At 36.6% G+C, this 72,089-nt stretch overlaps 2 protein-coding genes, 1 long non-coding RNA gene and 4 pseudogenes across 3 annotated transcripts; 6 read left to right on the plus strand and 1 right to left on the minus strand.

Moving 5' to 3' along the window:
- Window positions 1-3,743: 3,743 nt before the first annotated feature.
- LOC121986941 lies at window positions 3,744-9,708 on the plus strand (annotated as a pseudogene).
- A 78-nt stretch (window positions 9,709-9,786) lies between these two features.
- On the plus strand, window positions 9,787-19,060 carry LOC121986943 (annotated as a pseudogene).
- A 20,333-nt stretch (window positions 19,061-39,393) lies between these two features.
- On the minus strand, window positions 39,394-41,713 carry LOC121985441 (annotated as a pseudogene).
- Window positions 41,714-44,738: 3,025 nt separating this feature from the next.
- LOC121986944 (GDSL esterase/lipase At3g26430-like) lies at window positions 44,739-46,342 on the plus strand. Its single transcript, XM_042540866.1, has 5 exons — window positions 44,739-44,973; window positions 45,060-45,269; window positions 45,472-45,638; window positions 45,743-46,013; window positions 46,080-46,342. The coding sequence occupies exons 1-5, from the start codon at window positions 44,739-44,741 to the stop codon at window positions 46,340-46,342; spliced, it is 1,146 nt and encodes a 381-aa protein (XP_042396800.1).
- Window positions 46,343-47,454: 1,112 nt separating this feature from the next.
- LOC121987752 lies at window positions 47,455-49,672 on the plus strand. Its single transcript, XR_006113716.1, has 3 exons — window positions 47,455-47,817; window positions 48,433-48,537; window positions 48,646-49,672. It is a non-coding gene; the product is annotated as an uncharacterized LOC121987752 (long non-coding RNA).
- A 4,422-nt stretch (window positions 49,673-54,094) lies between these two features.
- LOC121986945 (GDSL esterase/lipase ACHE-like) lies at window positions 54,095-55,590 on the plus strand. The gene is made up of 4 exons (XM_042540867.1): window positions 54,095-54,515; window positions 54,720-54,886; window positions 54,993-55,015; window positions 55,359-55,590. The coding sequence occupies exons 1-4, from the start codon at window positions 54,095-54,097 to the stop codon at window positions 55,588-55,590; spliced, it is 843 nt and encodes a 280-aa protein (XP_042396801.1).
- Window positions 55,591-58,489: 2,899 nt separating this feature from the next.
- On the plus strand, window positions 58,490-60,068 carry LOC121986946 (annotated as a pseudogene).
- The last annotated feature ends 12,021 nt before the right edge of the window (window positions 60,069-72,089 follow it).

Raw genomic sequence — 72,089 nt, forward strand, 5'->3', positions numbered from 1 at the left:
ATAGGTTTCATCTTTAGTTTTTAGGAATTTTACCCATGAAAATCTAGAGTAGTCATCAATTATTACTAAGCAATACTGGTTCTTGCTTAGTGACTTAGCTCCATGTGAATCAAATAAGTCAAGGTGAAGGAGCTCAAGCAAGGAGCTGGTTCTTTCAAGATTTGTTGATTTGTGTGTTGACTTAGTTTGTTTTCCCTGTTGACAAGCATTACAGATAGAATTTTCAATGAATTTTAGGTTTGGTAAACCTTTAACTAGACCATTATGACTCATTTTTGAAATGAGTCTAATGTGAGTGTGACACAATCTTCTGTGCCACAAAGCAGTTTCCTCTTCTTGTGTTAGAAAACACTTTGTTGAGGATGTAGGTAGATTAATTGAATACATATTATTTATCCTAAGTCCCTTAAGTAAGATTTCAGGATTTTCAATGTTTTTAACTAAACATCTGGTTTTGTCAAAAGTTACTAAGTATCTGCTATCACACAATTGACTTATACTTAGTAAATTAAACTTGAAATTTTCAACTAAAAGGACTTTTCGAATAATAAAATCAGAGTTGAGTTCGATATTACCTCTTCCGATTACCTTAAGTTGACCTTCGTTACCGAATGCAACTGATCCTAAGTTCTTGTACGTGAGTTTAGTAAACTTCAATTTATCTCCAGTCATGTGTCTGGAGCAGCCACTATCCAACATCCATTGATCCAATTCCTACATAGGAAGTGGTTGAATTGTTTTAATGGATTTCACGATAGTTAAATTGAAGTAAACTTGTTAGAGATAAATTTTGAAAGAGTTTTGAAATTGAGTTTTAACATAATTTTGAAATTGAGTTTTAAAATAATTTTGAAATTGAGTTTTTTAAAATAATTTTGAAATTGAGTTTTTTTAAAAATAATTTTGAAATTGAGTTTTAAAAATAATTTTGAAATTGAGTTTTAAAGATAATTTTGAAATTGAGTTTTTAAAATAATTTTGAAATTGAGTTTTTAAAGATAATTTTGAAATTGAGTTTTAAAGATAATTTTGAAATTGAGTTTTAAAAATAATTTTGAAATTGAGTTTTAAAGATAATTTTGAAATTGAGTTTTAAAGATAATTTTGAAATTGAGTTTTAAAAATAATTTTGAAATTGAGTTTTTAAAATAATTGAGTTTTTAAAATAATTTTGAAATTGAGTTTTTAAAATAATTTTGAAATTGAGTTTTAAAAATAATTTTGAAATTGAGTTTTAAAGATAATTTTGAAATTGAGTTTTTTTTTTTAAATAATTTTGAAATTGAGTTTTTAAAATAATTTTGAAATTGAGTTTTAAAAATAATTTTGAAATTGAGTTTTAAAGATAATTTTGAAATTGAGTTTTAAAGATAATTTTGAAATTGAGTTTTAAAAATAATTTTGAAATTAAGTTTTAAAGATAATTTTGAAATTGAGTTTTATTACTTAGTCATCTCACCCGATCTAACTTTTCAATCAGGGAATCCTATGATTGATGTGAGATGATTTATTGTTGAATTCAGGAGTTTTGGTTTAACTTTGTGTTAGATTCAGATTTGGCTTTGGGTTCAACAAGTAAGCATTCTTTGGATAAACTTCTGGGCTATGGTGAGTCACAAGGAGCTCATTAAAGTAATCATGCCTTTGAGGTTTTCCAAATAGTCCTACCCATTGAACTTAATACCAATCCTTGGTCTAACTAGTCAGGATCCATTTAAGGGTAGCTTCGGTCAGTTCCACTTGGCCAAATGCACCAGGTCGAAGCCATATCTTCCTAGACATGCGATGCCCAAGCTTCCCTAACGTACTATCATCCAAAAACTTCACCAGTACTGTGGTTCAAGTTAACCTTAGTCCGTTTTAATTTAACCTTAATTACCCTGCCGGGTAATCTACTCTTGTTTTACCCATTTCGGGTAGATTAGGTTCAGTTACCCTACCGGGTAGTTTAGTTGGGGGTGCCAGCGAGTCTGGATCCTCCATCTTTATTTTGAGTTTTTAATTTCAATTTCGAATTTTGAATTTTATTTTTAATTTTTAATTTCAATTTCGAATTTTGAATTTTATTTTTAATTTTTAATTTCAATTTCGAAGTTTGAATTTTATTTTAATTTTAATTTCGAATTTTGAATTTTCAATTTTTAGGATTGTTTTTCTTTTTGCTCCCCCTGGATCATGGCCTCGATATGGTCTATCGAGGTAGTATATTTGATCCTTCGGAACCCAGTATTGGCCAAGTCCAACTTGATTGACCAAGTTAGACTTGGAGACCCATGCTTGGACTGATTTAATACTTTGTTTGTTTATTAGTGATAAATAAGATCTATATTTACTTTTGTATCCCAACCTAGTTCTGTTGTAGACGGCTCTTTGTGTTCCAAGAATCAAGTCCAAATTCTTGGAGCCCAAAGTAAACCGTTCTAAGGTATTTTCTAAATCCTTAACCTTATTTGTTAAACTTGAATTTTCTTCCTCAAGTTTTTGAACTTGAGTTGGAAATTCAGTCTGACTCTGGTCAGGTAAGGGTTTGGTGTTAGCCACTTCTTTAAGGACACTTACTTCCTTTAGAAGTGACTTAACTTTCAGGTTTGACTTAGCTAATTTGCGCAATAAATAGCTAACTAAAATGTTCAACCAGGAGATACTTATAGCGGGGTCTGGTCCTTCGGAAACGGATACGGATCCGTGGCTTTGCTCGGACTCTGCCTCAGACTCGCTCTCGCATCCGTATTCGACGACTTGGTCCCGGGCCATTAATGCGAGTAGACTCGTTTGTTCGAGCTCGTCGTCGTCGTCCTCCGATGAAGATTCGTCCCATGTTGCCTTAAGGACCTTTTTCCTTCTTTGCTTTTTGACCTCCTTCAGGTTAGGGCAGTTGGATTTGATGTGCCCTCTTTGGTTACACCCGTAGCATGTAACTTCAAACTTCATCTTTGTATTTTGTGGGCCTTCCTTTGATTTTACTGCCTTCTTTAGATCCCTTTTGTCGAATCCTTTCGTCTTGTAGAGCTTCTTCACGAGGTTTACCAGCTCGGTTGTAATGTCACCTTCTTCATCGTCAGAGTCTGGTTCAGCTTCCGATGCTGGTTCGGTTCTCCGTCGTGGTCTCGGTTCCCGGGTTCGGCTTGTACCTGCAACCAACGCAATACCTTTCTCGGTTGGCTGTGCATTAGTCTGCTCATGAAGTTCAAATTCACTAAAAAGTTCATCTAGTTTTAAAGAAGATAAATCCTTGGAAACTTTGTAGGCATCTACCATTGATGCCCACAATGTATTCCTTGGAAACGAGTTTAGCGCATATCTTATTACGTCTCGATTTTCTATCTTCTGGCCAATTCCGTGAAGAGAGTTAAGGATGTCTTGTATTCTCGCGTGAAGAGAACTCGCCGTTTCGCCATCCTGCATTTTTAGATTATATAATTTATTAAGTAAAAGATCTCTTTTACTTACCTTGGTGTCGTTAGTGCCTTCGTGGAGTTCGATTAGCTTTTCCCATAGCTCCTTTGCAGAGGAGAACGGGCCAACTCTGTTGAGTTCTTCCTTGGTAAGACCACACTGGAGGGTGCAGGTAGCTTTGGCGTCGGCTTCCACCTTTTTTATTAGAGAGGCGTCCCACTTCTCGCAGGGTGTAGTTTTGCTGTCGTCATCGACTGGCAGTTTCAGTCCCGTCTTTATGATCATCCACGTTTCGAATTGTATCTTTAGATACGTTTCCATTCTTCCCTTCCAGTAGCCAAAATCCTCTCCGGAGAATAGCGGGGGGCGTACAGTGCTGAAACCCTCTTGTTGGGCCATTTATAATATGTAACAAAAGAAAACAACAGAATATGTTCCAAGACTAAGTCTTGGATTAGTAGTGCTGGAATAAAGTATAATGAAAACGAGCTCGAGTGGTGTTGCACCTACTTCGAGCAAAAGTCGATTCGAGGGAAACAAAAATTAGAATATAGCTATAAGGCTAAATTCTAATTCGACTCCGAAAACGAAAAAAAAAACTGCGAAAAATTTATTTTGAAAGGTGGTTGCACCAATTCAAAACGACCCCGCTCTGATACCAATTGTTGGATCGAGACGCGCTAGAGGGGGGGTGAATAGCGCTCGCGGCTATTTGTTCGATTATCGGAATCGTAAAATGTTCGTAGAGTAATTAACGCAGCGGAAAGAAACAAACACACAGAAAGACAAGGGAATTTACTTCGTTCGGAGCCTGTGACGACTCCTACTCGAAGGCCCGCGATCCTTGATCGCTTTCCGTGGGCAACAACTATAAGCTCGACAAGAGTACAAGTATTACAGTTAAGTATAATGAAAAAGTACAGTTATACCGACGACAATATCGTAATCTGAAGATTTCGGAGCTCCGGGTCGTCGGTGTCTCGTAGCAGCACTTCGGGATCGTCTCGTGAGCAGCTTGTAGCAGAAAGATCGTTTGGAAGTTGTGTTTTGAAGCTGCTGGTCGAGACCCCTTATAAAGGGAGTTCAAGGCGCCTTATACTATTCACCAAGGCGCCTTGAACGAGCCGAGTCACCCGCGTGGATCAGCACGGACCTGGTCGAACTCTATCTGGTTCAAGGCGCCTTCAGCCTATCCAAGGCGCCTTCAACCGTCAAGGCGCCTTGAACTCCATTCAAGCGCCTCCATTCTTCGTTGGCCTTTGCACTCGAGGCGCCTCAAGCTCCATGGGGCGCCTCGGACATTCATCCGAGTTGTAACTTGCTCCTTTGTTCTCGCAAATGTGTTAGTCCCAAACACATACCTGCAAAACAAAGTTAGCACGGAAACATAGTGAATGATAATAATAAAAGTTTTGACAAGTCATGGTCTGACTTCGGGTTTCCAACCGGAAACCCTAGGTCGACCCAACGCCTACTGTTCCTTCTACGGGGAACGCGTCCTCACCTACTCCACTCAGGAGATTTACCTGTTGCCAGTACGATCCTCCAGATCGACTGGACTTTTGCTCAGCACTCGATGCTTCCGGACTTTCTGCTGAACATCCGCTTCACCGGCCAGTTCAGACTTTCACCTGGTTCGCGACACCAGGACTTTCCACCTAGGGTTACCACCCCCTAGGACTTTTGCCTGAAGCCATCGACCTGCCAAGACTTTCCGCATAGGGTTACCACCCCCTATGACCTAGGGTTACCACCCCCTAGGGTTTTACCTTGCCTAACCGCAGTTAGGACTTTCCTGAAACACTCAGCAAAAGTTGTCAGATAACAAAGCACCTTAACTTTGAATCCTTTGTCATTATCAAAACTTAGGTTCGATCGTCGGATGCTTCCCGCACCAACAATTCTTACGTGCAATTTGATCTTGTAATATTCTTTATTCTAATGAATTTTAACCAAGGTATTCCATATATTAATTAGCTTCTAATCAGGTCCTCTATCTATCATATTTAATGTGTGGTTCCCTTCCTAAATCTTCTTGTGCAAATGATAATGCTACTTTCTTAGGCAAATGAATGGATGTCCTATATCTCTCATTTGAATTTTCATTCCATATCTTTTTTATTTCTCTGTCTATAAAATTATCCTGATTATATCTCAACTACATCAAATCCAATAAGTAATCAATGGTTATACATAATATCACATGTTAATAAATAATCAATGGTTGCTCTAACAGTCTAGATATAGAATGCGATAAGAAGCAATACTGGTATATGATGCATGACATTTATTTTTTATTTCTGTAGTATGAAGCTCAGTAAATGGAGATGAACAAGTTAAATAGAAGACATTATAGTAATAAAACTAGCTTAGCACGCTTTGAAGCGTGCCTTTTATTGACTGTTGGCTGAAGAATATGAAGCATATGTTATCATAACCACATAACTATTGAGGAGCAAAATGGTAATCAAGTATCTCCCATGAGCAGCGCTTTCCCATCTCCACTGAAACTTTAAACTGTCAGCAATAGCTAGCAGTCCCAGATTGTTTATAATTAATTTTCAATAATTAATTAAGTATCAAACTCATCTCTGTGGGAGTTGATAGAGCACATGATAGAGACGAGATCAGTGTTTGTGGTGAAATGTTTCAATCCCAGCATCCCTTTGAGTTGTTGCATGATGAAGATGACCGCGGTGCCTCCCATGAAACCAGTGATCATCGAATGTGAGTGAGAAGAACTCCACCAGTCAGCCTACATATGCACGTATTCATCCATATATATATATATATATATATATATATATATATATATATATATATATATATATATATATAATTAATTAATTAGTGAAAACATTATCTACTTTTTTTTGTAGCTTACGTACACTAGAAATTAGCGCACTTTAATTCTCATCAAGCGATGAAAAACTATTAATAAATAGCAACTCTGCGTGGTCAATTATAATTTATTACCTGAAGATGCCGAGCGTCTCTTGAAAGAGTCCAGTGAAGAAGGCGGCGGTGAAGAGCAAATGCGTGTACAACTCCGATGGCCGAAGCAAGAAAAAGCCAGACGGCGGCGGTGTCCCCCACAGCCATGTTTGTGGAGCTACCACATATCGCATAGATTAACGGTGGGATGAAGCTCGAATCTAAAATAGGGACAAATAGTGATTAATTACTTAATTAATTAATCACGCATGTAATTGATTTTGAATTAATTAAGCAGATCATAGTACAGAGGCCGATGACGGGGTGAAGGTAGGTGTAGCTGATGCCTTGTGGGACAACGAGGATGGTGACGGTGAAGCCGACGAGGAGATCGCACTGGAACTTAGAGAGGTTATATTTTGGCCCCCATTCCAGAATGGTTACCAAGTACGTGAGCATCAGCGTAGATCTCGAGGACGAGTGACACTCTTCCACAGCCGAACGCTACCGAAATGGATCCTCTCAAAGATGTGAAGGACCCTTTCCTTCTTAGGTTCACCTCCATGCTATCAAGCACATATCTACCTACAACTAACGTCAGCATTGAAATAGATCGCGTTCGGTGGATCGTGGAAAGAACGCCGAAGAAGAAGATCGCATTCGCCTTAAGCAGGAGCCTTGCGAACCTTGGAGTCGTGCGTGATTTAGGACCGGGGAAGAAGATCATGTGCGCCTTAAGTTGGAGTCGCGCCTTGTTAGGATATATACTAAAAGCCTAGTTTTTTTGTATAAATATTTATTTAGAAATAAGAATCACATTGGTCAAATGTCTACATTTATGCTAAGTGTAGTTGTCCATTTAATTTATATTATAGATAACATGGTGTGAGGTGACACACAGAAGATCATGTTATTAGTTCTTTATAAATTATAAATAGTAGCTCACAAACCATTGGAGTGGTTGTAGTGTAATTTGGTATTAGTTTATCTTGACTATAAAATTACACTAGTACCTATGAGTGTATTGAGCAGAACCATATGAAGTAGTTTCTTCTTATACTGACATAAAAGAACAAAACCTCTGTTATTATGGAAATACGTACTCTTAATCATGATATAATAACAAGCACGTATACTTAATATTTATTTCTTTAACTTATCAAAGGGTGTGATTTAGTTCGTTAAATCAATATGCCCGATCAGTTGGGAAATGCTATTATTTATATGGTGTGTTGTTGATTATAGAATGAAACTGTATCCTAGTAATCTAGGTTGATGATGTCCCCTTGAGGAGCTCATAAGGATTGTCATGTAAACCCTACAGGTGGACTTAATCCGACATGACAATAAGGTTGAGTGGTACTACTCTTGGAGCTAGATATTAATTAAGTGAGTTGTCAGTAACTCATTTAATTAATGGGCATTCGATATCTTAAACACAGGGAGACTGACACACTCATGATAAGAAGGAGCTCATATTGTAATATGGGATTGGTGCGGTAGTGCAATAATAACTCTTTAGTGGTATGAGTTATTATTGATGAACTTGAGTTGGGTGTTCGGGGCGAACACGGGAAGCTCAAGCTCATCGGGAGACCAAAACCAATTCCTCCTCTCGGTCCCTGTTGTAGCCTCTTATTTATAAAGCCTTATATCCACTTAAAGCCAAGCTTCTTACCCATCTTGTTGTGGCCGGCCAAGCCAAGCTTGGAGCCCAAGCTAGGGTCGGCCAAGCCCTTCATGGAGCCCAAGTAGGGGCCGGCCAAGCCATGCTTGGTGAGCAAGCATGGGGTCGGCCAAAGTAAAATAAAAGGAAGTTTTGTAAACAAAATTTTGTTAAATCTTTCCTTATTTATAGTAATCTACAATGGTTAAAAGAGAGATTTTATTTTGTTAAAATCTTTCCTATTTTGTAGTTATCTACAATGGTTAAAAGAAAGATTTTAATTTTGTTAAAAACTTTCCTTTTATGGCCATCCTCATGGTTTTAAAAAAAGAGTTTTAAAATTTTAAAATCTTTCCTTTTATAGCTATCTACAAAGATTAAAGAGTGATTTTAATTTTGTTAAAATCTTTCCTTATTTGTAGTTATCTATAATATTTAAAAGAGATATTTTAATTTTTGATAAAACTTTTCTTTTTATAACCATGTTTTAAAAGGAGAAGTTTTAATTAATCTTTCCTTTTTGTAGTTGTCACTACAAGAAAAACCTCATTCAACAACACTCAAACGACAACAGTTTTATACCAAATCGTTGTCTTTTTGCCTTTTAACAACGGTTTTAACAAAAACCGTTGTCTTTTAGCAATTTTTTTGGCATATGACTACGGTTTTTAAAAACCGTTGTCTATTTATGTTTTTTTGGGGATACGACAACGGTTTTTAAAGGCTACGACAATAGTTTTTTAAAACTGTTGTCTATGTGCGCTTTTTTTGGGATTACGACAATGGTTTTTAAAAACTGTTGTCTATTAAGTATTTTTGAATGCCGTTGTTTTTTTCTTTTGCCGCTTTTTCCCCTTCGCCATTTTTTGCCGCAGCGTTTTTTCTTTCCCTCTCCTAGAAATTTTTTGCCATCGTATTCCATCCCTTTACCTTCTCGATCCAACCTACGATCTCTTCACACCGGCGAACCACCAAAAATAGGTCGCTTGACCTCCCTTCAGCTAACCCATAGACCGTAGCAGCAAGCCCACCCGCCACCCCTTCTCCTTTCCTCTCCAAGCCCTAAACTTGTCACCCCTTTTTTGCCCCGCCTCCTCCCTTCTGTCGTCCGCTTCCACCGCTCCGTTTCCACTACCACTCTACACCTCTGACTACACACTCGTAGGTCCTCCCTCTTCCCCCGCCTCTTTCGCCTCCGCCTCCGCCTCCGCCCCTGCCGTCACAACCACCATCTCCATCGGAGACAATCTTCCTGACGCCAACCTCTCCTACTTCGGCTCCGATGGGGATCTCCAGGCCGTCACCATCTCTGATCTCACCAAGAGCAAGAAAGCCATCTTCTTTACCGTCCCGGAGCCTTTACGCTGATGTGCTCGCAGAAGCACCTCCCTGGATTTGTGGAAAAGAATGGGGAGATGCATGCCAAAGGCGTGGACACCATTTCCTGCATCTCGGTCAACGATGCTTTCGTGATGCATGCCTGGAAGAAGGATCTCAACATTAGGGACGAGGTTTTGCTACTCTCCGACGGAAACAGGGAGTTCACCTTGGCACTCGGGGTGGAGTTGGATCTGTCAGACAAGCCCATAGGCCTAGGCGTCCGATCCCAGTGCTATGAGTTGCTGGCAGAAGATGGGGTTGCCAAAGTGCTCAACTTGGACACCATTGCCCTGCTGGCGCCTCTGATGTGGGACTCAAGTTCCATGTGCTAAACCTCTTTATACTAGTGCTCGTACTCGTGATTCACTTTCTTCCTGATATATCTCAACATTGTATCTTTCTAGTATAGCATGGCAGTAAGGAAGTATTTATATTGCATTTTGGTTTTTTTGGTTGGTTAAATGATGTAGTCCAGTTTTTCTTTCTAGGTCTAAGATTTTGTTTCTATTTCTTTTGTTTCTGAAAAGTCTTGGACCAATTGCCTTCTGCATTATATAGAGCCTAGTGGACCTGCAACAAATCAATCAAGCAAAGAAGAGGCTGATTCCCGCTCGATATTTGTTGGCAATGTGAGTTTTTCAGCTGTATTTGTTATATGATTGTGTTTGTGCTTTTAGTTCTCTGTTGTCTAATTGTTGCTACTGGTTTACTGTGGGCATCACATGATATTTGCATATAATTTGATATTGTTGTCGTCTATATCTTGGATTGTTTCTTAGTGGACCCTTGAGCCTTATTTATCCATAATTCTATGGACTAATCAAATTAGTTAAATTCACAATGTTTATTTTTCAGGTTACTGAATATTTTTCCTATATCTACAAATGTTGTCTTAGGGACCTCTATTTAGATACACTACTTCAAACTGTAATGATGTTGCTGTGGATGTTAGATTCTGGTATTATTTGGCATATTAATGCTTTGATTTACCTTCCCTCTTTTTCTTTTTTGGTGCCGTATTACTTAAATGTGGTACATGCAAAGAGTGACTACTATAATGTTCAAGTTCTCAAAACTGTGTTTGTGCTCATTAGAAGTTTGATAATTTGTAGTAACATTCACTACAACAAAATTGTTAAAAGACAACACCATAAAGACAACGGTTTTAGAAGAAACTGTTGTTAATTTGATAAAAGACAACGGTTTTTAGCAAAACCGTTGTCTTTGAGCGCCTGAAAAAAATAAAAGACAACAGTTTTATAAAAACCGTTGTTGTTGAGCGACTTTTTGTAAAATCAACAACACCTTTTACAACAGTTTTCTAAAATTGTTGTCTTTAAACATTTTTTTAGGGGTCAAAGACAACAGTTTTAATAAACCGTTGTCTTTGACTTTATTCTTTCGCCGTTTTCCCCCTTCGTCGTTTTTGTTGTAGCAGTGGTCGAAAAATTTTTGGCGCACTATTTTCCCCCCTTAGCCTACCTGAACCCTAAACCTCTCTCCTCGTATGATCTTTCTCTCATATGGCTCTAGGCATTGCCTCTGCCTCGGCCGCGTCCCGACCCTTGTCGTCTCCTCCCCCAATGCTGCCCGGGATGTCCTCCGCACCCACGATCACATCTGTGCCAGCCGCTCCTCCACCACCGTCACCTGCATCCTCCTCGATGGTTGCAGCGACATGGCCTTCGCCCCCTACGGTGATGAGTGGAGGCAACGCCGATAGATATGCACCCTCCACCTACTGAGCCCCAAGATGGTACAGTCCTACGCTCTGGTTCGCGAGCAGGAGGTGGCCACCATGGTTGCCGCCATCTGCTCCCGTGGATCGGCAGCGGAGATCGACATGTCCCCCGTCCGACATGTCCCCCGTCCTGTTTGCCTTCTCCAACGACATCCTGTGTCGGATAGTCACGGGGAAGAAGTTCGAAGGGAAGAAAGGGTTGCTCTCGAAGCTCATCTCAGAGAACTCGGTGCTGCTGGCCAAGATTTATCTCGGGGATTACCTCCCGTGGCTCGGTTGGGTGGATTGGTTGCTCGGCAAGGTGGCGCGAGTGAAGAAGAACCATAAGAGGTGGGACGATCTGCTGGATCAGGTTATCAAGGAACATGAAGAGCGAGTGTCATCGCATGATGAGAAAGATTTCGTAGATGTTTTGATCTCCCTTCAGAAGGATCCCGTGTTGGAATCCATCCTCACTCCGGAAGTCATCAAGGCGCTTCTTCAGGTAGATTAATTCTTCCTCTGCTCAACTTCCACAGCAAATAGGTCGAATAGCTGAACCGTATGAGGACATTCCCTAATACATTTTTAGGGAATTTCTTCTTGTGAGACAATTATTTTTTCAAAACAATCTTAAAAACTTTATTGACTTGGACTAGTGGTTTTAATGTTCAGAGGTTATATATGGAAAATTGTTCAATAAAGTATAGAAACGCAGTGGTGTTATTTTGGTCTGTGGTAGATCAGCATCGACACTACATCTCCATATATAAATGTATTGTCTAAGTTCCAATATGAATGGTTATATCACACTTTATACGGTGCAAAAGTAATTTAGATTTACTCTTTATTTGTATTACATTTGCTGATTTCTTAAATTTACATCACCAAAAGATTAGAGCTTGGAATTCCAGAATTCACAAGTGCAAGGACGGAAGTTGTTTATATATGGTTATCCTTTTAGAGTATCTAGTAAGTCATTTCCTTATCTGATCTCCGAGCAACCATTGAGAAGAGTACAATACTGTGGAACGCTTTAATCTTCTATGAGATGTTGTACTTGATTTGTACTAACCACTCAAATTCATTGAACCTAACTCTTTGAAGCAAAAAACACTACAACTATGTAGGATTCTTAGCATATATGATCCTTGTGAGATAAATGAATTATCTTTCATACAGTTAATTATCATATATGTATGCTAGTTAACCACAATTTGGCTTGGAATACAGGTGGAAATTCCAGCCTCTGCATATTTCTTTTGTATTTCTTCTGTTGCAGCAACAGTCTTCTTTTGTATCGTGTATTCTAGTATATTTTCGGTCCTAAATTTTGCCCAGTAATTCCTGCCTCTGCGTTTCTATACTTTATTGAACAATTCCCATTCCAATAAGGAATTAACTAAAAGAACAATCCATTCCATTCAATTCCAAGTTCATCCCCCATTGGAATCTTTCACCATCCTTGGGATCGCAAAACCCCACATCCATGCCTTGCTAGTTTCCTCCCGTCTGAACTCCCTGCCTTTGACACCTTCCTTACACACATTGCTTCTCTAGTCGATAACAACAAAAGGAAATTGGAGCTACAGGAAGGCAACAAGTTTTGTTTTAATTTTTTTTATTTCTATTATTGTTTTTGTTTATGGTGGTGCACCTATCACAGGGAGTGGCTAATGTGTTGAAGTTGCTTCCTTTTCTGTATTTTTTTTGTTTTTCTTCTCCTCATGTGCCTTTCTTATTGAAGGTGTACCTGCCCGTTTTCTTCGGTGTGGTTGGTAGTCCAGCCAGGAAGGGAAGTTTTGGAGAGAAGCTGAGTTCGGTTGGGGACTGGAAATTGGAAAAGGGATTTCTTTTAGCTAGGTGCATAATACCATTCTAATGCAGTGGGACTGCTTTGGTAGAAGTAGCATCAGGGGCACTAATGGTGAAGGGTGAATGCTGGCGTGTTTGCCAGGAAATATTGTAGAACAAATTAAAGGAGGTAAGTATTTTGCTAAACCCTAATCTAATTTCTGGCCCGAGTGTTCTGGTTCTATTTCGGATTTTGTAGTTGCAGGAAGAGAAATATGTCAGCAAAGTTTCTATAAGCATTTGCTGCTGATCATGACAATCCAGAGTTGCAGAGGCAAATAGGGTGCATGACTGGAATCTTCCAAATGTTCGACCGACAACAAATTCTCACTGGAAGGCGTTTGAATGTTAGTAGTGGCCACAACCACAAAACTCTCCCTTCCGGTAACATTTTTTCCCTTCCCTTCCATTGTTTGATACAGTTTGTTTCAAAAACTGAGACTACTGTTACTTAGAATTCATAAGTCTTCCCATAAAGAAGACATTATAGATGTCTTCTTGTTTATACTACTGTTACTTAGTATTCATAAGTCTTCCTAAAAACTTTATTGTTTTAAAAATATTATTATCTTTCTTATTTATTGAATATAGATGTCTCTACTATTATGACTGTGTGTCCTGGACTAGTGGTTGGCTTTCTACTTGCAAATCAAAATGTCAAGGATGCATACCAACTGGACTGGAACAAGGTGATTAAGAATTTGTTCTTTATTTTTATTTTTTAGGTTATTGAATGCCTATATATAATATACCTATTGAGGCAACTTGTTTTAGCTTGCTTGTTTCATTCTTCATATTATGTCTACTAAGATTATTTTTTCACTGTTTGTTGTTGCTAGGCTAGAAGAGCTTTGAAAATTCGAGAGTGAAGACAACTCATACAAATCAAGAATTTAAAATCATTGGGATAAGTGGCAAGCCTTGCAAAGATGAAATGTGAGTTTTTCCCAATTGTGTTATTTCATTATTTGTCAGCATTTTGCAATCAATTGGCTTATAAGAATTTTTGAACCATATGCAATGAAGCATTATTTTAAAAACTAGGAGAAGCTGCTTTTATATACCAAATCGCTGTAATGAAGAATTTTTGAACCATATGTAATGAAGCATTTCACTACAAAGATATACCAAATCACTATCAACATTTCAATGAGCTTCCTTGGTGGAAAAGTCAAGGTTGAAGCCTCAACAACGAATGAGTGTCCTCAGTGAGGTATGTGCCGATCTTTAAGATTGGTTTTGTTGGTATGACCTGTATGCTATTTTTTTCATGCTTATCCTTGGATGATAGGCTTTGAGGTTCAATAATTATGATCCTGACCCACTCCTACATGCATGTGGCGTTAGCATTGTCACTGCTTTTACTCAAATAGGAGGCATAGTATTACATCCTCCCCGGGTATGGTTTTATGTTTTGTATTTATACTTTTACGTATTATTTGAGGTTATTTATGACAACTAAAACAAATGTTGCAGCTCAGAGTTGGCAATGGAGAGGACTTTATTCCATCAAGGGAGAGATGGAATTTTAACCAAAAGGTGTGTTTTTTTTCTTTCAATGAGTTTATTCTTTAAATTGTTAGGACCCTTGTATTGAAAAATCTGGACTGTGATTTCACTTGGAGGTCTGACTATTCTTTTCAAGTTAAACTTTTGAAAATTCTCCCTTTTGGCTATATGAACCGGGATCATATAATATAAGTCTCCCTTTTGTCTTGTCTTTTGCTTTTAAGAAAACAAATGATTCATCCAAGGGACCTATCTTAAATGCTTTTGAGATATACAAGTATATGGAGATAAATTATGGATCCCTAGACGGTAAGTAAATAAATATCTTGTTAATTTGGTAATCTAGAGCAACACTGTTTTCTTTTAGAGTGTATCCTTTATACCTCTTTTCTCTTCAGCACTGACCATGGAAAGCTTTGTATCACATTACCCAAAAGAAGTTTGGGCACAAGAAGGTGGAGATCCATGCTTACCAGCTCCATGGTCATGGGTTCAATGTAATTCAGATCCGCAACCACAAATTGTTTCAATGTACTGAATGCTTCTCTAACTCTCATTGGTCTTTGTCATGTTTGCTTTGCTTTCCCATGCATGATTTCCAGTTTCTCTAGCTGACCTATGAATTGTTGCTAATGTACAAATTTTAGCTATCTTCTCGCCGCGTGAACTAATGAATAGATTCGTATAATGAACAGTAGACTATCAGGGAGAAATTTGACGGGGAATATACCTGCAGAGCTTGCTAGTTTAACTGGCCTAGTCGAATTGTAAGTTAGAATCTACTTCTGTTCCAAGTCAATTTATTTCATTCGGCACAACTATTGATGGATTTAATGATTCCTTGTCACTGTGTCAAATTCAAATATTTCAGATGGCTTGATGGAAACGTGCTTTGTGGCCATATACCTGCTCTCGGTGCATGCTTAAGTCTTAGAAACATGTAATATATAAATATTGCTGGTTTATATATCAAACACTTAATCATTCGCTAGACTTTTTGAATTGTTTTTTTGCAGTCACCTTGAGAACAATAAGTTAACTGGTGATCTATCATTTTTGGATGGCCTATCAAATTTACAAGAACTGTATGTCCTTTCTTGCCATTATATTGTCATTTAACGAACATCAATGTTTGCCCAAATTTGTTCTCTTTTAACGTTTGGCTTTGTCTAGCACCAACTCCAACATGAAGTAACTATTGAGCTTGCAGGTACGTGCAGAACAATATGCTGTCCGGAACAGTACCTGGTCATCTTCTTGGCAAAAATATAGTTTTCACGTGGGTATTTCTTATTAGATTGTGTTGAATATCTCTTTAAGTCCTACTTTCCAATGAAATTACAATTATCAAACTTGGGTATGCTATTTTGAGGCGTATCCCCAAGAAACTTAGACTATTTTCAAGAGAAGGTAGGTACGACTCAATACAACTGACTAACTTTTGTCTGAAACATGTATATGAATTAAAGATATTGTTTTTTCATTTGCAGATGATCTTCCACCTCCCCAACCATTCCAAGAGTTAAGTGCTTCTTTCGGAGGATTTGGCATTGAAACAGCACATAGATATTGGTTATCTGAAATCAACAATGCCACAGAAAACTTTGCTAAAAAAGTTGGTTCTGGGAGCTATGGGACAGTGTATTATGGAAAGTTGAAAAACGGAAAAGAAATTGCCGTCAAAGTTCAAACCAATGATTCTTGTCAGGGAAACAGACAGTTCTCAAGTGAGGTAGCCGTTTACATAGCTTTGGGTAAAAGGGTTACTCTTAATTGCTTAGATGATTGCTTAGCCAAACCAAAAAGATATGCTTAAGGTTCTTCATAAAGTGTGTTTATGGTAGCTTGCTGAAGGATTGCACTAAGTTATTATTGCACCAGTTTGACCAATAAAATTTGTTCCAGGTTTCTCTACTTTCAAGAATACATCACAGAAATCTGGTTGAATTTCTCGGTTACTGCCAGCAAGAAGGCAAAAGCATTCTTGTATATGAGTTTATGCATAATGGAGCACTGAAAGAGCATCTTCATGGTAAGCATCATTCTGTTATGTTTCATATTTATCTAAGTTAAGAGTAATTAGTTGGTTCTGGGTATTCGCAGGCTCCTTGTCTCAGGAATGTCCCATCAGTTGGATAAACAAACTTAACTCTTTGTATAAATCCTTTCACACTTGATACGCATATTGGTGTAATAAGCAAACTTAACTCTTTGTATAAACATGTCAAAGGTCCAGTAGCTCTTGACATATTACAACCTCTAATGTTGGTGATAAAAATATATACTGGAGACTAGCTAGACTTGTTGTTGAATTGGATTAAAATCATGTGATTTTTATTTTCACAGGAAGTAAAAGGGTGTTATATACTTAGCCAGTTTTGGTACTTTAATCACAGGAATTACACAAGTAGAGAAGATTTGATCCAACAAAACAATATACTTTGGCATATATATGTGTGATATATTGTTATGGGTACTATTTAGTTTTGTAAAGTTTGGTGATGTTTGGATGTTGATGTTTGGTACTTTAATGATGTTTGGATTGTAGGTTCTTGATCAATGATATTTTGTAGATAACTTGAACTGAAAGTGAGTTATGCAGTAATTTTAATTTGTGCCTAGAAAGAAGTATTGTTATCATATTCAGTTGTGTACAGCGTCTTTGTCATTATCATCTTTATGCCATTTACTCCTGGGAAATGACTTAACTTGCAATCATATGCTATTTACCTCAGGGAAAAGATAATGATCCCGTACCCAGAAAGGAGAAGAAAAGAGAAGCTAGGAGGGAGGAGAAACCAGAAAAGGCTGCAGTTATTGATATGGTGTTTAGAAGATGCACAGGCTGTTTAGAAGATGCACAGGTACAGAAGACTTGATCCAACAAAATAAGATATTTTGGATTTTATATATATGTGTGATATATTGTTATGGGTACTATTTTGTTTTGTAAACTTTTGTGATGTTTAAATGTTGATGTTTTGTACTTTAATGATGTTTGGATGATGATGTTTGGTACTTTAATGAAATTTGCATTGTAAATATTGATTATGTTTGGATTGTAGGTTTTTTATCAATGAAATTTGCACTAGATGATTTGCACTGGATGAAATTTGCACTGGATGATGATGTTTTTTATAAACTGTTGAGTAGGAAAAGATTAATAAATTTTTTATTTATTGTCAACATGTTGTATATTGTACCCAAAGACATCAGTTTAAATATGTCAAACTGTTGTCAATGGCGTTAAAAGACAACAGTGAAAAATCATTGTCAAACTGATGTTAATTAACATTGTTCGCTAAAAAGACAACGATTTTTAACCGTTGTCAAACCGATGTCATTGGCAAAAAAGACAACGGTTTTTAGCCGTTGTTGTAGACAGTTCAAAACTATTGTTGAAGAGCCTAGGCATACGCTCAAAGACAACGGTGAAAAACTGTTGTCTTTGAAGGAAAAGACAACAGTTTTTCACCGTTGTAAAAAATGTTGTCTTTGCCTTCAAAGACAACGGTTAAAAACTGTTGTCTTTTGCCACCCCTTTTAACAACACGGCCTTTAACAACAGTTCAAAATGGCCTACGACAATGGTGAAAAACCGTTGTTGTTTGACTTTTTTCTTGTAGTGATTGTTATGGTTTGGCTGAATTTAAGTGGTTCAAAGATTAAAATTTGGTACTATTGTCCTTGTACCAGACATCTTCAATTCGTCTTTATAGTAGATCCATACAAAAGTTATGTCCTATAAGATTGTACATAGTAACATTGAACTCCAGTTACCGTTAGCTTGTACTTGAAAAAATTACCAAAGAAAAAAAGGGAAAAAGATTATTTAAAACAAAGAATTATTTGAAATATATATATATATATATATATATATATATATAGATGGCCAAGTTACTGAGGATTCTTGACTTGCACCTTATTAGAATTTTGTAATATATAGTCTATGCTAAGGCTATCTTTTTTGTTTGATACTTGTTCCAAATTGGATAGGGTTGTTGTCTTCTATTAGAGAATTTTGGTTTCTTATTCTTAGCATCAACAGTCACACTGTAACTATTTGTCAATGATTGTTATGTTTTATACATATAGAATTCTTCTGAAACCTCTAACAGCAAGTGATTTAGTAGCAACATCTTGAGTTGGGAAAGCCACTGCTAGATTGATACTCATGTTGATATTTCTATTGAACTGAAGGTTGATTATCCTTGCACTCCTGAAGAGGTTCAACAACATTTTCAGTCGTGTGGTACTGTTCATAGAGTCACCATTCTCAATGACAGAAACGGTCAGCCAAAGGGTTTTGCTTATGTCGAATTCTTGGAAGTTGAGGCAGTCCAAGAAGCCTTTCGGTTGCATGAATCTGAGCTTCATGGTCGTCCAATCAAGGTTTGTCTGTTTAATCTCAAGTATTTTTCTTACTAGCACACTTTTAAATTCTTATTAACAGCAACGTTGGTTTTTCTAACAACAAGATGAATGCTTTGTTTCAGGTTGCCGCCAAACGAACCAACGTTCCAAGGCTGAAGTAGTTCCGTCCTCCACGACATAATCCCTACCCGATGTATCCATATAGTAGGCCTCACATGCCATCCTGATGTCGGGGTTTGTGGACAAAGAAGCAGTCGCAGTTACCCGTGTGTCTTGGAAGGCAACTTTCTATAATGGACCAAGCTCTACGGACTTCATAAATGTCCATGACATTTTTCTTGAATGTGATCATGATTCAGTAAGCTTCCAGAAGATAATATAGTGTTGTTTGATCAAAGATTTTGATGCATTACTTTTACTGCCTTTGTTTAGATCATATACCTTGGGAAGTCTGTTGAACCAACAATATATGATCTTTTGGGTGATCAAGAGGTTTGTAATCTGGAATTTTCTGAAAACTTTTTAATATCTTCTTTTTGCTATGCTTCTTGGTTATTTTGGAATCTTTCTGCCACAATTTTGCAATGCAAGGTTGAAATCTTCTTGTTGAAAAATGGAAAACCATCATGGACGAAGAAGAAGTTTCTTTGCTCCAAAGTCAGGTCTGTCTTCATTGCTATCGCATACAACTCATGCAGAAGTGTGAATTAATTTTTTGTGTATTGTGGTTGATATAATTTTCCTGTTCATGTTGGGTTAGGTTATATTTTTCTTTGCCAACCATTTTTTGGACCTCAGAGATATATTGTATATTTTCTATGACAATCTTGCCAAAAGATAAGGGTCCTGGTATAATGAAGCTTGATGTCAATTGGTATTTAGCCAATAAATTAAAAATGCCATTAGATTCAATTCACTCTAAATTTATGCTTGTGTATGGTTGACTCTGATGAGATTTAGCAAATTGATGACTTTTTAAATATCTTTGATGTCCATATGACAGCAGTTTAACAATTATACTGCTTGTTTTGGGTGGTACAACAACTTATCTCGGTATTTGTGTCTTTAATCTGTATGTGCAGTTTTCAGATATTAGAAATTTTGGTTCAGATTATAGCATCTCGACATGTGAAGGATGACAAAAAAGCCATCGTTTTTGTAGATTGCTGCCCTGATTGTAAGACCGTTGATGTTTCTGCTGAAATTTCTTGGAATGATTACTTGTAGTCTATAGCTAGTTGATGATCTTTCAACTTTACAGATAGAGGCTCCTTTCGAGCGAATGGAAAATGCTGCTAGAACAGTCCGCTGGGTTGAACTACCTAAGATATCAAATGCATTTCAGAATGCACACAATAAGCTTTCGTCTGGTTCGGTGCTCTTTGATCATGACTCCTTGCTCTCTTTTGACTAGGCCTTTCCTTGCTTCTAAGTTTCGCGAGCAACAATCGTCAACACATTGCATCTGCTTATTTTTTTATTTGTATTGGGATAAATTTTATTTGAATATGAGACATGTTTTTTATTTTGTGATTGTAATTCTTGTATAAGCAACATTTTGAATGATATTAATGTGGGGAATATTCTTTCTTGATTATGATTCTTTATTATACATTTAAATTGAAATCTGATATATTGGTATTAAAAGATAATAATTTAAAAGACAACAGTTTAAAATTGTTATTGTTGTCTATCACACTCAAAGACAACGGTTAAAAACTGTTGTCGTAGCCCCAAAACTGATTGTAACTGGCAGTAAAAATGCTCTAAATAACAACGATTTTAAACCGTTGTCTTTTCATTCAAAGACAACGGTTTAAAACTGTTGCAAAACTGTTGTCTTTTCATTCAAAGACAACGGTTTAAAACCGTTGTCGTAGAACCCCCACTTTTAACAACACTGCCAATTACAACGATTTTAAAGGGCCCACGACAACGGTTTTTAACCGTTGTCTTTTAATATTTTTGTTGTAGTGTCTACATGTTTTAAAAGAAAGAGATTAATTTTAAAACTTTCCCTTATTGCCATGTACAATAGGAAATTTAGAAAAGAGAGATTTTAATTGTTGTTAAAATTTCCTTTTTTAAAGGGAGGCTACAAATAAGGAAGTTTTAATTATGTTTAAAACTTTCCTTCTTTGCCATGACCAAGGATTATAAAAGAGAATGAGAGGTTGCTTCATGAGATAACACAACCTATTCTCTCCTCTCTTTTCCTTGGTGTGGTCGGCCCCTTCCTCCCTCTCTCTTCCTTAGGCCGACGGCACACCTTCCTTCTTCTTTTCTTTTCTTCTTTCTAAGGTCGGCATCCATATTCCTTGGTGGCCGAAACTTGAAGGAAAAAGGAGAAGACTCTACATAGGTGGCCGGTTACTAGAAGGAGAAGAAAGGAAGAAAGTTTCCTATTTTGACGTCCTTTGGTGGCTCAAGAGTCTTGGAGGAAAAGAAGGAGCTTGGGTGGATTTCATCTTAGTAGATCGTCGCTCACACAATGTCCAAGAGAATGAAAGGAATACAACAGAAGATCAAGAGGTCTATAAGCTACAAGGAAAGGTATAACTAGTTATTTGTTTCCGCATTATAACTAGTTCATGTTCTTTGTATAGATCTTGAAAAACCAAACACAAGAGGCTATTGATTTTATGTTGTCATTTTTGTTATCGATTTTGTGTTTCGATTTTATGTTTCGATATTGTGCTTCTATTGAGGTCTCTGTAGTTAAACCTAATTTACTGTAAGAAGTTAAATATCCGATTTCTTTAAAAGGCTTTGTCTAGGAAGTGGTGGATGATCCTATATCCAAGAAGGCATAGTGTCTCGCTATGTTTAACCTGGAAGCTAATCTTTGAAATAGATATTTGATTAACTTCTGTAATATAGTTTAACTTAGGAAGATCACATCGGTTAAACTTGGAGTAAAAATGTTAAGTATCGTTTCCAATCCAAGTTTAACTTCTGAAGGACAATTTGGATTAATAATGTTAAGCATCATTTGCAATCTAAATTGAACTTCAGTAGAGCACATGGGTAGCTAGGAAAAGTTCAATTCTTGTACAAAATTTTTGTACAGGGGAACTAGAGTGGTATTTCGAATAGCAACCAACACGCCTACCTTCGAGTCGTGCGCGATTTGGGACAGGAGAAGAAGATCGCGTGCGCCTTAACTTGGAGTCGTGCCTACCTTGGAGTCCTGCGCGATTTGGGTTTGGAGAAGAAGATCTCATGCGCGATTTGGGACTGGAGAAGAAGATCGCATCGCGTGCGTGATTTGGGAACAGAGACGCGTCGGGTGGAATTTGGGAGAAATCGTAAAGGGTTAGGGTTTTTAATGAATTAAAATAAAGTATTTTTCTAATTACTTAATATATTTTTTTCAAATTATAGAATTTATAAATGGATTTTTTTCTATTTAAAATATTTTTAAATAGATTTATAAACAAATAAAATTTTGTATCAAATTTCGTTGTTATACCGTATTTATTTTTATTTATAAAAAATTATTTATAAATTTTGTTACTAATTTATTTTAAATTTTGTTTTAAATTTTTTTTCTATATTATTTTTATTAAAAAATGAAACAGATTAATAATTCCATAGCAAATCCATTAATAATTTACTAAAATTTAAAACGGATCTTATTTCCGTTTTAAAAATCTGTTTCTAAAACCTGTTTTCTTGTAGTGTGATCTGCAAACAAACTCATCCGATGTGGAAGAAGGAACTTAAAGCCAACGCGCAAGTTTGAATGCATCACTTACAAATCAGTAATGGAGGCGGTGGAATTTAAACAAATAATTCCTCTCCCACTTAGTTATTTAAAATCGAGAAATTTTAACATGCACACACATCACAACACACATCACAGCACATAAACACAGCATATAAAAGCAATAAATATGAAAATTAAAATGTTCAACTATTATGGCCTCATCCAACGCTGTCCTCCAATATACCACCAATGGATCAAGTCGTTGCGTATGCCACTAATGGGTCATGTCGTCACGTCTATCTTACTTCCTTTTCCACTATGCCTCTGGTCCTCAAATAGCACCATGCCTTGCAAGGATACGATCCGCGACAAAAATAAAATTTTACATTTATCGATCCTATATTCCATAAGGGAATGTACATGTAATCTAGATCGAATAGAATGTAAAACAACAATAATAATAATACGGCAACCGACCATATTTAATTATTACAATCATGCACACACAACAACCTCGACATACCCAAGGGTTCCAATCACACACAAGCATACAAAAGCCATAATAGTTGGATCTAGGATGCCTGCAACCACAGAGTTAATCTCTCTAACACATCCTACTATTATCCGGCCTAAACTTATGTATGAGCAGTGCATAATTTAACCGAAAACCAAACATACAGAGGTAGAAAACTAGCTCTGATACTAATTGTTGGGTGCTACTTGAAATACCGTTCCGTTTCCCCTGTAAAAAAAATTTATACAAACACAGAACTTTTCCTAGCAACCCATGTGCTCTTCAGAAGTTAAACTTGGATTGGAAATGAAACTAAACATTTTTATTCCAAGTTCGTTCTTCAAAGTTAAACTTGGATTGGAAATTAAACTTAACATTTTTACTCCAAGTTCAACCCTTGTGTTCTTCAGAAGTTAAACCATATTACAGAAGTTGATTAAATATCTATTTCAAGGATTGGCTTCCAGGTCGTTGGCGAGGCACTAGGCCTTCTTTGTTATGGTATCATCCACCACTTCCTAGACAAAGTCTCTCAAAGAAATTGAATATTTAAACTTCTCACAAAAATCTTAGGTTTAACTACAGAGACCTCAATTAAAGCACAAGATCGAAAGACAGAATCAGAACACAAAATTAAAAATACAAAATCGCTAGCCTCTTGTGTTGGTATTTCAGGATCCATACAAAGAAAACAAAACTAGTTGTGCTGCGGAATAAATAACTAGTTGTACCTTTTTTCGTAGACAAAGACCTCTTGATCTTCTGTCATATTACTCTTCTTTTCTTGGGCGTCGTGTGAGCGACGATCTACCAAGACAAAAACACCCGAACCCTTTTTGTTTCCAAGCCGCCTACCACAAAAAGATACAAAGAAAGGAACACCTCCTTCTTCTTCTCCTCCAAACCGCCGACCACCAAGGTGCTTTGTCTTTTCATTTTCTTTTCCTCCAAGCTCCGGCCACCAAGAGGAGATGGGGCTCCGGCCCTAGAGGGAAGAAAAGGTAAGAAGAAAAGAAGTGGGGCGCCGACCCTAGAGGAAAGAAAAGAAAGAATGGGGCATCGGCCTTAAGAGAAAGGAGAGGGTTTTTGGTTATGGAGAAAAATTAATCAATTAAGTTTATCAATTCTTAATTGATTAATTTTTTGACACAACTCTTCTCCTTTTATAACCCTTTGCCCCAGATAAAAAAGGAGAAAAAGTAATAGATTTTTATTTAGAAAAAATCTCTAGAAAAGAATTAACATAATTATTTTTAGAAAAATTTCTTAAGAAAGAATTAGTATAATTCCTTTTAGTAAATTTCTAAGAAAGAATCAACATAATTCTTTTTAGAAAAATCTCTAGGAAAGAATTAACATAATTCTTTTTAGAAAAATTTCTCAGGAAAGAATTAATGTAATTCTTTTAGAAAATTTCTAAGAAAAAATCAACGTAATTCTTTTTAGAAAAATCTCTAATTCTGTTGAGAAAAAAATCTCCCCCTTTTTTTTCTTTTCTTTTTATTTTCTTTTTCTTTTGGTTTGGTCGGCCCCTTGCTTGGGCACCAAGCAAGGCTTGGACGTCCCCTTTCTTGGGTAGGTTGTAAGGCTTGGCCAGTCCCTTGCTTGGGCACCAAGCAAGGATGTAGCCAGCCCCTATCTTGGATAGGAAGCAAAACCAAAACGGGTGAATGCGAGACTTTATAAAAGCTACAACAGGGACCGAGAGGAGGAATTGGTTTTGACCTCTTGACAGACTTGAGTTTCCTGTGTTCGACCCGAACACCCAATTCAAGTTCATCAATAATAACTCATACCACTAAAGAGTTATTATTGAACTTTCGCACCAATCCCATATTATATTATGAGTTGCTTCTTATCATGAGTGTGTTAGTCTCCCTGTGTTTAAGATATCGTATGCCCGTTAATTAAATGAGTTACTGATAACTCACTTAATTAATATCTAGCTCCAAGAATGGTACCACTCAACGTTATTATCATATTGGACTAAGTCCACCTGCAAGGTTTACATGATAATCCTTATGAGCTCCTCAAGGGGACATCATCAACCTAGATTACTAGGACACAGTTTCCTTTTATAATCAACAATACACTATATAAATAATATTATTTCTCAACTTATCGGGCCTATTGATTTAACTGAATGAATCTCACCCTTTGATAAATTAAAAAAATAAATACTAAGTATATGTGTTTGTTATTATATCAGGATTAAGAGTACGCACATCCATAATAACAGAGGTTTTATTCTTTTATGCAGTCAGTATAAAAAGAAACAACCTCAAATGACCCTACTCAATACACGCATAGTGTACTAGTGTAATTTTATAGTCAAGATAAACTAATACCAAATTACACTACAACCATTCCAATGGTTTGTCCCAATCCATCTTGGTTGTGAGCTACTATTTATAATTTATAAGGAACTAGTAACATTGTTTTCTGTGTGACACCACACACCATGTTATCTACAATATAAATTAAATGGACAACTGCATTTAACTAAATGTAGACATTTGACCAATGTGATTCTCATTTCAAAATAAATGTTCATACAAAAAGTTAGGCTTTTAGTATACATCCTAATAATCTCCCACTTATACTAAAAGACTATGCTGCCATATATGTTGTCATACATTTGATTCTCATCCCCTCAACATGGCCATCAAAAGCTCTCGCCGGAAAGGTCTTAGTGAAAGGATCTGCCAGGTTATTTGTTGATGCGATCTTGGCGACAACAACTTCTCCTCACTTTACGATATCTCGTATCAGGTGGTACTTGCGCTCAATGTGTTTACTTGCCTTATGGACTCGTGGTTCCTTTGAGTTTGCTACTGCACCACTATTATTACAATAAATTGTGATAATTTTGGGCAAACCAGGAATCACATCTAAGTCCATCAAGAAGTTTCTGAGCCATACTGCTTCTTTGGCTACCTCAGAGGTTGCCACATACTCACCTTCCATGGTGGAGTCTGAAACGCATTTCTTCTTAACACTCCTCCATGTTATGGTTCCACTTCCCAAAGTAAACACATACCCTGAGGTTGACTTACTACTGCCCCTATCTGATTGGAAATCTAAATCCGTGTAACCTACAGGGAGCAAATCATCTGCCTGGTAAACCAGCATATAATCTCTAGTCCTTCTCAAGTACTTTAATATATGTTTTACGGCAGTCCAATGTCTCTGTCCTGGATTACTTTGATATCTGCTAACCATGCTCATGGCAAAACAGATATCCGGTCTCGTACATAGCATCGCATACATTAGGCTTCCTACAGCCGAAGCATAAGGAACTGCCTTCATGTCCTCTATCTCCTTTGATGTCTTAAGGCACATCTCTTTAGATAAAGGTACTCCATGTCGAAAAGGTAGAAAACCTTTCTTGGAGTTTTGCATGCTAAAACGAGGTAGGATAGTATCGATGTATGAAGCTTGGGATAAGCACAACATTCTTTTCTTGCGATCCCTTATTACTTTGATCCTAAGAATATGTCCACATTCTCCCAAGTCCTTCATATCAAACTTCTTGGACAACCATACCCTTACGTCTGACAACACTTTGACATTGTTGCCACTGAGTAAAATGTCATCTACATATAGTAAAAGAAATACCACCACATTTTCGTCACTTTTCTTGTATACACAAGACTCATTCAGACACTAAATGAATCCAGAAGACTGGATCACTTCATCAAACCTGATGTTCCAAGATCTCGAAGCTTGCTTCAATCCATAAATGGACCGATTGAGCTTGCATACAAGATGATCTTTGCCCTTTGCAATGAATCCCTCTGGTTAATTCATATAGATGTTTTCTTCAAGACTTCCGTTAAAGAAATATGTCTTGACATCCATTTGCCAAACATCATAATCCATATGAGCAGCAATAGATAAAAGAATCCGGATAGACTTGAGCATGGCTACCGGCGAAAAGGTTTCCTCATAATCGATTCCCTCTTTCTGAGTATACCCTTTTGTAACAAGCTTTGCTTTGAAGGTTTCCACCTTCCCATCTATCCCTCTTTTTCTTTTGTAGACTCATTTATATCCAATGGCTTTTACACCATTTGGTGGTTTTACAAGCTCCTAGACCTAATTAGAGTACATAGATTCTATTTCAGAGTTCATTGCATTTTGCCAAGATGCTGCATCTTTATCTTAGAGTGCTTCATCATATGTCCAGGGATCAGGTTCATGATCACCAGGGATCAAGTCCGAAGATTCTCCCAAAAACATGAATCTATCAGGTTGCCTAACTACCCTCCCACTACGACAAGGCACTACTTGTAATTGTGCATCATTTGTGACACGTGTTGCAGTTTTTTGTGGTATCTCATCTTGTACCGTTGGTACTAAAGTAGACGTGTCTTCTCTTATTTCCTCAAGAATAATTTTACTCATGGGCTTGTGTTTCATTACATAGTCCTCTTCTAAAAATCGTGCTGGTTAGTCCTAGGAAGATCGTACTGGTTCCACTGTATAAAAATTTTGTACAAGTGTCGAACCTTTTCCTAATAACATATTGTGTTCTTTAGAAGTTAAATTAGGAATCGCAAACGAAACTTAACATTATTGATTCCAATTTTAACTTATCTGTTTTTAATGGTTTAGACTTGGATAGCAAGCGGAACTTAACACTATTGATTCAAATCCACCTATGTTATAAATTCAATTAAATATTAATTTCCAAAATTAGCTTCCAGGTTAAACATGGCGAGACACTAGGCCTTCTTGGATATGGGAGCAACCACCACTTCCTAGACAAACTCTTTTAAGGAAAGATAATATTTAATTTACTTATATAACTCTAGGTTTAACCAACAAGAATAATCGAATCACAAATTCAAAAAACAAAAAAAACACAACTTTGAAACAAATCCGAAAAACTAGAATCTAATGCCTCTTGTGTTTGGAATTCTTACAAAGAAAAATAACTAACATGATGCGGAAGAAAATTACTAGTTATACCTTTTCTTTGTATGCTAATAACCTCGAGATCTTCTGCCGTATTCCTCGCCTCCTCTTGAACGTCGTGTGGGCGATGATCCTCCAAGATGAACACCACCCAAAGAGCTTTTCCTACTTCTCTAGATTTCGGCCACCGCCACCACAAAGGAACCAAAGAGAGCAAGGGGAAAAGGAATAGGGAGAGGGTCAGCCACTATGGAGATCACCAACAAGAGAATAAGAATTGATAATAATTGAGGGCTCCTCTTCCCTTCTTTTATATTACTTGCCCAAGGCAAATAAGGAAAGACTTTTTACAAAAATTAAAATCTTCCTCTTGTTTTTCCTTTTCCCCTTTTATTTTTCCTTTTCTTTCCTCTTGATTGAATCAATCATCAATCATGGATTGGATGATGATTTAATTTGGCCGCCCCCTTGCTTGGGCACCAAGCAAGGTGGCCGGCCCCTTAAAAAGGAAGGAAATCATTTTTATAAAATTTTATAAGAGAAGAAATTCTCTTATAAAATTTTACAAGCTCTCTTACCTATTGTGGATGTTAAAAAAGGAAAGTTTTAAAAAATTAAAACAAAGTTTTAAAATTTAAAACTTCTCTTCTAAAATTTCCTTTTTTAACATGGTTAGAAAATTTTAATTTTAAAACTTCTCTTCCTTTTTCCTAAAAACCATGAGGATGGTTAAAAAAGGAAAGTTTTAAAACTTTTAAATTTTCTTTTAAACCATGTGGCCTAATTCAAATAAGGAAAGTTTTATATTTTAAAAACTCTCTTTTAAAACTTGTAGTTTTCTACAAAGAGAAGATTTTATAAATTCAAAACACCTCTCCTAATTTGACATATCATGGCCAGCCCCTCTTTGCTTGGACACCAAGCAAAGGGCGAGCCACTTTGTGAAGGAGATTGGCCGGCCCCTTTGGCTTGGTCACCAAGCCATGGGTCGACCCCCTCTTGGACATCGAGAAGGGCTTTTATTTGGATGGGCTTGAGGCTTTAATGAGGCTACGACAGGGACCTAGAGGAAAAATTAATTTTGGCCTTCCGATGAGCTTGAGTATCCCGTGTTCGCCCTGAACACATAACTCAAGTTCATCAATAATAACTCATTCCGCTAGAGAATTATTATTGCACTACCGCACCAATCCCAAATTACATTATAGGCTCCTTCTTATTATGAGTGTGTTAGTCTCCCTGTGTTTAAAATAACAAATGTCCACTAATTAAGTAAGTTACTGACAACTCACTTAATTAATATCTACCTCCAAGAATAGTACCACTCAACCTCATTGTCATGTCGGACTAAATCCACCTGCAGGGTTTAACATGACAATCCTTATGAGCTCCTCTTGGGGACATTCTCAACCTAGATAACTAGGACACAGTTTCCTTCTATAATCAACAACACACACTATAAGTAATATCATTTCCCAACTTATCGGGACTATTGATTTATCGAGCTAAATCTCACCCTTTGATAAGTTAAAGAAATAAATAATAAATATATGTGCTTGTTATTATATTAGGATTAAGAGCACACACTTCCATAATAACTAAGGTCTAGTTCTTTTATTAAGTCAGTATAAAAAGAACTTACCTAAAATGGTCCTACTCAATACACTTAGAGTGTACTAGTGTAATTTATTAGTCAAGATAAACTAATACCTAATTACACTACGACTATTCCAATGGTTTGTTCCTTTCCATCTTAGTCATGAGCAACTGTTTATAATTTATAAAGAACTGATAACATGATCTTCTGTGTGTGACACCACACACCATGTTATCTACAATATAAATTAATTGAACAACTGCACTTAACAAATAAAATGTAGACATTTGACCAATGTGATTCTTTTATTTCAAAAATAAATGTTTACAAAAGTTAGGCTTTTAGTATACACTCAAACAAATCGGGCATTGGTGCTAACAATGACCTTCTGATCTTTGAGACTATAAAATAAACCACCTTTCATTCCTTTAGGATAACCCACAAACAAGTGAACTTCTGTACGTGATTCCAACTTATCAGCGTCTCCCTTCAGCACATGTGCTAAACTATCCCAAATCCGAATATGTTTCAGACTAGGCTTATGCCCATTCTACAATTCTGTGGGAGTACAGGCTACTGACTTAGAAGGTACCAAGTTCAGAATGTACACTGCCATTTCCAGAGCATATCCCCAAAATAAATTTGGTAATTCCGAATAACTCAACATTGATCTAACCATTTCCATAAGAGTCATATTCCTTCATTCTACTACACCATTCTATTAGGGTGTACCAAGTACAAACAGTTGGAATTGAATCCCGGCCTCTGATAAGTAACTTATAAACTCTCCTAAGAGGTACTCGCCACCACGATCAGACCGTAGTATCTTGATACTTTTACCATGACGTTTCTCCACATCAGCCTTGTACTCTTTGAACTTATCAAAGCACTTAGACTTGCGATGCATCAAGTAAATGTACTCATATCTCGAATAGTCATCTATAAAAGAGACAAAATATTCGAAATCACCTCTCGCCTGGATAGTCATAAGTCCGTATAAATCAGAATGAACCATTTCCAACACTTCTTTGGCTCTATACCCCTTGGCCTTAAAAGGTCTCTTGGTCATTTTTCCTTCCAAGCAAGACTCACAATTTGGAAAGTTTTCCACCACCAATGAACCCAAAGGTCCATTGGCTATTAGCCGTTGAATCATACTCAAATTAATATGACCAAGCCTTAGATGCCAAAGATATGTTTGGTTCTTTTCCGAAGGTTGTTTTCTTTTAATAGAATTAGAAGATGTGTTATTAATTTCCATTTGTTATGTCGTGGGAGTTATTGGATTTAGAGTGTACAAATTATCAACCAACGTACCAAAATAGATAACCACCCTATTTTTCTTGATAACTTCTTTGCCATCAAAAGAAATAGAATATCCATCCATAAATAATTTTGAAACTGAAATCAAGTTCTTTCTAAAAGATGGTACGTAAAGACAATTTCTCAAAATCAAAGTTTTATTCCTATCGAAAGATAATAAAATATCTCCCACTGCAACAGACGCCACTCTCGTAGCATTGCCCATGTAGATGGTGATTTCTCCTTCATGTAGTCGTCGGGTTTCCTGAACCCCTGCAATGAATTACAGATATGATCTGTAGCTCCCGTATCTACACATCAGGTATCGATAGATAATATCACTAAATATGTTTCAACAACTAATGAATAAGATACACCTTCATTGTTCTCATTTTTGTGAGGACATTTCAAGTTTTGTTTCCAATCAATATAATTGGGACCAGTATGTTTGTTTTCTTTTAAAATAACAGCGAGAGAATTGAGAGCCATTTTGAAATCCTGAGACTCACAAAATAAGATATTTGGTCAAAACTTTAAAATTTAAAATAATATTGATCTCTCAAACAATATAATTTAAATTCACCAACACCTCAAAACACCGTGAATTTAGTATGTCACGATAGTGTGGACGTATACTAATTCAAACATTTGTAAGAGGAGGTTTTACCAATTAATTTTATTATCTTTTCAACCTAACTTTATGACAAATAAAATTAATAGTTGGTTTGTCTTTGGTCACACAAAATAATAGCAGTGACTCCAATGGGGAGGATACTATTAAATGCGCCTAAGTGTATATCATTACTTGATACTTAGTCCATTAATTAGGATTGTGTCCCTTCAGATGGAGATCACACAAAACTAAATAATTTCCTATAATCATCCATAGAGGAAGTTTGATCTAGTGATCTGCAAACAAATTCATCTGATGTGGAGGAAGGCACTTAAAGCCAACGCGCAAGTTTGAATGCTTCACTTATAAACCAATAATGGAGAGCGTAGAATTTAAATAAATAATTCCTCTCTCTCTTAGTTATTTAAAATCGAGGAATTTTAACATGCACACACATTACAACACACATCACATTACATAAAACAACATAAAAAGGCAATAAATATGAAAATTAAAATTTCCATCTATTATGGCTTCATCCAACACTGTCCTCCAATATGCCACCAATGGATCAAGCCGTTGCGTATGCCATCAATGGGTCATGTCGTCACGTCTATCTTACTTCCTTTTCCACAGTGCCTCTGGTCCTCAAATAGCACACGACTTACAAGGATACGATCCGTGACAAAAATAAAATTTTGTATTTATCGATCCTATATTCCACAAGGGAGTGTACATGTAATCTAGATCGAATAGAATGTAAAACAACAATAATAATAATACGACAACCGGCCATATTTAATTATTACAATCATGCACACACAACAACCTCGACATGCCCAAGGGTTCCAATCACACACAAGCACACAAAAGTCATAATAGTTGGATCTAGGATGCCTGCAACCACAGAGTTAATCTATCTAGCACATCCTACTATTGTTCGGCCTAAACTTATGTATGAGCAGTGCATAATTTAACCAAAAACCAAACACACAGAGGCAGAAAACTAGCTCTGAAACCAATTGTTGGGTGCTACATGGAATACCGTTCTGTTTCCCTTATAAAAAAATTTATACAAGCACAGAACTTTTCCTAGCAACCCATGTGCTCTTCAGAAGTTAAACTTGGATTAGAAACAAAACTTAACATTTTTACTCCAAGTTCGTTCTTCAAAGTTAAACTTGGATTGGAAATGAAACTTAACATTTTTACTCCAAGTTCAACCCTTGTGTTCTTCAGAAGTTAAGCCATATTACAGAAGTTGATTAAATATCTATTTCAAGGATCGACTTCCAGGTCGTTGGAGAGGCACTAGGCCTTCTTGGTTATGGGATAATCCACCACTTCCTAGACAAAGCCTCTCAAAGAAATTGAATATTTAAACTTCTCACAGTAATCTTAGGTTTAATTATAGAGACCTCAATCAAAGCACAAGATCAAAACACAAAATTGAAGCACAAAAATAAAAACACAAAATCGCTAGCCTCTTGTGTTGGTATTTCAGGATCCATACAAAGAAAACAAAACTAGTTGTACTGCGGAATAAATAACTAGTTGTACCTTTCTTCATAGGCAAAGACCTCTTGATCTTCTGCCATATTCCTCTCCTCTTCTTAGACGTCGTGTGGGCGACAATTTACCAAGACAAAAGCACCTAAACCCTTTTTGTTTCCAAGCCACCTACCACAAAAGGATGCAAAAAAAGGAACGCCTCCTCCTTCTTCTTCTCCTCCAAACCGTCAGCCACCAAGGTGCTTCGTCTCTTCGTTTTCTTTTCCTCCAAGCTCCGACCACCAAGAGAAGATAGGGTGTCGGCCCTAGAGGGAAGAAAAGGGAAGAAGAAAAGAAGTGGGGCGCCGACCCTATAGGAAAGAAAAGAAAGAATGGGGTGTCAGCCTTAAAGGAAAGGAGAGGGTTTTTGGTTGTGGAGAAAAACTTATTAATTCTTAATTGATTGACTTTTGTGGCACAACTCCTCTCCTTTTATAACCCTTTACCCCAGATAAAAAAGGAAAAAAAGTAATAGATTTTTGTTTAGAAAAAATCTCTAGAAAAGAATTAACATAATTCTTTTTAGAAAAATTTCTTAAGAAAGAATTAGTATAATTCTTTTTAGAAAATTTCTAAGAAAGAATCAACATAATTCTTTTTAGAAAAATCTCTAGGAAAGAATTAATATAATTCTTTTTAGAAAAATTTCTTAGGAAAGAATTAATGTAATTCTTTTTAGAAAATTTCTAAGAAAGAATCAACGTAATTCTTTTTAGAAAAAACTCTAATTCTGTTGAGAAAAAATCTCCCCCTTTTTTTTCTTTTCTTTTTCTTTTGGTTTGGTTGGCCCCTTTCTTGGATAGGAAGCAAGGCTTGGTCGACCCCTTGCTTGGGCACCAAGCAAGGATGTGGCCGGCCCCTTTCTTAGGTAGGAAGCAAAACTAAAATGGGTGAATGTGAGGCTTTATAGAGGCTACAACAGGGACCAAGAGGAGGAATTGGTTTTGGCCTCCTGATGGACTTGAGCTTTCTATGTTCGACCCGAACACCCAACTTAAGTTCATCAATAATAACTCATACCATTAAAGAGTTATTATTGAACTACCACACCAATCCCATATTACATTATAGTCTTCTTCTTATCATGAGTGTGTTAGTCTCCCTGTGTTTAAGATATCGTATGCCCGTTAATTAAATGAGTTACTGACAACTCAATTAACATCTAGCTCCAAGAGTAGTACCACTCAACCTTATTATCATGTAGGACTAAGTCCACTTGCAGAGTTTACATGATAATCCTTATGAGCTTCTCAAGGAGTCATTATCAACCTAGATTACTAGAACACAGTTTCCTTTTATAATCAACAACATACCATATAAATAATATTATTTCCCAACTTATCGGGCCTATTGATTTAACTGAATAAATCTCACCCTTTGATAAATTAAAGAAATAAATACTAAGTATATGTGTTTGTTATTATATCAGGATTAAGAGTACACACATCCATAATAACAGATGTTTTGTTCTTTTACGCAGTCAGTATAAAAAAAACAACCTCAAATAGTCCTACTCAATACATACATAGTGTACTAGTGTAATTTTATAGTCAAGACAAACTAATACCAAATTACACTACAACCGTTCCAATGGTTTGTCCCAATCCATCTTGGTTGTGAGCTACTATTTATAATTTATAAAAAACTGATAACATTATCTTCTGTGTGACACCATACACCATGTTATCTACAATATAAATTAAATGAACAACTGTATTTAACTAAATACAGACATTTGACCAATGTGATTCTCATTTTAAAATAAATGATCATACAAAAAGCTAGGCTTTTAGTATACATCCTAACACTAGCTAAGGTCGGCGCCCCTTCCTAGCAATCCATTGTTGGCTAGCGGCAAGAAGAAGAGGAAGAAGATGAAAGAAGAAGAAAAAAGATTAGAATGTGCCCCATCCTAGAGCCTCCTTTTGTAGCTGGCAGTTTGGAAACTAAGAATAGAAGGAGGGTGGTGTAGTCTTGGTAGATTGTCGCCCACACGACGTCCAAGAAGAGGAGAGGAATATAGTTGAAGATCAAGAGATCTTTAGCTACGAAGAAAGGTACAACTAGTTCTTTAATTCCGCTACGTAATTAATTAGTTTTCTTTGTATCATTTTTTTTGGAATACCAACACAAGAGGCCAGCGATCTTGTACTTCGATCAAGGGGTGCTTTGATCATTCAAAAACTTGCTTGATTGATCAAACACATGATTGATCGAACATGCGAGTTGCTAGAAAAAGTTCTGTTCTTGTATAATTTTTTTTGTACAGGGAAATTTAAACAGAACGAAATTCTAGCGCCCTTCAAAAGCAAGCTCCAATGCTAACATGAGGATTTACTTGGTATCCACCTCAAGAAGAGGTGACTAATCCAATGATCCACACACATGAGCACTCTCCACTAAGAAAATACTCCTTTACAGTAACTACCGAAGGCGGAGAAGCCTTACAACACTCTCAATACAAGAAGAAAGAAAGCGAAGCAAATACAAGTAAAATCTTACAGGATTTACACCAAGAAACCCTAACTTCTTCTTGTTGTAGAATGTCTCTTGACCTTGGCAGTGCAGCAACACTTTGCTCCAAGAACTGGCGTCAACAGCCGAGAGTAATCGCTGAGAATGGAGTCGAAGAACTGAGGAGGAAAGCGCTCGCCAACGGCTATAACCTACACAACGATCAGATCCCAATCGATTGAATGGCTCTCAATCAACTGGGGAGGCTTTGAATCGATCGGTCGATCAATTCAGAGTGCCTCTGTGCTCTTTGGAAATCGCCTGAATCGATCGACCGATCGATTCAGCCTCTATCGTGTGATTTCCAGTTCCCCAATTGATCGGTCGATCGATTGGAGGTGCCCAATCGGTCGGCTGATAGATTGGGAATGCTTCTGTGCATGCAATATAAGCTCCCAATCGATTGACCGATCGATTGGGTCATTCCTCTTCGCGGCGCACATCCAATCGATCAATTGATCGATTTGACTACGATTCAATCGATTAGTTGATTGATTGATCCACCTTTGACTTGCCTCAAACCAAGTCCAAGGTCTCCAATTCCAACATCCGGTCAACCGTGACCTATTGGAATATTATGCCTGGCATCCGGTCAACCTTGACCTGCTAGGACTTCTTCACCAAGTGTCCGGTCAATCCCTTTGACCCACTTGGACTTTTCTCGTCATGCCAAATGTCTGGTCAACCTTGACCCACTTTGGACTTATCGTTTCATGCCAAGTGTCTGATCCTTCATGATCCACTTGGACTTCCACCAGATGTCCGGTCACCCTTGACCCATCTGGATTTCCTCATGCTAAGTATCCAGTCAACCCTTTAACCTACTTGGACTTCCAAACACCTGGTGTCTGGTCAACCTTAACCCACCTGAATTTCCACGTGGCTGGCTTCACTTATCAGGATTTTCACCTAGCTTCACTCACTAGGGTTTTCACCTGGCTTCACTCACCAAGATTTTTCCACTGCCCGGCTTCACTCACCGGGACTTTCACCTGCCTGGATTCACTCACCAGAACTTTCACCTAGCTTCACTCACCAAGATTTCCCAACTGCCTAGCTTACTCATTAGGCCTTTCACCTGGCTTCACTTATCAGGATTTCCAACTGCCTAACCTCCAGTTAAGACTTTCTCAGTCAAGTATCTGGTTAGCTTTGACCTACTTAACTCTTCTTCACATCTAACTGGTCAAACCCTGACCAGAGAGGAATTGCACCAGCAATCTCCCCAAATGGATGATTGCATCTGCAATCTCCATGTATTGTCAAATATCGAAACCCAAACATCAAGACTCAAACTTGAGCCAACTCAAGCTTAGTCAACCAGGTTAACCTTGACCTAGGGATATTGCACCAACACACTCAACTTTGTGTAACGTTTACATCCATTGTACAACGGTTTCTCTGCTTCCTCCAAAAATTCCATAAATGCTTCTAGATTTTCTGTATAGTTATCATATACTACCTCACACATATTAGCGGTTTCAAAGTCGTTGTGATAATTATCAATTGGCTCTTGGTTGATACTCAAATTTACTCCATCTTTTTCAGTAGACTCACCATGTCAAATCCAATTCACATAATTTTGACTAAAACCATGGAAATAAAGATGCTCTTGAATCGACTTAACCGGTCCTTTTTTAATATTTATATATTTGCAATAAAGACAATGAATTCAATTAGGATCAATCTGAGGATTTTGTAAACAACAGCTAATCAACTGTTCAACACCCTCTTCATATTGTTTGGACCTTCTATCCAAATCCAAGATTTATCCATTTCAATACAAGCAAATCCCAAAAAATTGTAACAATAAATTTTTGTATTATATATCGCTAGATGAAGGCCTTCTTCAAACTACTTCAAGGACTTTACCTTTCTTCAATGTAAATTTGATCAAAACCTAAACAATATTATAGTAAAAAAGCAAAAGTTTTAGAGTGAGACTGCATAAAGTTATAGAATCCAACACTTAGGAGATCATAAAATATAATCAATTCAATGATTTGCTTAAATCATGTATTTATCTAATGGTAGAACAATATTGTTTATTTTTGCAAAAAAAAAAATAAAGGTAAAAGATCATCCAATTCCCTTTTACCAATCAAATCAAAAGTATTATTCATAAGAATGCATATGATGTTACTTTACTATACAAATTACTAACTCTTTCAAAGAAGATGAAATCAAAAAATTATAGAATTTTAATGAACCTGCATTATCATCTACGTTTACTGGAATAGATGTGTAAGCGAAACTAGTTTCAGCACATACCACCAATCCTTCCATCATTTGAGTAACGTGAAAAATATAAAGCAATAGGAACAGATTTGAGACCGGAATAGGAAAAATAAAATTAGTGATTGCAGGTTTGAAATAACAAAGATCGACATGAAAAATAAAATTAGTGATTGCAGGTTTGAAATAACAAAGATCAACAGGTTCGAAAAAAGAACATCAAATTCCTAAATAATCCCTCTAAATTTCGACGATCACTGATTCCTTGAGAATCGAAGATGATGAACTAGAAATCAGTCAAAGTAAGAACTTAGAAAGCAGATTTCTACAAATATCAAACTAGATCCTAGAGAGGGTGGTAGAAGATTGACCCTATAATGCAAGAATGAAGATGTAAAAATGGTGGACGAGACGCGAGTCTGGAGACGCATGGCTAGAGACGCAAAAATAGAGGACGGAGACGCAAGGCTGGAGACCCAGAGGATGAAGACACAAGGCTGGAGACGTAGGTTGGAGATGCGGAGGACGGAGACGCAAGCCGGAGATGAAAAAATGGAGGCACGGTTGGAGACGCGAAGGATGGAGACGCAAGCTCAAGATGAAAAAATAGAGGCGCGGTAGAAGGCTGGAGACGCACGACTACTAGGTCTTGGGATTTTTTGGAGTGGTTATTTATTAGTGAGGTTATAATGTTTAAGACTTGTAAAAATTAGAAGTGAGATGGGAAATTAAAATTCTAATTAATTCCTATCTGGTTCATCTTTTTTACTTCACACAAAAAAAATTATATATATATTTTAAACATTTTTACTTTATCAAAATTAATGTACCGAAGTAAAATATTATTAAAAATTAATAGTGAAGCCCTTGTTTTTTAAATTCTGAAGTAAAAAAATAATATTTTACTTCGTTAGTATTATTAATGAAGTTAATTGTTATATATTACTTCGTAATTAACAATCACTGAAGTAAAGAGTGGCGAAGGAAAAAAGTCAAAATTCTACTAGTGAAATACTACAAATAGGGTCATAGCGACCCCAATTAGTAGTGTAGTCCCCTAGCCCAGAGCTATTTTACCATATTCAGAATTCAGTGGTTTCAATAAATTTCCTATATTAGTTGTCTTGGCCCAGATATAGAACCATCCTCAATGGCTTGTGTAGCCATAAATCCTATTTATTTAATCATTGGTTGAGATCTGTTGACTTTGTATGTCGTTTCGTTGTAGTTGTAAATAAATGATCTTATTATAGATCCATTGTATTGTGATCTTGAAATTGTCTAAAAATGGAAATAACAACCCTAATCACCATCTTTATAACTGGTTTACTAGTAAGTTTTATTGGGAATGCCTTATATACCGCTTTTAGGCAACCCTCTCAATAACTAAGAGATCCATTCGAAGAACACGAGGACTAGTTGAAGTAATGAGTCTTCCAAGGACTAGTTGAAGTAATGAATCTTCCATAATGAAAAATTATTCTACTTTTTTAGTCGGAACCTTAGGTGGTTCTCAAAAAAAGGTAGCGAAAAAATTATCCCTAAAGTAGAGACTAAAAGGAATGTACAAACCAATGCTTACATAGATTCGATTGTTGTTTACAATTATAGCTTTCACACCTATTCATTTGGCATCATTTACCATATAGTATAAAATATAAATATAAAGAAAAGGAAAAGAAAAGATAGTGATTCAAGTCAAGATTTCTTAAGTACTCTAACCCTATGTCAAATAAAAAAAAGAGGCGAAAGATACCAGAGCAATCTTGTATCAGACTACTTGTCTCCTCATAGTTGGATCTAGGGATGTAAATGAATGTAACCAAGTATTTGTGAACAAATTTGGTGGTCGACTTGGTAAGAGCTTGTTTATATATATTTGTTCAATATACACAAAATCAATTAAACAAATAAGCTTGAATAGCTCATTAAACTAAACAAACAAAATTGAACACATATGTGTTTAGCTCGTTAACGTTCGTGAATAATGTTCATGGACAACATTCATGAACAATGTTCACGAACCATATTCATTAATAAAACTCTTTTCACTATGTTAAATAAATAATAAAATAAAATAAAATAAACAAATAAGTTTGAATTATCAAACTCAATAACCAATCAAACAACTAAAAGTTTCAAACAAACTTGAATTGAGAGCTCGATAATATCTAAACGAACCAAGCTTGAACCAAGCTCATGTCAAGCTTGAATTGAGAGATCGATAACAGCTAAATGAACCAAGCTCAAACCATGCTTCAAACAAGCTCAAGCTCATAAAAAAAACCAAACCAATCCTATACAATCATTTTAAAGGCTTGGTTCATTTTAAGCTTGGCTCGCTTAGCACGGTTAACTTATCAAACAAGCTTGAACACCCCAAATCTCGGCTCGGCTCGGCTCGTTTACAACCCTAGTTGGATCTCCTTTATTTTTGGGAATGCTCTAAATTCTACTTGAGCATCCAAATTTGGATCAATACTAGCAAAAATATCTTTGAACAAGGTTCTAGCATCATACCAAATGTGTCTGAAAAAGAAGCGCAAAGCAAGCGTAGCATGACCAAAAGTGAACTAACCCCTTAGACTTCTATGAAAAATGACATCAGATTTCAAAGTAGCCCGATCTAATTCAAAATTTTCACCTAATTGGACACGTCTAGCATATTTTTTAACAGTTAAAGGATCACTATAACTGACTCCATTGAGTTCGCCACCATAGAACTCAACAGTTACACCTATTTGTTCAACATTATACTTTGATTCTGCTCTCCTAAAAGGAACATAGGCTCTCACAATTCGTCTCCATCCATCAAAACTACTAAAAATGTTTCAAAGAAACTAGGCATATAACGTACAAAAACCTCGCGCCCTTCTTTATCTGTAAAGACAGGGTGCCCTAACCATCCAACAGCTATTCCACCCCTGTTATCCATTAACCCTAGTCTAAATAATCCCCCTTTTGCCGAATTATTACCAATGTAATCATAAAAAGCTAATTTTTCAAGAATTATAGACCAAGCTTCCGATCAACTTAGATTTTCATCTAGTTCGGTGCTAACTCTTCAGTATATTTCTTGCTGAAAGTATCCTTGATCCCACTGATAATGAGTGTGACCAAATAATTTGATTGAAGTTGTTGTTGAACCATACCACATAGTTCCAACAACAACGAAAGCTGCAAAAGAAAAAACAACAATGATACTACTGGAAAGTACAGTTTCAATATTGCCCATACATAATCCTTTGTATAGACGTTGATGCAGATGGACACTAAGATAGAATAAGCCTGCTAATATGCCCAATGTACCTGCTACAATATGATGAGATGCAATTCCTCCGAGAACAAAAGGATCAAAGCCTTCCACACCCCATGCAGGACTTACAGGTTGTACTTTTTCAGTTAGTCCATAAGGTCGGACACCCATATTCTAGGACTATACAAACGTATTACATGAAATGTGCCAAAACCAAAGCAAGTCAATCCTGAGAGAAATAAATGAATTATAAAGATCTTAGGCAAATCCAAAGAGGGTTTGCCCGTACATTCATCGCAGAATATTTCTAGGTTCCAATTCACCCAATGTCAGATAGCTACCAAGAAGCACAAACCAGAAAACACAATATGTGCCCCTACCACATCCTCATAACTCTAAATACCTAGATTCATAATAATTCCCCCTGAAATACTCCAACCATCCCCCATGAATTGGTTATTCCTAAACAAGCCATGAAGGGTATAACGAACATACCTTATTTCACATTGGATAGAGAGTGGGGTCAGAGGCATCAAAAACCGTTAAATCGTATAAAGTTGTCAAACTAGCCCAACCAGTAACTAGGGTTATATGCATTATATGGATCGAAAGAAATCAACCAGGATCATTTAATACGATAGTATGAGAACAATACCAAGGCAAATCCATGGAAATATCTCTTTATCAAAAAAAAAAAAAAACTAGACACTATGTCACTTTATTTTATCGCATTGGAATTGGAAAAGACTATTCTATGTACCAGGGGTAGATCTAGGATTTTTAATTTAGGGGGGTAGCATATTAAATGACAAAAATAATTATGATAAAAATATGTTCACTCTCAAATAGCTTCCGAATTCTCTATTTATGATTGGAATCGAGCTCAAAACTTCCTAGAAATCACCATCCCAAGTTGTATGGTGGTCGATGAGACAACAACGGCAAACAAGTTCATGTGTAGCTCTAACATGAAACAAGGGACAATAGCTCGTCTCAAGGTTGCTATATTATTTAAAAATTTTGGGTACAAAACTAATAACAAAAAACTTAGATTGTGGACTTTCCCTAAAATAGTCTGTAACCTCTACTTCCAATAGTTGCTTAGTCACTGTTCTGCAAAAATGTCTTCAGATCCTTGCCCTCCAGAATTGCATGTTATTGCTCAAGAAATAGTGAGTGTGCGCCAAGGATTGGCCCTGGCCATCATGACACTATTTGGTCTCTTGTCCAAGAAGAATTGTATGCTGGAATGGACTATGTTGCATGTTAATCTTCATGCTGAGTTGGCTAACAATCCGAAGCTCGAAACTATCATTAGAATTTCTTGCTGAGTTATAATGATATGCCTCACCCTCTCAAATCATGCTTCTTGTACTTCAACTTTTTCCCGAAGGAGTGCTCAGTTAGATAAATCACTCTGCTTCGGCTGTAGATGGCTGAAGGATTCATTGAAAGTGATAATGATGAAAGCATGAAAAAAATGGCAGAAGAATAACTCTAAGGGAGGATTTACGCGTGGATTGGGGGGGGGGGGGGGGTCATGACACCCCCTAGTCTCCATGTAAATCCACCTCGTACCTAACTTTTCAGTAGATTCTGTATGAGAAAAGGTCAATATTTATTCTGTTATTTCATTAAAAATAAGGTAAAAATTCTATTCATAAGAGCAAAGAGAAGCGGATATATTATATACCCAATAAGTACCAATACGCAATGGGAGGATTACTTCTACTTTCGGGAAACAAATACATAGATACTTGTTTATCATTCCAACGATTGATACGTTAGTTAAATTTTCTCTTTATTCATTCTATCTTACTCTATAAACGTTTCAATCTATGTATAAAAAACAATAAGAGAAAAAGAGAGAAAGATGATAAAGTCATTGTTACGTTTCCATTTTAACGTGAAGTATAGTACTTAATTTTGTCTTTAAATTAATGTCTGTTGGTGTTCCAAAGTACTTATGTTTGGAATCCCAAAGAAGAAGATGCAGCTTGGGTTGAGTTATGGTGCGACTTGTCAGACATATTGAGTCATATGAAATTTATCCATTTTCTTCCCCGATCGAAATATCCTCTATTTCACCCAAGAAATATTATATTGAGGTAAGCATCAATCATTCGGAGCATGAAGTGTAATTAGATCAATTTATTTATATTTGCATTTTGAGATCTATATCATCAATTAGGAGGATTTATGGTTCACTTGGAAAAACAAAAATAAAGTATTGAGATTATAAAATAGTTGAGTTGGGAAAAGACATGAAACGAATTTAAAAAATGGTATTGAGATTATTTACCCTATATGTGCAAATAAAATTCAGATAGATCTTTTCCCTGAGTAGAACATGAACCTAAAAGAATCACAAGGGCCCATTCAGGAACAAGAAATTGCATCGTGATTTAAATATCGATTAAATAATACATCAATGAGAGAGATTAGTTCAATTTCAATAAGTTCAATAAATTCTGTTTTTATAGGTAAGGAAATGAGAACGCATCTCATGTTTTTTGAAAAATAGAAGAAAAATATTTTTTTTGAGAAAACTATTTTAAGTTAAAGAAAAAAGAAATAAAACAAGAATAGACATAGTGATTCTATTTTTCCATTTCATTTTGATTTTGAACCGTGTGCATCCAAAGGTACGTGTATGGCTCCTAGAGGACTAAAGAAGAGGATTTTGTTCTAATCAATCGACTTTATCAAAAAAAGATTACTTTTTTTAGGACATGAGGTCAAGGAGGAGATTTTGAATACTATTATTGGTCAGTATGGAAGATCAGACTAGGGATCTTTATTTATTTATAAACTCTCCCAACGGATGGGTAATATGAAGAACAGTTATTTTTGATACTATACAATTTGTGATACCCGATGTACATACAATATGTTTGCAGTCTTGTGACGGTTTAAAGTATACATAAGCTCGCCGATCTTAATTGCCTCAATCAATATTATTTGTATAGTAAATCTTTGATAATTGAACTCAACACCCCAATCTAAAAATTCAAACAATCGAACGTAACTAATCAAGAATAGGATTAACCAGTCAACTGATCTAATTTTAAATTTTAATTTGTTAAATTTAAATTTTGGTTTTTTTAATATTATTTTTTTATTTATTTGATTTGATTTTAAATTTATAAATCAGTTTAACTAAATAAATTGAAATAATATCCATCAACATTCAAATACTTAATGTCAATCAATTAATGTCATTAGTTAACTAATGGTGTTATCAATCGAGATTATTTAATTCTATAATCAACTGAGTTAATCGATTTTATTCGATTTGGTTTGTTAAATTTTGATAATAAAGCTCGGCCAATTTGATTTGTCTAAAAAATCAGTTTAACCATTTAAAACATTAGGGCAAAAGATTTATCTTATCCTTTTTCTAAAAACAAATATAATATTTTTATTATGCTGACGGTATAACTCTTTAATTTAAATAATTTAATAATTGGTATGTTTCCAAATTTATATATTAGGGAATATCATATATTCTTATATAAAATTATAATCACTATAAATGATTTACATAAATAAAATTAAGAGAAAAAATTAACCTAAGTACAAAGATAAAATTATCAAAAAGTCAATGATCAACATCTATCTATATGCATGTTGTATCCTTTATTTATACCGCAACAATTCTATTTCAATTATCTCACATCTCTTCCTCCTCTTCATGGCTTCTAGTTGCCGCTGCCTCCGATGGCTCCTCTTCGTCCAAGCCCTTCTCGTTGTAGCCGCCTCCTCTGATTCCTGCCACTTCCCGGCCATCTTCAATTTCGGCGACTCTAACTCTGACACTGGTGGGTTGTCAGCCGCCTTTGGGGCAGCCCCGCCGCCCCACGGCGAGTCCTTCTTTGGCAAGCCGGCAGGCCGATATTGCGATGGCCGCCTCCTCATCGATTTTATTGGTACGTTCATTCATTTATATCAATATCAATTATGGCAATTGATAGTCTTTCATCATCTCACCTGCAAAATCATAATATTATTGCAGCGAGCAGCCTAGGCCTCCCGTTCCTCAGTGCCTACCTCAACTCTATTGGCACCAACTTCTCTCACGGTGCGAACTTCGCCACAGCTGGGTCGACGATCAGGCAACCTTACGCCACACTGACCCAGTCCGGCTTTAGCCCCATCTCCATGGACGTCCAGACTTGGGAGTTCTCCCAGTTCAAGTCTCGCTCCCAAGCACTTATCCAGCAAGGTGCACAACACTACTAAAAATTCTTTATTTATTAGTTGATACAAAACTTAATCACTTGTTCATTAACTCCATAATACAATTCATATATTGTATTTAACCTTATTTTTATGAAATTGACGCATTCTCTTGCATTGCAGATCTAGAATCAACTCATTAATACATGAATTCATAATACAGAAACTAAATTACAATTTGTGTGTAGGATTGTTCAAGGATCAACTGCCGAAAGAAGAGTACTTCTCCCAAGCCCTATACACAATCGACATCGGACAAAATGATCTCACAGAGGGTTACTTCAGAAACTGGACCACCGACGAAGTCAAATCGGTCATTCCTGATATCTTGGACAAGTTTGTTCTCGCCATTCAGGTGGATTTAATTTCTAGATCTTTTGTAATTCGTTCATTTTCAAGATATCAATTCTAATGCTAAGGAGTGTTTTGTTTTGTCTATTTGTGTTTGGGTGATTGTAGAGCATTTACTGGGAGGGAGGGAGGTACTTTTGGATTCACAACACCGGGCCTTTTGGCTGCCTCCCTTATGTTTTGGACCGGCTCACCCTTAAAGCGCCAGAGGTGGACCAATTTGGCTGTGGGGCTCCCTTCAACCATGTGGCTCAGCTCTTCAATCGAAAGCTAAATCAAACTTTGAGTCAATTGAGGAAGGATCTCCCGCTCGGAGTCTTCACCTATGTGGATATTTACTCGGTCAAACGCGAGCTCCTAAGCCATGCACACCAGCATGGTATGTAAGAATTACATTTAAACCATAAATTCTAAATTTTAACTCTTATAAATATGATTTTTGTAGGATTTGAGTTGCCACTCGTAGCGTGTTGTGGGCATGGAGGAAAGTACAACTACAATATAAATATCGGATGCGGATCGACAGTGACAAAAAATGGAAAAGAGGTGATGGTTGGAAAGGCATGTCAGAATCCATCAAAGAGGATCATTTGGGACGGAGTTCACTACACTGACGCCGCCAACAAATGGATCTTTCAACAAATTATGGATGGAAAATTCTCGAATCCACCTGTTCCTCTACGTTTGGCTTGCAAAGTGAAGGCATAATGAACCACTTATGCATTAGGTTTTAACTTATTGATTTTGAATTTTAGTCGATTTTGTTAGGGAGCTTGATAATTAATAAATTGTCAATTACATTTATTTTTATTAGAAGTGAAGTTTGATTCTGTAACTTTAGTATAAACATTCTTCAGATCTTGTGATGGTTAAAGCAAAGGCATCATGAGCTGCTTACGCATTAGGTACATTCTCGGATCCACCTGTTCCTCTACGGTTGGCTTGCAAAGCGAAAGCATAATGAGCATACATAATCTCGCCTGATCTTAATTATCTAATCGATTTTTACTATTAAAATCAAATAAATAAAATCGATAAAAAATTAATTAATTTAATTGGAAATCAAATTAACTGATTTTAAAAAAATAAAAATATTATAGTTTTTAAATAAAAACTTAATCAGTTTAATAAAAAATTTAAAAAATCTTAATATTTTTATTTTTATTATTTAATTAAAAAATAGTTTAATTGATTTTAAAATTTAAAATCATAGAATAGATTTAATCAAAATAATTGATATTAAAAATAAATTGAATCAAATTTTTTGAATTATTCTGAATTAAAATTTTGCTTATTTTTAATAAAGAAGTGCTAAATAAATGTAAATTAGTTAAAATAATTAATGAACTGCATATCATAATTGAAAATGATAAATTTTGACATTATGAAAATAGATGGTAAACTTTGACACTCTTTTGCACTTTCTAAAGAAATTTAAACCCATGGGTAAATTAAATTTGAACTTTAGCAAGTAAGTAATTCTTATTTTATAAGTTGGTGATGGCTTGTCCTCTGGAGGCACAATACAATGGTAAGAGATATGCTAATTTATTAAAAGGACGATTAGAAATGGCTACTCACCTGGACCATATCTGATTTTATTTTTTAAAAAACACAGGGTGATGGCTTTTTTATTAGAGAAATGATATTTATCTAGAATTTTCATCTAGAAAACTCATCTAGATAGACACATAAGAGAAATGATATGCATCTCGAAATACCTTCTCGAATTCATATCTCGATTGATGTGGATTACTGCGTGGGCATGACACGTCAGTACTAATTTTGGGGTTTTTTCACTCTGCGTCGCTCGATTCGCGCTCATTTCTCGCCACAATCCTTCCTCCTTGCCCTAAAACACGCTCTTTCTCGTCGTCTCCTTGCCGCCGCTCTTTCTCTGCGCTCTTTGCCCCGATCGAACTCCCGGCGATGCTCTCTGCGCCCTCTACTCTCTGCTCTCTGTGGTCCTAACTCTCGACGCTCTCTGCTCGCCGCTCTCCCTTCCCATCGAACGTCCGACGGCCAAAGACTCTCGACGCTCTCTGCTCGCCGCTCTCCCTTCCCATCGAGCGTCCGGCGGCCAAAGACTCTCGATGCTCTCTGCTCGCAGCTCTCCCTTCCCATCGAACGTCCGGCGGCCAAAGACTCTTCCCCTAGCCCTCCCCTGCCCTAAATCTGCCCTGGTATTTTCCTTAGCTGATTTAGTTGGATCTTAAGATTTTTTTTGTTGGATCTAAACGCCGCTCGATTTTCTTCTGTTTAGCTGCTCGCCTCACACTTCCATTGTGTAGATCAAAATAGGGTCGATCAAATTTCATTGTGATAGAGATTCTTGCTTTGTACATTCATTAGTGTAGCCTGTGTATGGAAGCTCTCCTTCCATCAGTTTTTCCTTGTGTGGCATCATCAAGTGTTTAAATTAGGTTGGGATTGGTTGGAAATATTTAAGAGATGGAGATTCTTCTTAATGAGATGATTAAGTTACAACTCGACAATACAAATCAAGTGTTTCGTTCCATGATTGATTCTTTTTGTGTAAATTGCAGGGAAGTTGAAGTTTTACTGGTATTCAGATATTCAATTTGTGATATCTGCCATGATATAACCATTACATTTGCTTAATGTCTGTGGAAGAGTTTATATTGAAAATTGCTACAACATGTTGCAGTTTATCTGAGAATAAGTTATCTAAGTTGCAGCCTGTCTTAACAGCTATAGTTCTCTATTGTTATCAGGTTGTAATCACCTTTATAGTTTCTTATCTATTTAATATGAAATATGTTCATTGTAATTTGCAGATTTGATTAAAAATCCACAATTTTAGCAATCGTAGCATGGAGGAAAGTCGTTGTTTCGGATAGGTCGGCACTATCAACAATGAAATGCTACTAGATGACCTTAAGGTATGAATTTATTGGTAGTGGCGAATGTAATGAGAGAGCTTTCTTACTAGCCCAACTAGTGCTTCTTAATTTGTTTGGCTTCACATAAACATTTATTTTCTCCTCCAGGTTTCTTTAGCATTGTCAAAGACCTATGCTAAAGTTCATACAACTACTATACTAAAGGATGCCATTGTGCTTATGCATGACAAACAACAAACTTGTGTTATTATCATTGATCACGAAGACTTTCTTGAGGGTATTCTTACACTTGGCGACATTAGGAGGAAAGGGTTTGAAACAAGTGGAGAGCTTCCTGCCACTCCCAGGCTTGTCAGGGGCTAAGAAGGCAGTGTGCCAAGCCAAAGCTTTGGAAGTCAAGAAGGGAAGTCAAGAAGTTTAAGCCAGATCAGGATGTCTCAAATCTTTTTCCTTGAAACACAATATATGGATCTTGATCTGTCTATATGATACTTTTTCTTATGTTTCTAAGCTTGTTCAATGCTGTGTGATATGATACTGGTTTCTTATGTTTCTAAGCTTGTTCAATGCTGTGTGATGGTTAAGTGTAGCTGTGCATGCCATTTTAACAAACTGCTGAGACTTAATTTCTCTTTGCATATTCATTGTTTAAGAGTAAAGGACTCTTTGCATATCCATTGTTTGATGAAATGATAACCAAGTTTTATAATTTAACCATTCCCAAGCCTGCCTTCGTCTGGATTTCTCTAAATTATCGTACATTTTCATATGCAACTGCTGCACATGGTCAATCCAGATACTGCGGAGTTTATATCTGTAGTGCAGGCCCTTAAAGGTGGCCTTCATCCTCAGAGGTTAGTTCATGTGTTGGATTCTATGTTGGATGTAACCTTAGCTCTTAAAGCATTCAAATGAGCTTCTACTCAAATCAAGTGTTTTGGCTCCATGATTGATTCTTTTTGTGTAAATTGCAGGGAATTTGAAGCTTTACTGGTATTCAGATATTCAATTTTAGCAAAACAGCAACCATCCATCTCAACATGCTGCAACAGACTTTTAGATATTTTTTTCTCACACAGTGGAAATTTTTTTTCATCATTGTAATGTTTGTATATAAAGAAATGGTAAAATCGGGGATTCTTCCAGATGTTGTCACATTAAATTACCTTATAAAGGGCCCAATTTCACATAATGTATTTCAGCAGATGCTCGAGTCTGGTTGCACTCATCTTCCGGACTTTTATTATAATGTTATGCCTCTTCTTTGCAGCATCAACAGATTTGAGGAAGGCATTAAATTGTTAAGGATGAAGGGAAATATAAAGGGTGATCAAGATTTATATTTGTATAAACATTTAATCCAATGTTTATGTAACAACCGACAACTTGAGACTGCAATAGAATTTCTTCAAGAAATAAAAAAATGAGGATTTACTCCTCTAACTATTACATACACAGATGTTGTCAATGGGCTTTGCAAATTTGTGAAGTTGAATGAGGCTATGACCTTCTTAGATAGGGAGGACGTTGTGCAAGTTGAACCTTACAATGCCTTGCTCAAGGGTCTTTGCAATGCTAGTAGATATCAAGAGGCAGCTATATATCATTACAAAATGATCAAACCATTACAAAATGGGTACTAGTAAGAACAAGTCCAAAAAGAAGAACGCACAAAAAATCATTATAAAATGATCAAATCGGTATATAACAAGTTCTGCATTATCCATCTTAACTAAAAACAAATTATCCTATCACATTACAGTACCAACATTAGTCAACACTAATTAACCACCTAAACTAATAAACTAATTAGTCTTAAGCTGGTTATTACAAATATTTAATCTGTCATATTACAACAACAACATTACTCAACACTAATTAACAAGACCAAACTAACAAAGTAATAAGATATATAGCCAAAAGAGTTAAATTCACTATAACTAATATCCAGACCACTGATGGTACATTCCAATTTCCTAGATTATGCCCACGAGAAGCAATGTATTCACTGTCTAACCTTGACTCTATTCTTCCTAACCTTCCACGACATATTTCACTTCTGTCTTCATTAGACAAAGTATCAGCTACCACTCACTTTTGCCAGCCATGTTGCGCACATCCATAATACCTCCTTCCGGGATTTTTTGCTCGATCTAGAAACACGTACTAATGTTCTTCGTCCGCAATCTCTACATGGTACATGTTCAAATTTTGTATTGTCGATGGAGCTGTACCTTGATGATGTCATCAAATAACAACCTATTAAGCAAACAAGAATTACTTAGATTCAAATATTTTTTAATGCTCATAGATTATATGCTAAATCAATTCAAAAATAGGAAATAAGCTATTTTGCGATGACCATACATCCAGATGGTAAAGAACATACATCCAAATACTAAAGTTATAAGAGATGTCTGTCAGCGCAGTACTGGTCTCTCTCGTGTTTTATTTTAAAAATTTACTAAACCAAACATACAAAACTCTAAACATTGGTCTTTATAAACACCGACCTATCCGAAACAACGACTTTCCTCCATGCTACAATTGCTAAAATTGTGGATTTTTAATCAAATCTGCAAATTACAATGAACATATTTCATATTAAATAGATAAGAAACTATAAAGGTGATTACAACCTGATAACAATAGAGAACTATAGCTATTAAGACAGGCTGCAACTTAGATAACTTATTCTCAGATAAAATGCAACATGTTGTAACAATTTTCGATATAAACTCTTCCACAGACGTTAAGAAAATGTAATGGTTATATCACGGCAGATATCACAAATTGAAGAGCTATGATACTCATCTAGAATTTTCATCTAGAAAATTCATCTAGATAGACACATAAAAGATGGGACCCACCATTTCACTTTTTGTGGGCGCATCATTTATGTGTCGAGAAATGATATGCATCTCGAAATACCTTCTCGAATTCATATCTCGATTGATGTGGATTCCTGCGTGGACATGACACGTCAGCACTAATTTTGGGGTTTTTTCACTCTGCGTCGCTCGATTCGCGCTCATTTCTCGCCGCAATCCTTCCTCTTGCCCTAAAACACGCTCTTTCTCGTCGTCTCCTTGCCGCCGCTCTTTCTCTGCGCTCTCTGCCCCGATCGAACTCCCGGCGATGCTCTCTGCGCCCTCTGCTCTCTGCTCTCGACGCTCTCTGCTCGCCGCTCTCCCTTCCCATCGAACGTCCGACGGCCAAAGACTCTCGACACTCTTTGCTCGCCGCTCTCCCTTCCCATCGAACGTCCGGCGGCCAAAGACTCTCGACGCTCTCTGCTCGCCGCTCTCCCTTCCCATCGAACGTCCGAAGGCTAAAGACTCTTCCCCTAGTCCTCCCCTGCCCTAAATCTGCCCTGGTATTTTCCTTAGCTGATTTAGTTGGATCTTAAGATTTTTTTTGTTGGATCTAAACGCCGCTTGATTTTCTTCTGTTTAGCTGCTCACCTCACACTTCCATTGTGTAGATCAAAATAGGGTCGATCAAATTTCATTGTGATAGAGATTCTTGCTTTGTACATTCATTAGTGTAGCCTGTGTATGGAAGCTCTCCTTCCATCAGTTTTTCCTTGTGTGACATCATCAAGTGTTTAAATTAGGTTGGAATTGGTTGGAAATATTTAAGAGATGGAGATTCTTCTTAATGAGATGATTAAGTTACAACTCGACAATACAAATCAAGTGTTTGGTTCCATGATTGATTTTTTTTGTGTAAATTGCAGGGAAGTTGAATCTTTTCTGGTATTCAGATATTCAATTTGGAGCTATGATACTCATCTAGAATTTTCATCTAGAAAATTCATCTAGATAGATACATAAAAGATGGGACCCAGCATTTCATTTTTTATGGGTCCATCATTTATGTGTCTATCTAGATGAATTTTTTAGATGAAAATTATAGATGAATATCATTCCTCTTTCAGAAATAGATGCCCGAATAAAAAAAATAGTAACGATCCTTACCCATCTCTATAGACACGTGTATTACATGCATACTAAATTATGTATATTAAGAAATAAATAATTACAAGAGAAATAGTGTCATTGTTAATGTGATTTTTTCAAACTTTTGCATACTGTATCGTGACTTCACACGAGAGAATTCATATTAGCTACTTTATTGAAAAAAAATTACTTTAATTTTTATATAAGATAGTTAAAAAAATTTTAAATAATATAGCTAAATAAATTTTTATAGATATTCTATCTATTTTTAAAATTATATATTTATAAAATTATTTTTTTAATTTAGGGAATGAATTTTATTTCTTAAATATTATAGAAAGGAGAGAAAAAATAAGAAAGTTGATATATAATGTATTAAAAAATGATCTCTAAATTTAATAAAATAAATTTGATATATTAAATTATGTATTTTAGATAGAAAAATTGTTGTGAATACTGAAAGTAAATTAAAGAATCTACCACCACTAGGACCGATCTAATAAAATGAGATAGATTGAGTTTTAGATGTGAAATGAGTAAATTGAATATAAAAATTTTAAAAATTACTAAAGAACCGATATGAAATAAATTTGATAGAGAAAACTTTTTTATAATAAGTAAAAAAATATTCTTCGGACTGAACTAGAGTTCAAGATAATCTTGAAGGAGAGTCATCCTAACAACATGTTCCCTAAGTAATCTTAAATACATTAGAAAATGATATTTGTAGTGGAGAATACTTAAAATTGAAGGACAAGTTTGAAACTAATTAAACTCCATTCAAGAAATCATGAGTCTTCTTCTAAAATACTTCAAGTGGGGTTTGTGTAGTGAACTCAAATTGTTCTTCACTAACCTATACGACAATTTACGATATGTCTTGCTCATCTACTCTTAATTTGTATATAATTTCTAAAATACTTAATACATTATGTTTATGGAAGATTTAAGAATTTTATAAAAAGACTTATATCAATTAAAGCTCAAACGAACAAGTTGTTGTTAACTCAAACAAAGTACATGTCCTATCTATCTTAAACATTCTCAAGTCTAACCGAGTAAATAGCTTCTCGGTCGTGACAAAAAGAGGCCTTTGACATGATAAATATTTAATAATATTAATTAATCACAACTAACAATTACTTGAATAGTGATAAATATCTAATCATAGTAATTAAATAATTGACAATAGATTTGTCGACTATTTTATGAGGATGTCGGCAACATGATTAGCTTCATAATCAAATTCGACACAAGAACACCTCTTAGTTCCATATATATCTAACTCACTCATCGTTACTGATACTGCACGATTCTAAGGGTTGTAAATCAGACAAGTTTCCTTTAGAGTCACTTTGGCCATAACATAAAGTCCAGATCAACTCTCCAATAAGTCGGCTGCCTTAACTCCTCACTACTGAACATATCAAACACATTTTAGTCACATTTTTTTTTTAAAAAAATAAAGAATAGAAAACCTTAAAAACTTGAACCAAGTTATTTCCAAGATAAATTATGAAAAAGTCAATCTTATCAACATCTATCTATCTATATAGAAGCTTTCCTCTATTTATACTGCAACAATTCCATTCCAAATATCTCAACTTCTCCATGGCTTCTAGCTGCGGCCTACAATGGCTCCTAGCTGCGGTGGGTTATCAGTCGCCTTTGGGGCGGCCCCGCCACCCTACGACGAGTCCTTCTTTGGCAAGCCGGTCGGTCGGTACTGCGACGTCTGCCTCCTCGTCGATTTCATTGGTACTTTTATTCATATATCTCAATCTCAATTACAGCAACATGATAGTCTTCCACCATCTCACCTGGAAAACCATAATATTATTGCAGCTAATAGCCTATGCCTCCCGTTCCTTAGCGCCTACCTCAACTCTGTCGGCACCAACTTCTCTCACGGTGCGAACTTCGCCACAGCTGGGTCCATGATCAGACAGCCTTACGCCACACTGAGCCAGTCTAGCTTCAGCCCCAACTCCATAGACGTCCAGACTTGGGAGTTCTCCCAATTCAAGTCTCGCTCCCAAGCACTCATCCAGCAAGGTACACAACAATACTAAAAACTCTTTATTTATTGGTTAATACAAAACTTAATCATCGGTTCATTAACTCCATAATACAATTCATATATTGTATTTAACCTTTGTTTTTATGAACTTGACGCATTCTCTTGCATTGCAAGATCTAGAATCAACTCGCTAATACATGAATTCATAATACAGAAATTAAATTACCGTTTGTGTGTAGGATTGTTTAAGGATCAACTGCCGAAGGAAAAGTACTTCTCACAAGCCCTATACACAATCGACATCGGCCAAAATGACCTCACAGAGAGTTACTTCAGAAACTGGACCACTGACGAAGTCAAATCTGTCATTCCTGATATCTTGGATAAGTTTGTTCTTGCCATTAAGGTGGATTTAATTTCTCGATCTTTTGTAGTTCGTTCGTTTTCAAAATGTCAATTCAAATGCTAAGAAGAGTATTTTGTTTTGTCTGTATTTTTTATTGTGTTTGCAGAGCATTTACTGGGAGGGTGGAAGGTACTTTTGAATTCACAACACTGGGCCTTTTGGCTGCCTCCCTTATGTTTTGGACCGGCTCACACTTAAAGCGTCGGAGGTGGACCGCTTTGGCCATCAGACCCCCTTCAACCATGTGGCCCAGCTTTTCAACCGAAAGTTAAATCAGACTAGTCGACTGAGGAAGGATCTTCCGCTCGGCGTCTTTACTTATGTAGATATTTACTCGATCAAGCGCGAGCTCCTAAGCCATGCGCACCAGCATGGTATGTAAGAATTACATTTAAACCCAAAATTCTAAATCTTAAACTCTTATAAATACAATTTTTGTAGGATTTGAGTTGTCACTCATAGCGTGTTGTAGGCATGGTGGAAAGTACAACTACAATATAAATATCGGATGTGGATCAACAGTAACAAAAAATGGAAAAGAGATCATGGTTGGGAAGGCATGTCAGAATCCATCGAAGAGGATCATTTGGAATGGAGTTCACTACACTGACGCTGTTAACAAATGGATCTTTCAACAAATTATGGATGGAAAATTCTCAGATTCACCAGTTCCTCTACGGTTGGCTTGCAAAGTGAAAGCATAATGAACCGCTGATGCATTAGGTTTTAGCATATTGAGTATAAACATTTTTCATAAATAAGTTATTACGTATATTCAACAAATTGTGGATGAAAAATTCTCGAATCCATCGGTTCCTCTACGGTTGGCTTGCAAAGTGAAAGCATAATGAACCGCTAATGCATTAGGTTTTAGCTTATTGATTTTAAATTTTAGTCAATCTTGTTAGGAAGCTTGATAATTAATAAATTGTCAATTATATTTATTTTTATTAGAAGTGAAGTTTGATTTCCTTTACTGCAACTTTTTAGTATAAACATTTTTCGAAATAAGTTATTGTGTATATTCAACAAATTATGGATGAAAAATTCTTAGATCAACCCGTTCCTTTACGCTTGCAAAGCGAAGGCATAATGAACTGCTATGCATTAGGATTTAGCTTGTTTATTTTAAATTTTAGTCTATCTTGTTGGGAATCTTGATAATTAATAAATTATCAATTATATTTACTTTTATTAGAAGTGAAGTTTAACTTTTTAGTATAAACATTTTTCTAAAATAAGTTATTGTGTATATTCAACAAATTGTGGATAGAAAATTCTCGGATCCACCGCTTCCACTACGGTTGGCTTGCAAAGTGAAGGCATAATGAAGTAAATCTTTGATAATTGAACTCTAAGCATTTCCAATTGAACTAATCAATTTTTACTATTAAAATCAAATAAATACAATCGATAAAAAAATTAATTAATTTAGTGGGTAGCCAAATTAACTAATTTTTTAAAAAATAAAAATATTATAGTTTTTTAATAAAAATTTAATGGGTTTAATAAAAAAAATTTTAAAAAAACTTAATATTTAAGAAATTTCAATGTTTATGGGTAAATCAAATTTGAACTTTAGTAAGTCAGTATTTCTTAATTTATAATTTGATGACTCGTCCTCTGGAGCCACGATACAACAGAAAGAGACATGGTAATTTATCCGCGCACAATTCAATTCTCGGACAAACTTATATTGATTGTACTTGAACTATCCCAATTCAATTCTCGGACAAACTTATATTGATTGTACTTGAACTATTGGGATAATTGGAATATCGTGTCAAGAGTCATTGCATTTCTAAATTTATCAGATGGACAATTAAGAAAAGGCTACTCACCTCGGAATTAATTGGACTCGAGACCATATCTGATGTTTTTTTAAAAAAAACATAGGATGATGGTCTTTTTATTATAATTGACAAATCATTTTATAATTTTTTACTCCAAAATAAAAAAACTCATCAAATTTAAATAGATGTCCGAATTACAAAAAATAAAAAAATAAAAAAAAATAACAATCTCCTTACCTATCTCTATCGTCACGTGTATTACATGCATACTCAATTATGTATATTAAGAAACAAAGAATTACAAGAGAAATAATGTCATTGTTAATGTGTTTTTTTGAAACTTTGATTCACTATAGTAAGGTGACACTAACACATAAGGTTAAAGAATCTATAACCACTAGGGACCATATAAGAAAATGAGGTAGATTGGATTTTAGATGTGAAATGAGTAAATTAAATATAAAAAATTACAAAAGAACCGATATGTACTAAATTTAATAGAGAAAACCATTTTATAATAAGTAATAAAAAAAAAATTCTTTGGACTGGACTACTAGAGTTCAAGACAATCCTTAAGCAGATCCGTGAAAATGATATTCGTAGATAATATTTAAAATTGAAGGACAAGTTTGAAACCAATTAAACTCCATTAGAGAAATCATGAGTCCTCTTCTAAAATGCTTCAAGGGGGTTTGTGTAGTGAACTCAAATCGGTCTTCACCTAATCAACACGGCAATTTTGATATATCTTGCTCATCTACTCGTAATTTGTATAAAATTTCTAAAACACTTAATACATTATGTTTATGGAAGATTTAAGAATTTTATAAAAGACTTATATCAATTAAAGCTCAAATGAACAAGTTGCTACGATCTCAAACAAAGTGCATGTCTTATCTATCTTAAACATTCTTGAGCCTAACCGAGTAAATAACTTCTCGGTCGCAACAAAAAGAGACCTTCAATATGATAAATATTTAAAAATATTAATTAATCATAACTAACAATTACTTGCACAGTGATATTTAATCATAGTAATTAAATAATTGACAATAGATTTGTCAACTATTTTATGAGGATGTCCGCAACATGATTAGCTTCATAATCAAATTCGACACAACAACACCTCTTAGTTCCATATATATCTAACTCACTCATAGTTACTGGTACCTGCACGATTCTAAGGGTTGCAAACCAAACAAGTTTATTTTAGAGTCACTTTGACCATAACATAAAAGTTCAAATCAGCTCTTCAATAAGTCGGTTGCCTTGATTCCTCACTACTGAACATATCAAACATATTTTAGTTACATTTTAAAAAACAATAAAGAATAGAAAACATTAAAAACTCGAACCAATTTATTAATAATCTTATCTAATAACAATGGGCTATCTTTATCTTTAATTACCTAACTAAAGATAAGAAACTTATTTTCTTCATATAAAAAAGAAAAAGACCGATCAATTCATTACAAAAAAGAAAATTTCTATACAGTGTATTTATGGCCGAATCAAAAAGAAAAATTAAAAAAGCAATATGTATATGATCTTTTATCCCATAAATATATATATTATGGGAATAGTAAAGATTTCTCTATTTATAAACCAAAATTACAACTAAAAAGGAACCAAAAAATTCCATGTACATAAGATAAAATTAAGAGAAAAAAAATAATCAAATTATTCCAAAGATAATTTATGAAAAAGTCAATCTTATCAACATTTTTCTATATACATGTTGCAAGCTTTCCTCTATTTATACCACAACAATTCCATTCCAATTTTCTCACTTCTCTTCTCCTTCTTCTCCATGGCTTCTAGTTGCGGCCTCCAATGGCTCCTCCTCGCCCAAGCCCTTCTCGTCGTAGTTGCCTCCTCTGATTCCTGCCACTTCCCGACCATCTTCAACTTTGGCGACTCTAACTCTGACACTGGCGGGCTGTCGGCCGCCTTTGGGGCGACCCCGTCGCCCTATGGCGAGTCCTTCTTCGGCGAGCCGGTCGGCCGATATTCTAACGGCCGCCTCCTCATCGATTTCATCGGTACATCTATTCATTTATCTCAATCTCAATTACGGCAATTGATAGTCTTCTACCATCTCACTCGCAAAATCATAATATTATTGCAGCGAGTAGTCTGGGCCTCCCGTTCCTCAGCACCTACCTCAACTCTGTCGGCACCAACTTCTCTCACGGTGCGAACTTCGCCACGTCTGGGTCAACGATCAGGCAGTCTTATGCCACACTGAGCCAGTCTGGCTTCAGCCCCATCTCCATGGATGTCCAGACTTGGGAGTTCTCCTAGTTTAAGTCTCGCTCCCAAGTACTCATCCAGCAAGGTACATAATAATACTAAAAACTCTTTATTTATTGGTTAATACATAACAATTCATATATTGTACTTAACTTTTTTTTTATAAAATGGATGACTTCTCTTGCATTGTAGATCTAGAATCAACTGACTAATACATGAATTCATAATACAGATATTAAATTACCTTTTGTGTGTAGGATTGTTCAAGGATCAACTGCCAAAGAAAGAGTACTTCTCTCAAGCTTTATACACGATTGACATTGGCCAAAACGACCTCACGGAGAGTTACTTCAGAAATTGGACCACTAACGAAGTTAAATCGGCTATTCCTGATATCTTAGACAAGTTTGTTCTTGCCATTCAGGTGGATTTAATGTCTTGATCTTTTGTAGCTTGTTCGTTTTCAAGATATCAATGCTAATGCTAAGAAGAGTATTTTGTTTTCTGTATTTTTTTTTTATTTTGGGTGTTTATAGAGCATTTACTGGGAAGAGGAAGATACTTTTGGATTCACAACACCGGGCCTTTTGGCTGCCTCCCTTATGTTTTGGACCGGCTCACCCTTAAAGCGCCAGAGGTGGATCGCTTTGGTTGTGGGGCCCCCTTCAACGAAGTGGCCCAACTTTTCAATTGAAAGCTAAATCAGACTTTGAGTCGACTGAGGAAGGATCTCCCGCTCGGCGTCTTCACCTATGTGGATATTTTCTCGGTTAAGCGCGAGCTCCTAAGCCATGCGCACCAACATGGTATGTAAGAATTACATTTAAACCCTAAATTCTAAATTTTAAACTCTTATAAATATGATTTTTGTAGGATTTGAGTTGCCACTTGTAGCGTGTTGTGGGCATGGAGGAAAGTACAACTACAATAAAAATATCGGATGCGGATCGATAGTGACAAGAAATGGAAAAGAGGTAATGGTAGGGAAGGCATGCCAGAATCCATCAAAGAGGATCATTTGGGATGGAGTTCACTATACTGACGCCGCCAACAAATGGATCTTTCAACAAATTGTGGATGGAAAATTCTCTGATCCACCGGTTCCTCTACGGTTGGCTTATAAAGCGAAGGCATAATGAGTCGTTGATGCATTAGGTTTTAGCTTATTGATTTTGAATTTTGGTCAATCCTGTTAGGAAGCTTGATACTTAATAAAATGTCAATTATATTTATTTTTATTAGAACTTTTGAGCAAGAGTAAAGAATATCTTATGAGAATTAGGATAGAAGATTTGAAAGATATATTAGACGCTTTACGGAAGCATTTTGAAATTGATTTATCTAAGAATAAACTATTATTTTTAAAAAATCCATTGTAATTATTTAATATTTTTCTAATAAAAAATAAAAATTGAAAGAAAAAGAAAAAATGGATTTTTATGGAAGGGTTTCAGGCTATCCTCATCGCAACAGATCGCGCCACATCGCGAGTTGATAAAATTTATGGTTCGGGCGCTCAGAAGGGTTAGTGGCGCCCAGTCTTCCGCTCCAGTTCCGCTCGCTTGGGTTTGGGTTTTCTGCTTCAGTTTCGCTTACTTGGATGATTTTGGTCATCCTAAATAGGGCTTACCCGAACCCATCTTCCGGCCTTCTCGAGCAACCTTCTGCTCCGACTTTTCCTTCCTCGGAAATGCTGCGCGCTTCCTTCTCGTCCGTTAGCGTACTCTTCCGCAGCATCTCATCCTTCAAACACACCGAGCCCATCGACTCTCTCCCGTGCTGTCATTTTCGCTAGCTGCATCTTTTGCACAACTTGACTTGGTTGATTATATCAAAATTACCACGGGATACTTACAATCTCTCCTTTTTGATGTGAGCTACCTAAGTTAAGTTAAGGTAAAACAAACAAAAATAATAAATTACAAGTACAAAATATGAAAAAAAAAAAAAAAATCTACCTCCTAGACTTCACTAATTATCTCCTTTTGATCACATTAAAATGGGGTAGTCCAAGAAAATAACATGAAATAAAGTCTAAGGGTTAAAAAAAAAACTAACTGATATTCAAAATAATGAACTTTTAAATTTTAGATAAAGATATTTTTGTTTTCATTTAAATAGTGTTTTAGACTTAAAAAAATTCTGAAGATTTTATAACAGTTGAACAAACATATTTAAAGCAAATTAAAATTTTTCACAAAAAATTAAAAATTATTTTAAGCATAAATAAATTTATTTCAGCATAAATTCAAGAAGTTAAAAATAGTTATTGACCTTGAAAATTCTTAAAATATTTTCTGAGATACATAATAACTAGTAACTTTGCATGGTCAAAAAATTTCAGGAAAATTTTCTTAGATAGAGAAAACGATAAAGTACCAAAGAAAATTAAATTTTGCAATAAATAGCACTGCAAGATATTTTTAAATCAAAAAATTTTAAAAAAAATTATAGATGAATATTGAAATTCTCTTTTTTAGAAAAATTAATTTTAATTAATTTTTTAACAGAAATTATGCAGAACTATTTATTTGATAATTCTAAGTAAGAATATGAAATCAAAATTAAAATAGCACATGCATAATGATTTTTCAATTTAAGCATAATTTTGGAACTCAAAATAGGTTCCTTCCAACTAAGTTAATCAAAAAAAATTTCGAAATATGTTTTTATGATATTCTTCTAACTTGGCTCTTATGAAATTTAAAATGTCAATTAAGGCATCAATCATATTTAAAATTTCTATCATTAGCATGTAGAAAATTTGAGCATGAATCATCTTTTTCTAGCATTTCAATTTTATCTTTTAATTTTGTATTTTCATCTATTAGTTTTTCAAATTCTTCTTTTAGGCATGCATGCTCTTTTTTTGACTTTATATACTTTATTCTCTTTTTATATAATGATTTACTTAGCATTTGCACAATTTTAAATAATTGCTCTGGAGGAAGCTTACTTACCTGACTTATCATATATTCGTCGATAGACGCTCCCCTCTCATTACTGCTTTCTTCTGCAGTGTCTCCCATTCATCGATGCTCATTTTCGATGTGCTTTCATCATCTTCAGGTAGGTATTCTGCAATTAGCGCTATTTCGGTAATCTTCTCGAATCTGGATGCTTTTGAAGACAAGCTAGTATCCATAGCATAATCAGATTTTTCTTTTGTCGATTGTTCATAGAGCTCCAAGAACTTTTCCCAAAGTTCTTTTGCGCATTGGTAATTGCCGATTTTGTCGAGTTCTTGATCAGGAAGAACACGCAGTAGGTGGAACTCGGCCTTACCATTTGCTATGAATTTGTCACGCTGCTTTTGAGTCCAAAGATGCTCCTTGAATTCTTTTCCATCTTTACTTTTGGGGACATCAAAACCAAATTTCATAGAAAGCATTATATATCAAATTAGTTCAAAAAAATACCTCCATTTTTCATTCTCAGAATGAGAACTCCCCTCAAACATTTGCAGGTATATGCTTGGTCCGACCATCTCTTTTGCTTCAATTAGCAGTTAGTCCTCCTGAAGCGTTCTTGCTCTAATACCACTTGTAAGTCCCTTGGCTGCCGACTAAAGGGGGTGAATAGCCCTGCAAATAAAAATGAACATTCCTCGAACTTTACAACTTTATTAACACTTACATAAAAAGTAATACAAACTAATTAAAGAAAGAAGAGACACAAAAAGAGTTACTTGATTTGCAATTAGTGGATTACTAATCCAAGAAAATCAAAGCTCACTAAAATCTTCTTTGGGTGGAGAAGCCTCTTACAGCAGTCAAATCTCACAACTACAAAGCTAAACTGTATTAGAATCGATTATAAGTGTTGTTTTTAGCTTCTAGGATTAGAGTTGTATTTATAGCCCTGATTGGGCCGCCTAGAAGGGTTTCAGATGCCTGGACATGGATAGAATTTTATCCTTGTTGCAATAGATCGCACCACGTCATGAGTTGATAAAATTTCTTGTCTGGGTGCCCGGAAGGGTTCTGGGCGCCTAAACCCAAAAGTCAACATTCTGTTGACTTCGGCTCACTTGGGTATGGGTCTTTTGCTCTAGTTCTGCTTGCATGGGTGATTTTGACCATCCGGAATAGGGCTCACCCGAACCCATCTTCCGACCTTTCTCGAGAAACCTTCCGCTCCGGCTTCTCGTTCCTTAGAAACGTTGCACGCTTCCTTCTCGTCTGCCAGTGTACTCTTCCGCAGCACCTCGTCCCTCAGACGCACTGAGCTCATCAACTCTCTCCCGTGCCATCCTTCTCGCTAGCTACGTCTTTCGCTCGACTTCCTACGCTCCTAAGTTTCTACACACATAGACACAAGGGTTAAAACACAACAGGATCTAACTTGACTTGGTTGATCACATCAAAACTACCACGGGATACTTACAGGATCCGTCGGTTCACCAATCATTGACGGTTCTAGAATCACTAAGTCTACATTACATATAATAATACCTAGGATTACTACTAGAAAAATATATAAAAAATCGTTGGGTTGAGTTCTCTATAGTAATTATGTCTCAGCCCTTTAGCTAATTTAGCACTTAATACAGGATCGTTCAAATCAGACTTCTTTGTTATTAGGATAGGTGAATTCTTATGGATACATCCTCCGAAGGAACCGGACATGATAATCTTTCATCATCTTGCTCGAGCAAGAATGAAAGGATTGGTATAAATAGATCCATATCTCATACATATCCTCACATATCATATATAATGACTCCATGTAAGAAAGCATTTACCATATTCTATTTTTTTTTATAGAGTTAGACCTATTCATTACAATTAATTTAGTTCTTACAGGTAAATGCTCAATATCCAAGTAGGCTTATAAATTTGATTATGATCAAGTGCTTTTTGAAATTGTCTTATGTCTTTTTATTTGTGTTTACCTCCACAACATCTCAATTTTTTTACATACAAAGTATTTACTTGTTACTAATAAAGTCTAGCCTCTGCTCTTCCTTAGATCCCCTATTTGACTCCGATAGTATTATGGATTGGGATCGATGCAGAGGAAATGAATGCATTTCTATACTATAAATAAGGAAGTGTAATAAACATAACATTGAATCATGCCACATCACTTATTTTATTCTATGGGATCTTACGGAGCCTGTTCATGCATAACATCATTCAGGTATGATCATGGAAAAGCCTCTCCTCAAGCGAACCGGCCAATCCTCTACTATATAAGTACATAAGGGGCTTACATGATGGTTGGATGCAGAGACACATTTAGCTATGAATTCATTCCAACATGGTAGATAAAATAATATATCTGCATGGCCTAATCAATAGTTCAAGTCGCACACTCCCATAATCCACCCTGTACTCAAAAAATTCGTTTGAGCAATGTATGTGACCCTAGGTTTTGATGTTTGGATAAATATTTAAGTTAGTTTTATTGTTATATTTTATATGCATTATGAGTATGTAGGCTGCAGGTACAATAAGAAAAATCCAAGTGTAATCTGGGCAAAGGTGAAAGTCTAAGTGGAGTGTTGGTGGTGTAAGTCTAACTATGGCTTGGCAAGGATAAAGATCGAGGCCAAAGGAAGTTATTGAAGGCAAGGCGTGAAGGATGGGAAAGCATCCGAGAGATGCAAAACTGATGGAGGAGGCTAGAAGGCAAGGTCATGGGAAGACCCGACAACAAGGACAAGGCCGATGGAAGCTCCTAAAGGCAATGCGTGAAGGATGGAGAGACATCTGAGGAATGCACGGCTGATGGAGGAGGTTTGAAGGTAAGGTTGAGAGTTATACGGGCAAGGACGAGTGCATGAGTGATTGTACATGGGTGTTATGTTGGGATGTATACTATAAGCCTAGCTTTTGTATGAACATCTGTTTTGAAATATTTTGAAATGAGAATCACTTTGGTCAAATGTCTATATTTTATATTTATATATATGTCAATGCAGTTGTCCATTTAATTTATATTGCAGATAACATGGTGTGTGGTGCCACACAGAAGATTATGTTATCAGTTCCTTATAAATTATAAATAGTAGCTCACAACCAAGATGGATTGGAACAAACCATTGGAACGGTTGTAGTGTAATTTGGTATTAGTCGGTCTTGACTATAAAATTACACTAGTACACTATGTGTATATTGAGCAGAACCATTTGAGGTTGTTCGATTTATACTGACTACATAAAAGAACAGAACCTTTGTTATTATGGATGTGCGTCCTCTTAATCACTATATACTTAGTATTTATTTTTTTAACTTATCAATGGGTGAGATTTATCCGTTAAATCAATAGGCCCGATGAGTTGGGAAATAGTACTATTTATATGGCGTATTATTGATTATAGAAGGAATCCGTGCCCTAATTATTTAGGTTGATAATGTCCCCTTGAGGAGCTCATAAAGATTATCATGTAACCCCTACAGGTGGACTTAGTCCAGCATGATAATGAAGTTGAGTGATACTACTCTTGGAATTAGATGTTAATTAATTGAGTTGTCAGTAACTCATTTAATTAACGGGCATACGATATCTTAAACACAAGGAGTTTAACGCACTCATGATAAGAAGGAGCTCATATTGCAATATGGGATTGGTGCAGTAGTTCAATAATAACCCTTTAGTGGTATGGGTTATTATTGATGGACTTGAGTTGGGTGTTCGAGCCGAACATAGGAAGCCCAAGCCCATCAGGAGGCCTAAACCAATTCCTTCTCTAGGTCCCTGCTGTAGCCTCTATATAAAGCCTCACATCCACCCATCCGGTTTGGTTTAACTTAACTTGGTTTGGTTTAACTTAACTTGGTTTGGTTTAATTCGGTTATGAAAAGAGAGATTTTTTCTAAACAGAATTTGGTTATGAAAAAGGTGATTTTTTCTAAACAAAATTTGGTTATGAAAAAGGAGATTTTTTCTAAATAGAAATCAGTTATGAAAAAGGGGATTTTTTCTAAACAGAATTCGATTATGAAAAGGAAGATTTTTTCTCAACAGAATTTGGTGATAAAGAAAAAATAAAAGGGAGATTTTTTCTAAATAAAATTCTATTATTTTTTCTTTCTTTGTAACCGACGACAAGCCTATAAAAAAGAGTAGGTGGTGACTCCTAGAAATTAACTTTCTAATTTTCCTAATCTTCCTCAAGCCCCTTCTCCACTTAGGGTCGGCGGCACGCATCCTTCCCCTTGTGGTCGGCGCCCCACACCTACCCTCTTCCTCCTTGTCGGCGCCACCTTCATCACCACCTAGGGTCGGCGCCATTCTTCCCAAGCTAGGGTCGGTGCCCCTCCCCTCATCCTTGAGGGTCGCCGCCCCTCCTTGATAGATCACTTCATGGCCGGTGGCTTGGAGAAGAGGAAGAAGTTGAAGAAGAGGAAGAAGAGAAGGAAGTGTTGGTCCCTTTGGAGGCCGACAAGAGGGGAGGGGTGAATTGCCTTGAAAAAATAAACCAACCTTTCTCGGATTTTCAACTAATAATAAACTTGTAATCAAAACAAAAAGAGACTAATTAAATGAAATCAGACACAGAGGATTTACTTGGTTTGCAATCAGAGGATTGTTAATCCAAGGAAAATATGGCGCACTATTTGATGATCTCCTTTGGGCGAAGTAGCCTCTTACAGCGTTGACAGCACAAAAGAAAAAGCAGAAATGAAAGAACTAGATTACAAGTTGTTGTTCTAAACTGTGGAAATCAGTGCTCTATTTATAGCACTGTTCGGGGCACCCTGAGGGAGATAAACTTTATCCCCTAACGTTTAGATCGAGTTAAAACTCGATCTGGTTAAAAAGTCAGGCTCGAGCGCCCGGAAGCATTCCGGACGCCTCGGACTGTTCCAGGAGTCCGGACCAGGAAAGTCAACAAGGTTGACTTTTCTCTGTCTGGGACCTCTGCTCCGGTTCAGCTCGTCTCAGTCTGGGTCTTTCGCTCCGGCTCCGCTAACTTGGGTGATATTGGCCATCCGGAATAGGGCTCACCCGAACCCAAGTTTGGCTTTCTCCTCGAGCAGCCTTCCTCCGCGATTTCTCGTCCCTCGAACGTCGCACACATTCTTCTCATCCATCAGTGTACTCTTCTGTGGCACCGCGTCCCTCAGACGCACCAAGCCCATCGGCTCTCTCCCCGTGTCGTCCTTCTCGCTAGCCGCGTCTTCCGCTCGACTTTCTGTGCTCCTAAGCTCCTGCACACTTAGACACAAGGGTTAAAACAAACAGGACCTAACTTAACTTGTTTGATCACATCAAAATACCTTGGAGTTCCAACAATCTCCTCATTTTTGATGTGAGCAACCCAAGTTAAGTTAGGGTAAAACAAACATAAAGTAAAAACAATTAAGTTTGCAAAAAAGTGCAAATATGATTTTTCAATGAAATTATACCTCCTCCTAGACTTAACATTCTTCTCCCCCTTTGATCACATAAAAAATTGGGGCTCCTTAACAAGTCTAAGGTTAACTTTAAAAAAAATTAAAAAAATCTAAGTTAAAAGAAAATGTAATTTTCAAAGTTAAAAATAAATTGTGTGCAACGGAATAAGTAACTTTCAAAAAAATTTCTAAGTTAAATTTCTAAGTTAGAAACACATTTTCAACAGAAGAAACTTTCATAAGTGTTGAAGCAAAAACAAATTAAGTAAAAAAGATTTCTAAGGCAAAATTTCTAAGGCAAAAAACATTTTAATAGAAACTATTGAATTTTTAAACTGAATTTGTTAAGCATTTGGAAGAGTTTCTAAAAATTTTAAGAAAGAAAAATACCTTTAAATTAATAATAAAATTTGTTGTGCAACTTAAAAATATTTTTTTAAAAAAATTTAAAATATTATTCAAAACAAATTGAGTAACCCTTTAAAGCATTTTTTTTTAAAAAAATAATTTAATGCTTTTTCAGTTAATCAATTAAACTCTTATTTCGATATTTGGCTTCCAGGAAGTGGCGAGGCACTAGGCCTTCTTGGTTATTGGAGCAACAACCACTTTCTTAGACAAAGCCGCATAAAAAAATTAAATATTTAATTTTCTTGCTAAAAATGCTAAGTCTAATTTTAATTTTTAAATTAAACAAGTTTTTGGAACCCAATAAAGGTTCCTTCCTACAGGGTTAATCAAGTATTTTCTAGGCACATAGGCTTTTGATATTTTTCTGATTTGATTTTGGTGAAACCTATAGTACCAGTTTAATCCTCTATAATTTTTAAAAGCAAAAATATTTGAACAGGTAGGCTTTTTCAAATTTTCTATTTCTTCTTTTAATTTATCATTTTCAAATTTTATTTTATCAAAGTCTTCTATTAGGCAAGATTTTGCCAAAAAAAAATTTATTTCTAAATTTTCATTTTTTTAAATTTGGTATTTTTATTTTCTAATTTGTACATAGATTTTGCTATAGCCTTAATACCAAAATAAAACTGATCAGGAGGTAAGAGGCATACCTCACTTACCATATCAGACTTGAAGCTTGACTCTCCCCTTGTTTTGTTGCATTCGTCTGAAGTCGCTCCCCCTTCATTGATGCTAGGTTCTGATGTACTTTGCCCTTCATAGCTCGCCATCAGTGCTAGTCTGGCATATTCTTGTACTTCGGATTCAGATGATGAAGTGTCATCCCAAATGGCTTTTAGAATCTTGTGCTTCTTAGGTATCTTGACTTTGTCCTTCTTTAATTCTGGGCAATCTTCTTTTAAGTGTCCTTCCTTTTGACACTGATAGCAACAAACCCTTCTTCTATTTCTTGGATTTTTCTTATTCTGCATTTCTTTAAATTTATTAGATCGAAAGAATTTTTTAAAATTCCTTACCATATATACTTCTTGGTTTTCTTCTGAGTCTGACTCGGGTTCATCCTTCTTGGTTGCATTCAGCGCCATAATCTGGCTTGAGTCTTTTGTTGTCCTTGCACATCTGGTTTCATGTAATTCAAGAGTAGAAAATAATTCCTCTAAGGTACTTACCTCTAGATCCTTTGAAATATAGTAAGCGTCGATGACTGAGGTCCATTCTGGAGTTCTGGGAAACGCGTTGAGTGCGTAGCGTATAGTGTCCCGGTTGGTTACCGTTTCACCGAGGTTCTCGAGACCGGTAATTAATTCCTTTACCTTCGCGTGTAGATTGACTACATTCTCACCTTTTTCCAGACGGATGTTTGTCAGTTTGTTCCGAAGGATGTCTCTCCTGGCGAGCTTGGCTTCGGATGTGCCTTCGTGGAGTTCTAGGAACATCTCCCAGAGTTCTTTGTGTTGATGCAATATCCCTCAGGTCAAGGTTGACCTGGTTGACCAAGCTTGAGTCTTGGTTTGGGTTTCGATGTTTGACAATACAAGACTTCGATGATATGGACAAGTGCAAGTGCAGTTGTTCATTTGGGGAGATTGTTTGGTCCAATTCCCCTCTGATCAGGGTCTGATCAGGTTGGTTGAAGAAGAATCAAGTAGGTCAAGGTTGACCAGATACTTGACTGGGAAGTCCTAACTGGGATGTTAGGCAGAAGGGAAAACCTGGTGAGTGAAGCTGGGTGAAAGACCTGGTGACCGGATGCTAGGAAGTTTGAAAGTCCTAGTGAGTGAAGCTAGGCAGTTTGAAAGTCCTGGTGAGTGAAGCTAGGCAGAAGAGAAATCCTAGTGAGTGAAGCTAGGTGAAAGATCTGGTGAGTGAAGCTAGGCAAAAGAGAAGCCCTAGTGAGTGAAGCTAGGCAGAAGGGAAATCCTAGTGAGTGAAGCCAGGCACGGGGAAGTCCAGATAGGTCAAGGTTGACCAGACATCTGGTGAAAGTCCAAGTAGGTCAAAGGATTGACTGGATACTTGGCACGAGGAAATCCAGATGTGTCAAGGTTGACCAGACATCTGGTGAAAGTCCAAGTAGGTCAAGGGAGTGACCGGATACTTGGCATGATGAAGAAAAGTCCAAGTGGGTCAAAGGGATTGACTGGACACTTGGTGAGGGAGTCCTAGCAGGTCAAGGGTGACCGGATACTAGGCATGATGAACTAACAGGTCATGGATTGACCGGATGTTAGTTTGGGGGCTTGGGACTTGGCTTTGGGCAAAAACCAATGTCTGGATCGATCAGCCGATCGATTGGCAAATGCCCAATCGATCGGCCGATCGATTGGGAAGGTCCCCGCGACAAGCCTCGAGTGGGCAAGTTGCAGAGCGCACAGAACGCCTCTGGATCGATCAGCCGATCGATCCAGAGCTCCAAATCGATTAGTGGATCGATTGGGAGATGGCGATGTCACGCGATAAACCCTGGATCGATCAGCCGATCGATCCAGGCATATTCCTGAGAGCACAAAGGCGCTCTGGATCAATCAGCCGATCGATCCAAAGCCTCCCCGATCGATTGGGAGCAATCCAATCGATTTGGATCCGACCATTGGCGTCGTATTTAGCTGCAGGCGTTCGATTCCTTCAGCAGATCTTCCAAGCTCTTACACGGTTCATCTCAGATCCTCGACAGCAACTCCACAGCTCTCTCTAAGCTCCAAATCGCCAGTTCTTGAAGGTTCTTGGAGGCTCTTCCAAGTCAAGAGGCGGATCAAAAGCAAGAAGAAGAAAGCTAGGGTTAGGGTTTCTTGTATTCATTGTAAGCTTTGCTTATACTTTTGTTCCCTTTCCTTTCTTTCTGTATTGAGAGTCTTGTAGGGCTTCTCCGCCTTCGGTAGTTATCGAAAAGGAGTGTTTATTAGTGGAGGTGTGTGTGTGTGCATGGATCCTTGGACTAGTCACCTCTTGTGAGGTGGATACCAAGTAAAATCCATTTGTTAGCATTGTTGTAGTTGTTTCTTGTATTTCCGCTGCACATCTTTGAAGAAACAAGCAACGACGAGCACCTAGCACGCGACGAGCTATTTACCCCCCCCCCCCCCTTTAGCTACATTTTGGTCCCAACACTTTGGCCGACGAGTAGCTTCCGATGCGGTTGACTTCTTGAGGCGGCAACACACTCAGCAAGTGATACTCCGCTCGGTTGTTCACTATGGAATCATTCTGCTCCTTTTTCGTCCAAAGACTTTCTTCTTTTTCTTCTCCATTCTGATTCGTAGGAGCTATAAAACCGTATTTTATTATTAAATGAATTTTGAAATCAGTTTTCAGAAATACCTCCATACGACACTTCCAGTGTGCGAAGTCCCCCTCGAATTTTGGTGGAACGATGCTTGGTTCGGCCATCTCGTTGCTTCGATTGGCGGTTAGTCCTCCTGAAGCGTCCTTGCTCTGATACCACTTGTTGGTCCCTTTGGAGGCTGGCAAGAGTAGAGAGGTGAATTGCCCTGAAAAAATAAACCAACCTTTCTCGGATTTTCAACTAATACTAAAACTTGTCATCAAAACAAAAAGAGACTAATTAAATGAAATCAGACACAGAGGATTTACTTGGTTTGCAATCAGAGGATTGCTAATCCAAAGAAAATATGGCGCACTATCTGATGATCTCCTTTGGGCGGAGTAGCCTCTTACAGCGTTGACAGCACAAAAGAAAAAGCAGAAATGAAAGAACTGGATTACAAGTTGTTGTTCTAAACTATGGAAATCAGTGCTCTATTTATAGCACTGTTCGGGGCACCCTGAAGAGTTCCAGGCGCCCTGGGAGAGATAAACTTTATCCCCTAACGTTCAGATTGAGTCAAAACTCGATCTGGTCAAAAAGTCGGGTCCGAGCACCCGGAATGGTTCCGGGCGCCTGGACCAGGAAAGTCAATAGGGTTGACTTTTCTCGGTCCGGGACCTCTGCTCCGATTCAGCTCGTCTCGGTCTGGGTCTTTCGCTCCAGCTCCACTGGCTTGGTTGATCTTGGTCATCCGGAATAGGGCTCACCCGAACCCAAGTTCCGGCCTTCTCCTCGAGCAGCCTTCCTCCCCGGATTCTTGTCCCTCGAACATCGTGCACGTTCTTCTCATCCACTGGTGTACTCTTCCGTGGCACCAAGCTCGTCGGCTCTCTCCCCGTGCCGTCCTTCTCCCTAGCCGCGTCTTCCGCTCTACTTCCTGTGCTCCTAAGCTCCTGCACACTTAGACACAAGGGTTAAAACAAACAGGACTTAACTTGTTTGATCACATCAAAACACCTTGGGGTTCCAACAGGAAGAAGATTAGAAGGTGCCCCACCCTAGAGCCTCCTTTTGTAGTCGGTGGTTTAGAAATCGAGAAGAGAAGGAGGGTGGTGTTGTCTTGGTAGATCATC

This window comes from Zingiber officinale, chromosome 5B (assembly GCF_018446385.1).
Source record: "Zingiber officinale cultivar Zhangliang chromosome 5B, Zo_v1.1, whole genome shotgun sequence".
NCBI classification, from domain to species: domain Eukaryota; kingdom Viridiplantae; phylum Streptophyta; class Magnoliopsida; order Zingiberales; family Zingiberaceae; genus Zingiber; species Zingiber officinale.

Coding starts and splice junctions, on each gene's coding strand:
- LOC121986945 (XM_042540867.1), top strand. CDS start 54,095: ATGGCTCCTAGCTGCGGTGGGTTATCAGTCGCCTTTGGGGCGGCCCCG. Junction 54,887..54,992: donor AGTTTGTTCTTGCCATTAAG/GTGGATTTAATT, acceptor TTGTGTTTGCAG/AGCATTTACTGGGAGGGTGG. Junction 55,016..55,358: donor ATTTACTGGGAGGGTGGAAG/GTACTTTTGAAT, acceptor AGCGTGTTGTAG/GCATGGTGGAAAGTACAACT.
- LOC121986944 (XM_042540866.1), top strand. CDS start 44,739: ATGGCTTCTAGTTGCCGCTGCCTCCGATGGCTCCTCTTCGTCCAAGCC. Junction 44,974..45,059: donor CCTCCTCATCGATTTTATTG/GTACGTTCATTC, acceptor ATATTATTGCAG/CGAGCAGCCTAGGCCTCCCG. Junction 45,270..45,471: donor CCAAGCACTTATCCAGCAAG/GTGCACAACACT, acceptor ATTTGTGTGTAG/GATTGTTCAAGGATCAACTG.